Here is a 72,089-nt window from a genome sequence, read left to right on the forward strand (position 1 = left end):
CACCGCATTTCTTGTTCACGTGCATACTTTTCACGTTTTATTGTTTTTTCAATATTATATTATATAACTTTTTTGAGGGAGGCAACTAACGCCACAGTGATATGACGTCAGTGTCGAGAACTCGAGATGATGACATTAACTGATTAACATGACCTTTGAGATCCACATGAAATCCACAGTTAGACCCCGTCTTTTCCATTTTAAGAATACAGTGTCAGAATAGACAATCACAGAAAAGCATGTTATTTCTGTCAATTTTGCACATCTGGCCACAATTCACAGATAATGTATACTATGCTAAAAGCTAAAAGCTATACAAATGGACTAAGTCAGAATGATAGACTGACGATTGATAGTCTTGACGTTGTATCCATCGTTGGAGTCATATATTCAAATTCAAATTCCAAGGCCATGACTCAGTTTCCACACACATTCCAAGTAGTCCTCATTGGGGTTATCTACCCGAGGTTCTCCCCAAGGTTCAAGTTTAGTATGATAGCAAACTTGCTTATGATGTGTTTGTTTGCTGGAGTCAAGACTAACAAGACTCTCCCATTATAAAACATCTCAAGGTTACCGAGACAGACTTTGACTCAGAGAATGACTGCCATTGTCACATTGTAGTAGGCTGCTAACAAAGCTTGCATGGTGATAACATCATGATCCTGAGTGCCAATATCGCACAGAACAACAATCCCTCTCTTTTTTTTTTATTATATTTTTTATCCCATGATTTTGTAACCCATTTTTCACCCCTGTGTCAATCTTCTAATGTGATCCTAGGCTCTACACACCCTCCACCAACCTAGTCCCCATATATGGGGGACAAGGGGAGAGCAACGGACTTGAACTCATGCTTCCTTCATGCCTGATTGTCCAAGTTGCTCCTTTACACCTGACAGGGGGGAGTTTCCCTGGTTGGACGTAGCGCGTGGAAGGAACACGTTATTCCAACCAGTTCCTTTCCCCTCCATCAGGCGCCCCGGCTGGCCAGGGGAGGCAGTTTAGTGACCAGGATTACTGCATGTTTTTTGTGAGGGTACCTACCCTAGGGGACACGGGGAGAACACGGGGAGACACAACTCCACACAGAAAGGCCCTTTTATCCTCCAATATTTTGAACATGCTTTCCCTTAACATGATTTGATTGGTTTAATTTGTTATTTCCGCTAAGAATGGTTTTAGTTATTCATGGCCATATCCTGTTGTTTCTTTGAAGATTTTGTTTTAGTGTTTTTGCTGAAAAATATATGCGAATAATTGTTTTAAGAATACTATGTCGTAAATAAATATCAATAAACAAAAATAAACTAAGTTGAGTTTCAGTAAATACCAGTAGGTATGAAGGACACAGATTATAACAGTGTACAAGTAGCTCTTTGTTTATTTGGGACAGAACAACAGGAACACACTTTGAAGGCTGAAAAGCTGTGAGGAAAAGGAAACAGTTGCCTGGCAGACAAACTGAAATAGATTACCCTACACACGCACACACACACACGCACACGCGCACGCACACACGCATGCACGCACACACGCACGCACACACGCACACACGCACACACACACACACACACACACACACACACACACACACACACACACACACACACACACACACACACACACACACACACACACACACACACACACACACACACACACACACACACTACGTATATTTGGCAAACAGGATGAGAGGTGATCACATACTAGGACACTATGCTGTGTCTGCGCTTCTGACATAATTATCAATGCATCACTAGCATCCACAAACAATGCACAGGAAACTATGCTTATATTTTTGTCGTACAATATGTGTCATACAATATGCAGCACACCTTCATGATGTTTCTCTGGCCCAAGAGCAACGTGTGGGGACTGTCGCTTATAGTCAGTGGCCCAGCTGTGGGCCCAAGCCAGTTAACTGTGACAAAGTGAGCTTTGTGGCAGCCAAGCCTCGAGAGACGAGGGCCAAGAGACGACTGTTACACACTGCACTGGATGAAAATGAGGCACCACACACACACACACACACACACACACACACACACACACACACACACACACACACACACACACACACACACACACACACACACACACACACACACACACACACAATCATAGAAACAGTAGGGACGGACAACAGTTAACAGTACATGTCATGTACGCCACATACAGAATTAGTGTGTAGTTGCATGCAAATCCTGTGGGGGACAAGTGCTGCATTCATTTCATGTTGGACAAATGACGTGCACGGCACACAGGCCATAGTACACACAGGAAAGAAGCTTGTTTCCACTATGAGTTCCCTGGGTTTACTGGAGAGTAACATGTGAAAGAGAAATGGATTCATAATATGTTTGGCCGTCTGAAGTGACAACAATTTTAATAGTTACTCAAGCCTTAAGGCATGTGTGGGGCTTTCATACTGTGTGTGGTGTGCTTTGAGGAAGTCAACACCTTTATCAGAACAGGTTTTCCTTAAGATCAATGTTTGTGAACTTGAGCAGCTGAAAGAAACACAATCAACAAAGACTAATTTCCCCGAGGGACGCTTTCTAGACAGACTTCCTTGCCAATTCATGGGAAAATAAATCCTGAATAATACGTCATCGCATGACTGTATCGCATGTCAAAAAAAGACGATCTACGCCCACCAGCACCTTGCATTCAGATTAAATCTGTTGTTTTCAGTGTCACTTGTTGCATAGTACTGAATCAGTAATGTAAACAAATGGTGTGGATGTTTACCTTTATTAATAGTAATTGATTGATTGCATAGTCAGCTTCACATAGTTCTTGAAAGTCATATACCTGTAGTAGACAGCCAGATAGATCAATAACAAGAAGTCAGAACCAAGTCAGTCAAGCTCTGGGAGAAACTTTCAGGATATTCCTTTTAAAACCACACCACAACAGTACAAGTTTACGAACATGCGTTTCCTTCCTCCATTAGCCTTTGAGGAGCCAAAGGACATGGCTGGTGGTCAGCCATGTATTAGAGCAATAGGTACAGACAACATCAAGAAGGCAAAAACATACTCTGCATTTCCCCTACCCTATCACAAATGAACTAATCTCGCACATAACTGAGATTTCCGCCAGCCAGCTTTTTCCTGCTGTAAACATGAAATCAGCTGACAGCAGGAAAGATTTACTCCCATCTTACTCCCAAAACAACACGTCCCTATTATGAGTCATGCTGCTGGGTGCACACTCTCCGAAGTTATGACAGTGATTAATGATCACTGTCATAAGCCTCCGAGGCTTTCAATTGAGACTATCACGACCCTGAAAACTGAACTGGGAGAGAGTGACAACGACAAATGAGTGCTTCGTGAAAACTCAAAGGTGTGTATCCTATCCTCCTAACTGTAGTTTACTGTAGACTCCTGCATATATCTGGGTATTGCGCAAAAAGGAAAATTGACCTTATGTTCTGTACTTCTGGGAAAGGCCTGCTGAGAGCTGGAGAGAACAAGAGGAGGTGTTTCTGGGGAAATGCTGTGCTGGTTGAGATGGTTGGATCTTGTGACTTGTTTATTGAGAAGTGCAAACCTGTAGGTGTTTGCTGACCCGCCCACTCTTCACCTAGCCCCGGTACCCAGGCTTTTTATTTTACTCCCCCCCAAGCCACCCATCTTCTCTCATATATTCCTGTTGCTGCTATGACACCTGAATATCCCTCCAAGTATCTATAAAGGTTTACAGTATATTATCTATTCAATACTTGCCTAACGTAACAACCAGGGTCGCCGAAATATGGCTCCTTTTCCACCAGGGTGGAACTGGTTCGGTTATTTTTGAAGGATTTGTAACGTTTTTTTGTTGCCTACGATGACATGCCGAATAAAGTTTAAAGAAGATTAAGAGTGACAGTATTATTTAGTACAATGAGCAAGCATGTACAAAGAAGGTAATGGCCTAAAAAAAGAAGGCATCTCATTCTCAACTAATGAACAGCTATAGAGAAATTCAATACCCACATAGCTGTTAAGGACATGGTGGATATCTCCCGTCAACGTGTGATATTGAATCATCAGACCATCACAGTTTGCCTTCTTCTCTGTCCCTCAACACAGTACCCAGTTAATTTACATATAGTGAAGTACAGGGGTCGTCAGTGTTTTTCAGGCCAAGGACCCCCTCACTGAGAGAGAAATTAAGCAAGGATCCCCAATGTATATATTGTATAAAATTGTGTTGCAATTTATTACATAGATGGCTTCATTCATAGATGTTGCGTTTGTTTACGATAGTTAGCACTATCAATGTTATCATCAGTATAAATTTATGTTTGTTTGTTTACACACTACTATTAATATGTTGGAATCATGTTGAAGTATTTTCAGACATCTAACCACGTAAACACTCAACTTTGTAAACTTGACCATTGGCTCTTTTTCCAGCTTTTTCGGGCACCTAAGCTTCATTGCAGGCTGACACGCTGCAGCCTGTCATGCTGTGATGCCTTGTGACGTTGTGAGCTGAGCTTGCAGATCTGCTATTTTCTGTGAATGTTCCCCCCAGAACAGGGATGCTAGGTTTCAAGTGGTTAATGTTAAAACAATGTTTCTATCATACAAAGATTTGGCTGTCCCCCTGTAATAACTTTGGGGACCCCCTAGGGTCCCAGACCCCCTGTTTAAGACCCAGGATCTAGCAGTCTACCTACCTCTGGATTAGTCCATTGTATCCAAACTATTTTGGAGAAAATGTTCTCGCCTTTTGAACTCATCCTACTCCTAAATTCTGAAATTCCTTCCCTCACTCGTGATGCTGTCACATGACCTTTCTCAATGGACATCTTTATTGCCTTGGGGCTGACAATAAGAAGCCTATGCCGAGCATGTCTACACACATGCGTGCGCACACACACACACACACACACACACACACACGCACTCACACATGAACACGCACTCACACATGAACACACACACACACACACGCGCGCGCACACACACCTATTATGCAAACATCCCAGGCACATGCAGAACAGAGGGCCCAAGTCACAGAACATTCCATTGTCATGTTGTGACATGCATGTGTACAATATGCCCTTTCTGCACCAGTCTGTACTGTACATTAGCACCTCACTGCCCCTGTAAACTGGTCATGAAACACACATCACATCTTTTCCGTTGTCTAACTTTTGTTATGTTTTTCAGTTATCCTTCCTTAACTTTTCTCTATTTCTGCATTGTGCATCTGACATTACAGATTACTTGCAACTCTAACCAAATGGATGCTTTTACTTATTTTATTTAATGTTGATATCACAAGCTAAATGCAGAGGAGATAAACAAATGGCGCTTTTCATGAAAGACTTGGTGTTGAATTTGAATCTGTGTCTTTAGAACAAGTCCAAATCATAATTTGGGATTTGTCTCGGCTCAGTCCTGCCTTCATGTAACTTTTGGCAATGAAAACCAAATTTAATTGTACTTGCAGAAGACCCAACAAACAGGCTTCACAGTAGTGATTCATGTTAATTTATGCCTCAACTGTACACTACTCACGTGTCACGTTCGTCCACACCTGTACTGGATTGTGTCCATAGTTTAGCCTACTTGCAATCTATCCCTCCTGAGGTTCCTGTGGGAAAGACATTCTTTGCGCTTCTTCTCCTGCAGTAATAATGACGTATAGTGTTGAAATAAAATATACAGAATCTGCTCAAATGTTAACTCTATACTCCATTTCAAATAATGACATTTTATTATAGTGCACACTGCATGCAAGTTGTCTCAACGTCACTATACATGTGGAGCAGTCCAACGTTTCCGACATGAGCAAGCACTTGGCGACAGTGGAAAGGAAAACCTCCCACCTAACACAAAAATCCTGAAGCAGAACGAGGCTCTATGTGGGCAGCCATCTGCATCGACAGGTAGAATCAAGTTTAAATACACTATTACATGTTTAAAACTATTTTAATGACAAGTAGAGGGCTGTGCGATATGGACAAAATCAATATTTTTACCAAATACCTCAATATTGATATTATAACAATATTATAATAATACAATAATATAAGTTCTGAAAATTACACTACCTCAATGTAATGCAGTCTTTAAAACCAGGAAAAGACACTTCACAAAAATCACAGACAATATCTATTCTCATATCATGATATTGAAATATTGCCCAGCTGGCTCAGCCCTACTGAAAAGATTGTAGCTAAATGGTGTGCTGTGCCATCCATGCAAGCCAATGGTCACTGTAGGCTGAGCTACTGGAGTAGTTTATGCTGCTTATTGTTCGACTGCTAAGATAGCCTATTGGAAGGGAGGTTTTAAATATTCACGTTCCACTTCCAAACCTTTTGGAAAAGTGTATTCCATTTCCTACCAACGCTCATTCATTCTGGCATAAGATCGAAGCCCAAGATGAAAAGCTGCAGGCAATAGGCATTTCCATATCCTTTCCTCCGTGTCTTCTGCATTCCATCAAGTAGGCCTAGGCTATGGAAAACTCAATACATCACCGAAATGGAAAAATAAAAGATGCTTTTGCCATAACAACCATTTAAAAATGGAATACGCGCCACTTGAGGAACTCTAACAGTTTTTCACTGTTCAGTACATGACTTTCCAGGAGGAATCTCAACCTACAAAGAATACGCGCCACTTGAGGAACTCAACCGTTTTTCACTGTTCAGTACAAGTACATGACTTTCCAGGAATCGCAACCTACACATCAACAACTATAACTACCCACCGTCCGGGATGTTCCATCGCTGCATATGCAGTCACAAGCACAGAAACGTATTCGATGCAACCGTAAGTACGGTCACAACTGACCATGTAGCTTTGTAGCACATAAAAAATACAATATACTGATGGCAAACATACTCCTGTGTGAACAAATATGAAACAAAAAAAGCGATACGAATCTTTTGTCAACTTACCGTGCGTGTCGGGCATGCGGAGGGGTAGTAATGCCGCCACCCAGTGCCTACAAAAAATCCACTATAACGGATGTTTTTAAGTAAATAATTACAAATAACGGGGAAAGCTGAGCGCGGCCAAGGAGGGAGAAGTCGTTTGTGGGATGGACACTGGACAGCTATTGTTGTGAGTGAATTCAAGTCAACGCACTCTCAGACAGTGTGTGACTAGCTGTAGGCTGCGCCCTTCTGAAGTCCCGGAGGAGCCAGTAGGAAGCGCTGCTCGGAACTCACGTGGACTGTTCCAGCAACAATAACAACAGCCATGTGTGTCGCAGTACTTTCATCCCCGCGTACTACTGTCCCAGTGTTCCCACCCGACCACATCCTCAACGCATCGTTCACTTTAGCTCAATATTAATGTCAGACTGGAATTGTTTATTTGTAGCCTACTTAGCAGACAGCTTTATTTTATTTATTACGTAACTATAGTGGTTTAGTCAATGCACGTGCTACCGTTTCCATTTTCATTTAAAACTTTGAACATCCTACAGTCTTTGTTCTTTGTATTGAGTTTGTGCTTGAAATGTACTGTAATTCTACAAACTGTAGTCAATCAATCAATCTACAATTATATACTATCTGTCTCTGACATGATGAAATAATTATTGTTATGATAGCCTATAATCATCTGACGTGCGTCGAACATCGCGCATAGGCAGGCTACACTTCTACACAAGTAGGCCTACACTATACACAAGTTGTATAACCACAAAGAGCAACAAAGAAAATCTTCGAGTAAGATGATGTCATCATGGAGACATTTCTGAGAACTATGGAACTTGCGAGTTGAAACGCGGGCAACTCTCAAGTCTCTAGGGCGAAATCCAGAATGCCGACTTCAATCGAATTGGTTATTGATTCCAATATCAATCAATATAGCTAGCTTTGTGTCGGTTTGTATCTGATTCTGACTATTACATGAAGGGAATCAGATTTCTGACGTTGCGCCACTGGCCACATTTTAACATAACTTTAAACTCGACTCATTTGGATTCCCATTTCCCATTATTGCAGTTCCCGCTGGCCGCTGCAGTCACACCTCCCGAGAACGACGAACCAGACCAAATCCCAGCCCTGCAGCACAGCGGCTTGTTTTATTGGATGCAGACAAGAAAGAAACATTGTTTTTTTCACGATCAGGAGACATCCGAGACAAGGAGGAAGACCGTTGCAATCACACCATGGAGCTATGCGTTCATCCTCACACTATCGATGTAATGTACTACAGTCTACAATGATAAACCACGGTCAATAAGTAAATAATGTACTAGTAGATAACTAGATACTCACTCAAAATGTTTTATGCATGTAGGCGAAGTATAGGTAAGGTGCGCTTCATATTCCAACAACATTTCATCAGAGGAGCATCTTTAAACGGATAGAAATGTAATTTTAAATAAATAGAAAATCGTGAATCTTCTGCTCGATTCCCACTCGGTTACAAATTACAGCCCCTCTGAAGTCCTTATCCAGAACTGGGAACAGAAAAAAAAGAACTCAATGTCCCTCTTGCTCCCCGAAAAAGTGGGCCAAACAAAGTGCCAACCCACTGACTGAGGCCCAGGGCAGAGGGACAAAAGAGGGGGCAGTAGAGCTGGGAGATGATGGCACACTGGAAAATTAGAACCAAGTTCAGGGAGTTAATGAAGAAGTTGACCAATTATTGGGCATAATGTGTGTGTGTGTGTGTGTGTGTGTGTGTGTGTGTGTGTGTGTGTGTGTGTGTGTGTGTGTAAATAAAATACAGCATGGTTGCACCACAAACCATGATTTATCAACAAGTTGTCTGATATTTGTAATACAAAAAGTTAAGACACCACTGCCTTGCTGCAATCTGTCTACTATACAGTGCAGGCAGAGAATTTGTGACAAAAGAACCTGGCCAGATTATGTAATTTATGCCACAGAAAAAGCATGCTCACAGACTCACAGTTGAGCATGCACATTCCTACACAAACAATTAATGATTAATTACATAATTAAACCATAAATGATTAATTAGTTTAATTGTAATAAATAACCAACTACTCCTACCCACATTCATCCTGGACATTGAAGTGGAATTTTGGAAGAACCGTAACTAATTATATATTACACCTGGTTAAGTCACCGTTAGTTAAAAGTGTAGGACCAGGAATTCATAAAGTACTGCATGATAAATTAATTTACAAGTTAATCAATCATAATTAATCATTAAGCGTTAATTACTGAATTTGCATGCTCAATTAAAGTGTCAAGTGTGTCACCACTTTCCTTCCATTTACAATGCTTCCTTTTTCACATGATTTTGCTAAACACTAGCTGACTGTTTCTAGGTGTGCTCAAGTCTGAGTTATACTTAGTTTGTCAGTGGGGAGTGTTGGCTGGGAGGTGGAGTAGGACTAAGGCCCTATACGTCCTCTATGGGGGGGGGGTAACTACCTGTCAGTGGGGAGTGTTGGCGGATACATCCTAATACAGGGGGGTCAAATATATGACCCCCCCAGTCAAAAAACACTTTGTTTGAAATACACTCATGCTTTCCAAGGTGTGATTTGGGGTCCTAAGGATGAATACAAAATTAATATCAACATCTTAAAACCAAAATGTTGAATTGTGGGTTTGAGTTCACATGCCCTTTTGATGTAAATAAAAAGGGGGGGGGGTAGTAACTACCTGGCAGTGGGGAGTGTTGGCTGGGAGGAGGAGTAGGACTAAGGCCCTATACGTCCTCTCTGGGGGGGTATTACCTGTCAGTGGGGGGGGGGGGGTACTACCTGTCAGTGGGGAGTGTTGGCTGATGACTGAATATCAACATCCTAATACGGGGGGTCTAATTATGACAGGCAATTCCTCCTGTCAAAATATGACCCCCCCCCCCCCAGTCAAAAAACACTTTTTTGAAATAGACACTCATGCTTTCCAAGGTGTGATTTGGGGTCCTAAGGATGAATACAAAATGAATATCAACATCTTAAAACCAAAATGTTGAATTGTGGGTTTGAGTTCACATGCCCTTTTGATGTAAATCAAAAGGGGGGTAACTACCTGGCAGTGGGGAGTGTTGGCTGGGAGGAGGATTCTAGGATGGGATGGCTGGGAGGAGGATTCTAGGATGGGATGGCTCAGGGTTAGGACAGAGTAAAGCAACTTGCAATGGGCCTGGTCTTCAAGATAGGCCTACTCAATAGAACAGGGAGACCCATCAGTCTACTACTTCAATAAACATGAAAGACACCAGGAAGCACTCCACTGATCTCACTCAACCAAGATTCGGCTGGGACAAATTTGTTCTACTGCTATGCCACCAAAATGTGGAATGCCCTACCAACAAACAACAAACCCGTCTGAAGTGAGTGGAATGCCCTACCAACAAACAAACCCGTCTGAAGTGAGTGGTGCTGTACTGTACTTGTGCTGTACGGTACTGTACTGTATGTACTGTACTGTACAAGCCCTCCTCCCTGGCCTGTGTGTGTCTGTGTGTTAGGCTGTGCAACAGTGACACTTGGTGGTGATTGGTGAACAAACGCTATAACACTATTCTCGTGCTCGGACACAGCCAGGGACACAGGGACAGACCCACGGACACAGCCCCACACATAGCTGTCAGTGTCTATAGGAGTAGTTGCACCACTCAAAAAATTATAATATTTACCCTCCTTCAAAACCACCATAAAAGAAAAGTCCTCCAAGCTTAACACCAGAAATCTGAAAGATATGGAGAGGGGGAGGAAGGAAGAGTGTGAAATATAGAAACAGTTAAAAATGGATTTACAGAGGAAGCGAGAAAGAGACAAACTAGAGGTGCAAAAATATGTTGTATTACTGTTGAAGTTGCGGGGATAGTTTGTACAAAAGCCGTTGCAATGGTCTAACTACAAATTTGGGACAGATCGGATGCTGCGTTTACAATTTGTGGCATTTCTTGCAAAACTGACCTCTCGAAAATTAGAGCTCTCAATTTCAGCCCAAGCTTGATGGGGACCAAAGCAAAGCCAAAAACATTGTCCAAAATGACCAGAGGTACCAAAAAGTCCTCAAACCATTATGCAAATTAGTCAGGAATGTAAATAAATAATAGATCTACAAACAATAGGACACGCCCCCCTCATCTAGACTGAGTGGCAAAACATTGAGCAGCATTGATGGAGTGTTGGAAGCTCTCCCACCTGTTTCTCAACCACCTCAACCACCTGTTTCTAAATGTCACATAATGCAGGAGGCAGCAAAAACTGCAAAATGTTATTGAAAACAAGCACTTCCAAACTCTGACACAATAATAATCAAATGCAGGGCATTTCTTGACAGAAAGTAGCTCATAACGTTTCTATGGTGGATTTTCATTAAACAAAAACTATTTCATACAGCTGCAATGTTGGTGAGTTTAACATTATTTAATGCAATCAGACAGGACTTTTGTTTGGATGAATGGGCTGTCAAGGCCAGAAAGTAGTTTTTTGCCACTCAGTGGGCGTTCCCGCATAACTTCCAGGTACGATGATGATGTCACGCACATACCCTCTATTTGTGTACCTTTACCCTTGGTTCCACTAAAGAGAAAAATCAGACCAGTCTGAAGCGAATGGTGCAACAGCACCCCCTATTGGTACTCTAAACATTGGGACATAGGTTAGGACATGGGGACATTGCTGTTCCTTGGAGTGGTTGCACCACTCAATAATATGGTGAGAACACTGCTCCAAAAAGAGAAATGCTGTGGACGGACTTACAAGTAGATGAAATTAAAAACAAACCTGCATTGACTAATCATTAATTACATTTGTAAGTACTTATTGGTGTTACAATTCTTTTCTCTAAAATAAAGCATAACGTGACAATTCTCATCCATGAGACCACTTATCTTTTCAGCATGAAGCGAAGAAAAAAAACAGTTGTGGCCAATACCTTTAAAGCAAAGAAGCAGACAGATTCAATACATTTGTAATCTTTATTGTTGAATGCGTGGCCACAAATATACTGGTTTTCCTTCGCACTGTGCATGAAGGAACAGTTACTATGGAGAGTGATGGTAGATGGGATATATTCTAGGAGTTCACAGGGGTCCCTTTCCTCAGGGGAAGCAAGAGGCCCCTCTCTCCTTGTTAACTACCAATGGCATGATACTGATGCTACTCAACATCTTCCTAAAATGACATGATTAAAAAGTCTCGATTACTATAATTATCATTCTTTTCTTTCATTCCGAGAACTGAAGGCCTGGTTTAGTGGAACAATACACAATGGCAATCCCCTCCCTTTCCCTAAACATTCCTCTGCATTTCATTCAGCAACAGCTTACAAAAACGCAAAATAAAGTACATTTGAGTACAAAAATAAAATCCAAATTACAAACAAGACACAATCCGTCATGTGGTCTTATTTTTTTTCTTCTCATACACAGATTAACACAATACATTAGTCACTGGTCACCAAAAGTACACCGCAAATAAAGGAAAAAAGAAAACAAAAAGATTAGCCATAGGAAATGAACAAATCCGGAGAAGTGTAGATGCATCGTCCTCAACCCTTTCTACAACTGTACTCTTGACTTAGGAGACCCTGTTGTATCGTAAGGCTGGAAGCTTGGTTAGCCAAGGTGTCAAATGAAGACTTTTTTTTTCTCTCTCTCAATGTTTATTCTTCAAATTATGACCCTTGCCCTATCCAAACCTGCCCCAGCCAGAGTCTGTCGACCTTGTGACCCGCTCTCAAACAGACAAGAGGGGAAAAAGGGAGGAAGGGACGGAAATCTAAAAACACTGTTCTATATATTCATATGGACTTATCTGAGCATGAATGTGTATGTGATGAGTGTGTGTGTGTGTGTGTGTGTGTGTGTGTGTGTGTGTGTGTGTGTGTGTGTGTGTGTGTGTGTGTGTGTGTGTGCGCGCGTGCGTGTGCGTGCGTGTGTTTTGTGTATGTGTGGGAGCGCGTGCGTGCATGCACGCACGTGCAGTTTCTCTCGACACATATGTACTCATTTGCTAACATATACAGTATACGCCTGGCTAAAGATGAGAACCAGGGGCACTTAAATTTCATTAACATCCCTGTGATTTCCTCATCCAGACCGCTAGGGGTCACTCTTTTATGTGTGGGTTAGGGGGTAGCGGCGGAAAGATCTTCCGTTTCTCATAGCCCCGTTTTCGCCCACGTCTTTGCTTTTTTTCCCCATACCTCCATTGTATCAACGTTTCCTCCTCAGCTAAGCCTCAACTCATTTGTCGCTTCCATCTTTCTTTTCTCTGGGTTGATATTTTTCCCCCCTTGGATATGCAGATGCACACAGAGCCGAAGAGTGGAAGTGGGAGAGAGACAGAGACACAGAGAGAGAGAGGGGGGAGAGAGAGAGAGAGGGAGCGACTGTTGCGACTTATCAGCTGTCCGCCATGCCGACTGTGCTCCTTGGGAACTCTCAGCCTATCTCCTTCCACTGCCGGTAGAAGTCCACAATGTTCTTCAGTTCCATACCAGCCACGCCCACTGCTTGGATGGCCGCCTGGTTATCATGGGAAAAGTAAAGGAGGGAATCAAAGAATGAATAGAAGATTAACTCAATGAAGCATTCCTCGCTTTGTGAAATATAACAAAACATACAAACATACATACAGACAGACAATAAATGAAAGAACAAACAGACTACAAAGGCTGTGCTGTTCAAGATTCCACTATCACAACCCACAAAGTGTTAGGAAAATGCCACAGGCTGACATGATAAATACTAATTATGATAAATAATAATAATAAGCGAAGCACTGCACCTTTTTATTTAGTTTTTTTCTTAATTCTAAAACAGTGCTAGGTATACTGTAGTTCAATCCAAAAGAAATCACTATTGGGACATGATTGTAATTTAGGTTTTGAACACAACCAGCAGATGGCATAGGTATACCCATTTTCTTCCCTCAGAAAGTCTAGAAACCTTTTCAGCATTTGCAGTGGGTGAACATATTTGTTTTTCATGAACAATCTTCTATACCGCATCCAGAGTGTAGTAGATCCATGATAATCGCACAAGGGTTTTATCTAAAAACTAAACTTATTATATTTAAATATTCTTATGTATTCATTGAATTGGGTTTGATTTATTGTTATTAAGAAAAAGACTAGTGTTACCTGTTCATCATTATGCAATTAATCTTAAGAAAAAGCCTAGTAGTCTGGCAGTTTCCCGGGCCATCACTTAATATGTTCTTATGGGAACTCAGATTTCAAGTACCGTAGCTGTTCCATCCACAAAGAAAAAAGTCAACTTTTCAAAATACATCTGAATCATACAGAAAGTCCTATACTGAAACGGTCTGGTACGAATACATATACTGTACAGTTACCCCTACCAGACAGACAGAAATACTAAATAGTTTATTTAACCTTTGGTTCTTTAGAGGTACGTGGCTAGGCTCGTACGTAACCCTCAATGGTTTATTTAGTCTTTTCAAAATTGATTCTCAAAACGAAGGATGGTCTACGATACAATGAATCACTTGGGTAATCGCATCTCTTGGTGAATGTAGATCAGTGTTACAAACCGTTACAGTTTGAAGTTACCCTTACAACAAATAGTGTTAAGAACTTTGCACGAGTACTGTAACTATGATTGGCGACAAACCTTCATCGGTGCATTCCGGTTACACAGCACTTCCACCAAGTGGCCGGTCAGGATGGTCACCATGCCAGCTGTGTCTTCATCTCCGTTGCTCTGGGAGACAGTCAGCTGACGGCAGCTGTCCACCATCTTGTATAGATGCCTGAGAATGAACCACATACTCATTTCATGAGAACTATATTTCTATAGTGCTTATATGATTAACCCATTAAGACCTCAATAATAATAAGTCTTCTGAATTTTCTGAAAAACCTGTTGCTATATCAGTGGTTCTCAACCTTTTTCACGTCAAAGACCCCAAAATCGTATGAATTTGGCTGCCCCATCTCAAAAGTATTTTGTTCCAGAGACTCCAGAAGCAAAGTTAAAAATGTAATATATATATATTCAACAATTATTGTACAAGCTCGTAAAAACCCAGATATTCTTTGAATAGCCAAAGTATAAAATATGGTTAAAATGATTGTGATGGCGCTATATTAACTACTTTTGCTAACAGATGCTTTCCAGATTTTAATGGGTTGAACCAGTTTGAGCATGTCAGGACTTACCAGGCTTCGATATCCTGCCGTTTCAGTTTGTCTCTCTCAAAACTCCGCCCTGACTCTTTCTGGCATCGAATGTACCTGCACACAGTAGCAAGTTAAATATTAATAGAATAGGTGTAACAAGGAAGAGAATAAGAGATCCAAACACAAAATCCAAGCGATAATCTCTTTATCGTTCCCACCGTGTTCTATGACAATCTGACCATCTAAATCCCCCCAAAACGGAATGGGGCGAAAATATAACACCTCAGCGAGTGGCGAGTGGTCAAAGGCAACACTTACCTATTTCCTTTACGGAATTCAGACTCGAGAAAGCGGATGCCGTCCCTTGCGCCAGGATTTTCCTTCTTCAACATGTCAAGTCCATCAATCACTATGACATGACATTAGATAGAAAATTCAGATTGATATTTCTTTTGGCAAACAACGGTAATAACAACCAATCCTTCTAAATATCAAAAGCAAAGAAAGAAAGCACAGATTACCGGTATGTTAAGGCGGTTTTAATTACATACAAAATACTCTAATACTCCAAATTGAGGGATTGAGAGGAATTTCACCACTTGTGTAAATGTAAACACTACAATGCAATGCTAGTGTGAATTATTTGTCATGCAATGTGTTCTCAACAATAACACATTCAGAACAAATTTAAGAAATTACCCGCCCACATCAGTAGCTGAAGAATAAATCAGGCTTATTACTTCAGAAGAAACATTACAGGACACAGGCATGGTAGGATATGGTGAGACAGGTACAGGACACAAACCTGTGCGCGGGATGATGATAATGAAACAGCCACTGCTGGCCAACTGTCTGATGAGGTTCAGGTGTTGGCAGAGGGCGGCTGTGTCTGGCACCAGGTAGGGCGACATAGACGACTGGGTTTTGGGCTGCTGCAGGCTACCCTCAAGCTGGGACACCTCCAACTGTAAGGAACCAGGGATTGGGAATACTGTTAAGTGGGTTATATGAGATACTGTAATAACTACAATCACAAACACTGCATCGGTGGTGTAGGTAAAATGGGAGCACTGTATTTGAACACCACAATATGTGGTTAATGTTTGACCTGTAGTCGAAGTTGAGCCATGTCCCTCATTAGGCGATTTCGACGAGCCTCCTCCTCAGCCTGGAAAATAAGGAGTGAGACTCAATTGTCAGAGATGGCACAACCACTCTCTTGCTCTCACTCACTCACACACACACACACACACACACACACACACACACACACACACACACACACACACACACACACACACACACACACACACACACACACACACACACACACACACACACACACACACACACACACACACACACACACACACACACACACACACACACACACACACACACACACGCGTAATAAAAACTTGTATTCAATAACAGATAAACATCGGTACCCTGTGGCCACGTGTAATTGGCCTATTTGACTGTCACTCACCATTCGGAACTGTGCCTTAGCTTGCTGCACAAGGTTGTCTTGTTCCGATTGGCTGATGCTGGTGAAGATGCCTGCCTCCGGGTTGAAATGCAGGACATTGCCCTGCAGATTGGTGAGGAAGTGGCCAAAACTGCGGATGCAGCACACCCGTACCACACACTGAGAGATGGAGGGGGAAGAAGAAGACTAAGCACCAAATATAGTAAACCATTGAAGGGAGATTCAAAGACGTGTTAAAGGAGAATTCCATGCTAGAAGGCTTTCTTACCTTTATTTGTAGTTGTTACTCCACCACCAAACAGGTCCAGGTGTTATTTTGTGCAAACGTGCATTATTGGCTATTTCCCCAAATATAAGCCCTCAATGGGGGTTGGGTTTTTGTGCTAATTCGCTTATTTCCATCGAAATAAGTAGTAAAGTGTGATTTTTGAGCAATGAAAATAAGCAAATTAGCACAACACCCCATAGCCCCATTCAATTAAATGCAATGCAATTCAATTCATTGAGGGCTTATGGTAGGGGAAATAGCCAATAATGCGCTTTTGTACAAAATAACACCTGGACCTCTTTGGATGGGGACGTAACAACTACAAATAAAGGTAAGAAAGCCTTCTAGCATGGAATTCTCCTTTAATACAGAGATGGCTGTGAAAGCGGAAATTCAATGTTGAAATTAAACGCATCGACGTCAACAAAAACAAAACAATTTAGCTTTGCCTGGTGAGACGGAAACAGATTACAGACCAATCCTAAAACCAAACTGAATTGTCTGGCAATGTCTGTTTCATCAGTTTGAGATAATGACAATCTGGCATCTGTGAGAGAAGACTGAGATGAGTGTGAATACCTCTTGCAAGGGGCTGAGGGTGGGTCTGTGTCGAGTGAAGTCAAATCGGCGGTGTGCCAGGCTGAGGGCAGGCAGGTGGCGTAGGGCCAGATCCTCGGGCAGCAGCAGACTCTGGACTAAGTTGGGTTGCTCGCACTGATTCAGCAGCTCCGTCACGTCGGCGCTCAAGCCCAGTTCTACAACAGATACATGGTGGTGACCTTCAATTATCCAATTTCTTTCCGCGAATGTCGCAGTGGTTACATAGGGCAAACATAGCTTTAGTTCCACATCAGTCACGGTCTTGGCCACTGTTATGGTTTGTGTACAGAATACAGTGGAAATTATATTTTCCTTTGGATTCTTTATAATAAAAGCAATTCTACTGGCATAAAAGTACTTACATTTAGTGGCAGAGAAAGACAACAGAGATGGGTAGCGGTTAGTATTGATTTTCAAAGGTGAACAATATATAACATGGATAAAAACAATTACATTCGTCATCATTCAGCTCTATCACTGGGTTACACAATATTTTTCGGATGTCAAAAGGAGGGAGGAAATGGGTATACATTTCCTACACGTCTTCCTGTAATGGTCTACTAGACACTCACCTGTTTCAAGCATTTTACTGCCATCTGGTAGCAGGTTTAGTAGCACAGAGAGTCGGTTCCACAAGCTCTGAGAACTCTGTAAAGAGGAAAATGGATTGGACTTAACCAAAAGAAAATAGAATGAAGGTCATTGTTAAATGGACAAAATTAGATGCCATGTCCTCACCTTTGCACACATTAGAATAATGTCTGTGTTTGTCCTTAGCCAATCGACAAAGACCTTCACAACCCTGATGAGCCCCTGATTGGTCAGGATCTCCAGCTTCTCTGACAGCGTCTTTTCGCTGTGTAACGACTGGTTGCTATGTTGGCTACCTTCCGACTCTGAGTCCAAGTCTAGAAATAGAGGTAAATCAGTCATACGGAGGGACTAGTTGACATCTTGATTACCGTCTGAACTCTGAATTTCTCTACATTGCTGGGTAAAACATTTACATAAAGTACAGCATAGGCAGCAGGAGATTCATTCCTACATTGGCCTCCTAATGGTTAAATACCGTCAGATGAATATAATGGGTACAGTAGGCTACTAACGCATCTTATGTGAGCACCATCACGACACACTGTCATTATGGTACTGGTAAAGTGATGGTTTTCATTCACGCTCATGTGACAGGATAATTCTGACAGTGTAGTATAGGGGGCATGATATTTGACAGTTGACGGTACGAAATATACCGGGATTCGAAATCGGCGTTTGTTGCCACAGAACATTAAATATACCAGTAAATTGCAGGCAAATTAGCTGGTAAATTAAATTACAATGTCACTAACCCAAGAGTCAGTCTTTATTCATTTGAAGTAAAGCAAACAGTACTGTACCATTTTCATTGGTTCCATTGGCAGTACCAGGACTTATGTCACAGGGCGAGTCCCCAGGAAGAGGGGGTGTCTCTTGGGAGGGGGTGGCGGAGGCATCGGTGGGGGTCGGGGTGGGGTTGCCTGAGGAAGACGGAGCCTGAGGCCTCAGCAGCACGTTGCTGAAGGTGGGCGCCAGGCGGAAGCAGCGCTTGGCCTGGAAGAGCTGCGAGGACATGGCCTGGAGATTACTGCTGATGCTGGGGTCGCTGCAGGCAGGCAGCAGGGGGCCGTTGGTGGTTGGAGGGATGTCACCCTCCCGATCTTCCTCCTCTTTTGCCCGTTCTTCCTCATCCACGTGCTGGTGCTCCTGTGACCGACCCTCCGGGTTTTCTGAGCTGTCTGCGTCTTCAATGTCTTCCAGGTCCGAGCGCGACTCCTGGCTGTTCATGTCTGAGTCAGTCTCCACGTCGAAAGCCGTTCCCCCCTCCTCTTCTTCTTCCTCTTCTTCCGACCCGCTGCCCCAGCTGCCCTCCTCACCCAGTGGGTCCCTCTTGCGCTCCTTGCAGAGGGAGGTGGTGGTGTCGAGTGGAAGTCTGGAAGACGAGGTGCCGCTTGACGAGTCCGCACGACCCCTCCTTTCATCGTCATCCTCTTCTTCATCACTCTCAAAGCCCTCGCTCAGATCGCTCTCGTCCTCCGGGCGGCCATGTTTGCGGGCGCATCGACGCCTGCGGAGTCGGGACAGGCGGCTGTACTTCTTCTTCTGCCTCCGTTTCTCCTCCTCCATTTTACGCTGCTCAGCCACGTCACCACCACTGTCGCTTTTCTTGGCCAGGCCCCTCCCAGAGGCATCTGCCTCCTTCTCCTCGTCATCTTCCTGCTCCAGTGAGCCGTTGTGCAGCGGCCTCTCGTCATGGCCACCTGCTGCTGATGGGGCTGACGGGTCCCTCGCCTCTAGTTCATCTGGGGGGGACAAAGGTAAAGCTAAATAAAATCTCACGACTGAAATGTTGTTAGGCCAAGTCCTTATCTGTGATTTGTCAAACAGTGTGATAGGGGACCACGGGGTAGCAATTCAGCCAAAGCCGTTGAAGAAATTGCAGATTGAGGTTTTAATATTAGGGTTTTCTGGAGGATTGAACAAGTATTTAATTTCTAGTGTGACCACTTCAAATACTCTGCAAACGAATAACCAAAAACAGAGGTTACAATGAGTCGCAGCGTTACGTGTTGTAAGCTTATAGATTTTTGGTGCAGAACACGTCTTTCTCTGCGAGTTTTCGTCTATGCTTCCATAGAAGACGGACATGCTGTTGTGGTGACCAAGAACTTTAATCCATGTTTTATAAGAACAGGAAGTCTTGTGATCCGAACAGCAAACCAGGGTAACAGATAACTGCCCTGCTTTTGTTTTGAATCATTTGATAAAATATAAGAAATCTGACAGTTCTGCTTAACATTTAACATTTATACACAATGACCCACATCAGGGTTTGCAATAAACATTAATGTGTCAATGTAACGTATATCAAGGGTTGATCAGAGCATGAATTGAGTAGTGTGTTTTTTCAGGTCAGGAAGCCTGTTGATTCAATTTCTTTGAATATACAACTACACATGCAAATATTACAGATCAGCCACATCAAGATATTCATTATAAAGTTTATAGTAAAGAAATACGAAACGTGTTGACTTTTCAATCTTGACTGATGTGTATAGAGGATGTTTATTAAATCCATTCATCATTTAATAACACTATGCCGTGCACTCTGCGAGAGAGAGGGATATAAATATATTAACCTTCTTCCCTCTCATCAGCTCTTAATCCTGGTGTCTTTTAGTACTTCTCATCAATGTGGCAATATTCTTGTCAGATCTACTTTTGAGGGCCGCAGCTCAAGCTATTGGTTGATTTAAATGTTGTGGCTCCAGGAAGAGAAGCTTATTCTACCACTACAATCATTTGAAGTGGCCCATGTTTAAGAGTATGTTCCTCACACCATCCTTAAAAAAAGGAATAGGCACTGCCTTTTTACATTTAAAAAGGTACTGCAAGTGGTATAAAACCAAAGTCTATGGTTACAAAATGAATCCTTAAATACAGCAATGATGCCTATCACAATGGCCTCCATAATAATATAAGGTTTGTTCAGTAACGGGATCTCCCCAGCTCTTTTATTTTTTTGGTGGTACACCACTTTACTCTGATAAAAAATAACCCATTTATCAGCTTCAATTTTATATTGGCACATTTTGTATCAGCTGAACAATCCAGGTGGAGCGAAATGCCTTCACGACTGACGACCTATGTCGCGACGTATATTTTTCCGTCGCAACGTATATTCGAGTACGTCCTGGCGTAAATATCAATTCGTCCCGGCAGAACGGACTCGTCGCGGCTATATCTACCCGTTTGCGACCTAGTAGTTTGACTATTCTTTTACGTCGCGACAGAACGGGACACGTCACGGCTATATCTACCCTTCTCGACGTAAAAGGTAATTCGTTGTGGCGTGTGTGGACTCGTCGCAACAGAACGGAACTCGTCGCGGCTATATCTACCCGTTTGCGACGTAATGGTTGACTTTGTTATATGCCCGGTGCGCGGTGCCCTGCGCGGTGCCCTGCGCTGCCCTACGCCCACCGCGTGCACCTTGCCGGTCCGCCCTGCGCCCTGTGGCCTGGCACGTGTGCACGTGTGCCAGGCCACCGCGTGCACCATGCCGGTCCGTGGAGCCCTTCGCCGTCCCCAGGCGACCCTGCGTTCCAGAGCTGTCACATGCCCACCGAAAATAGCAGATCTACCAGCTCCTCTCCTACATACGGGATGGCCCGACCCGCGTCTGTGGACCCCTGGGGGGGTGTGTGTGTGAGCGTCTGAGCTCCTATCTGTGTGCCTCCCCCCCCCCCCCACCCCATGTGGACCCTTGCAGGGGGGGGGTCGGGGGGTCCCCCTATGCACTTTGTGTAGATGCTGCGTATCGCCTCATACTGAAAAAATTACTATTTTACGCACAGCGCAAGGCAATATGTGATTACGATCGTCCTTCTGGGGGGGGGGGGGGGGGGGGGGGGCTGGCCTACACAATAGATAACCTACCCTGGCCAACACAATAGATAACCTACAAGGACATATGAATTTAATTTATATACACGGCTATATTAATTTAGCCGATCATCAAAGCTCACCGCGCTCGTATAGCGCATTGACTGTCTGTCTGTCTGTCTGTCTGTCTGTCTGTCTGTCTGTCTGTCTGTCTGTCTGTCTGTCTGTGTCTCAATGACTTGCCTTAGGCGGATAATATAGACTACAAGTACTTTATTAAAGTAAAGTAAAAGAGTGAGTTATCATTGCGTTCTCTGCGTCGTAGCGCATGCAGATAGGCAGATAGGGGGGGGGGGGCAGTTCTATAGGCAGGGGCAGAAGGTTCCTATAACGACAGTGGGTGCGTGCCCACCTTAGAGTAGCCTATATATTTTAAGGCACCCGCCCCGCAACTTATTATTATTGGCTTATTATTTTGCCACCAGCGGAGTTGACGGTTGACGCCGTTGTCTAGTATAGACTATAGGCCTGTGCCAGGATGATTTTAAATAAATATGTCTCTGTCTCTGCGTCTCTAGAGCTATAACATATATACTGTAGCACACATCATGTGTGACACATGTGCACACACACACACACACACACACACACACACACACACACACACACACACACACACACACACACACACACACACACGCACACACACACACACACACACACACACACACACACACACACACACACAACACACACACACACACACACACACACACACACACACACACACCGAGTACTAAGTATAAGTAGCATATAGGGTACGGCTCTAAAAACATTAAATACTGCGGGAGCATTACACTAAACAAAGTTGGATTTGTACATTGCAGAAACGTAACATAACGTAAGTGTTCTTATTATTGTCCGTCTGGGTTTTATAATGCAGTGTGAGTCCGCTCCGCGATAGCCGATCTGCAAGCTCACAACGCGTTGCGCTGATTGACAGTGCACGTGCAGCAGCTACTGTATAGAATTATATTTAAGTAGGCTACTTTTTTGTGTGACGTCTGTGTGTTATTGACTTCTTGTTCCTTAATGTGCAGGTTTATCAGAGCGATATAGTGCAGCTGTGAGTGAGTAGGCCTATAGCTGCTGCTGCTGCGTCCGTGCACCAATAGAGCGACCGCGGCAGCGGCACGTATGCTTGAAATATTAAATAAAAATATGTTGGGCTTCCGGGCGTCCGTTTCTGGACTGTACCAACGGGCTTAGGGCCGGACGGTCCCTTAACTCCACGGGCCCCTATATTTTAGGCCCGTGCAGGGCTCTAGTGTGTGTGTGTGTGTGTGTGTGTGTGTGTGTGTGTGTGTGTGTGTGTGTGTGTGTGTGTGTGTGTGTGTGTGTGTGTGTGTGTGTGTGTGTGTGTGTGTGTGTGTGTGTGTCGCATGCGTGCGTAAAGTTAGTAGGCTATCAGAAGCAGCAACCATGCAGAGCTATACCAATCAGATTAAATAGGCTATATGCCTTAAACGTTTGACAAGCAATATTAAAAATACAAATCCACAAGCTCGAAAACCACCTGACGGGCCGCCCAAACGGGTCCGGGGACCCCCGGGCGGTACGGGTCACCGTGGACCCTTGGGGATCAAGGGGGGCCACGGGTGTCCACGTTTGCGGAGACGCTGCCTTCATATTAGCCTACTTAAATAACAAGCAGCTGATCTACAATTGACAATTTGACATGTCATTGCGTCGTATTCTGTCTTTCTTTCACGCACGCACGCACGCAGACATGTCACAGACCACCACATAACCATATTTGTATGGCCATATCGTTTATAGGCCTTATAGCTGAATAGCGCCGGCCGTCGGGGGTTCATTTGGTTCCAACCGTCCCATTATGGTCAACACTTATGATATGCTATTGCATTCTTCCAACTAAAGATTTAAATATTAATCTGAAAAAATGACATGGCACGGACTGGCTCAGAAAATCTCCCTGCATCATTATATCAAAACCAGGCCTATACTGAATGTAGGCAATTGAATTCCATGACTTTTGTTTCAATCAACTGAACTAGACCAATAAAATAGTAGGCTAGTATTTATGTTTTTCGTTAATAATAATGCATGCTAATTATTATTGAACGGTAAGTACGCTGGTATGTATACGCTATGGTATACACTATAAGCTTGTAGATCTGTTTATTTTAAGCATGCCGCCGCATTCTGTCAGAATCTCGTGTGTGTTATTATTGAACCATTTCATTTCATGTCTGTCTGTCTGTCTGTCTGTCTGTCTGTCTGTCTGTCTGTCTGTCTGTCTGTCTGTCTGTCTGTCTGTCTGTCTGTCTGTCTGTCTGTCGGCATCTGATCTACAAGCTCACGCATCGCAGCGGACAGCGGTTGATTATCGCTGGGCCGCAGCGGGTCTATATCGCCTAATGTATCATACAGCGAATGAAAGCAAACGTGTGTGTGTGTGTGTGTGTGTGTGTGTGTGTGTGTGTGTGTGTGTGTGTGTGTGTGTGTGTGTGTGTGTGTGTGTGTGTGTGTGTGTGTCGCGTGTGCGTGTGCGTGCGAACTTCATGACAGTGGTGCAGCATTACATTGTATTTTGATTTGAAATAAATAATGATGAATAGATGTCTATACTGTTGCTTGTGTGTGTGTTATGCTATAGGGTTAGCTGGAACACACGCCCTGTATGATCTGTGGTGCGCATCTACAAGCTCCAAGTGTTGCGTCCACATGCAGCGCGTTGTGAGCTTGCAGATCGTCGGTGCCCCACTATAGAGAGATGGTAGGGTAGTGCCCAAGCCTATTCCTATATGATCTGTGGCTATATTAAAGGCCTTTTATGTGATCTCACATAATGTGCGAGTCAGAGCTAACGTTACTCAATGATCATTTGCGTCTGATTGATATCACAGCACAGCGTGTGCTGAGAGAAGAGAGGGGGGGGGGGGGGGGGGTATGCTCCGTTCATTGGCTCTATATGCCGTGCGAGACAGGATGATTTTAAATAAATATGTCTGTCTCTGCGTCTCTAGAGCTATAACATATAGCACACATGTGTGCACATGTGATGTGTGTGCGCGCGCACACACACACACACACACACACACACCACACACACACACACACACACACACACACACACACACACACACACACACACACACACACACACACACACACACACACACACGAGATTCTGACTAAAATAAACAGATCTACAAGCTTATAGTGTACCTTAGCGTACATACCAGCGTACTTACCGTTCAATAATAATTAGCATGTATTATTATTAACGAAAAACATAAATACTAGCCTACTATTTTATTGGTCTATAGTTGTTTGAAACAAAATGGTTGCTGCTTCTGATTAGTTACTAACTTTATTAGACCAATTTAAAATAGTATTAGATGTTTTTCGTTAATAATAACTTATGCTAATTATTACTGAACCATTTTAGATGTTTATATTTCACCAACAGGCATGATAATGCATTTATACTGCATGGCAGAATAGGCCAGTGGCCACCGGCCGGCGCAGTACGGCACAATCACAGCTCAGTCCATTTTAATATCATAGCGCAATTCCATGTTTATATACATCTGCTGGTGGGGGGGGTGCTGCTATATGTTGATTGCCCATTTGTATAACACATTATATAATATAGGTGCTTGTATGGTGCGTGTATATAATAGGCCTACATTTAAATGACCACATTTAACACACACACACACACACACACACACACACACACACACACACACACACACACACACACACACACACACACACACACACACACACACACACTAGAGCCCTGCACGGGCCTAAAATATAGGGGCCCGTGGAGTTAAGGGACCGTCCGGCCCTAAGCCCGTTGGTACAGTCCAGAAACGGACGCCCGGAAGCCCAACATATTTTTATTTAATATTTCATACGTGCCGCTGCCGCGGTCGCTCTATTGGTGCACGGACGCAGCAGCAGCAGCTATAGGCCTACTCACTCACAGCTGCACTATATCGCTCTGATAAACCTGCACATTAAGGAACAAGAAGTCAATAACACACAGACGTCACACAAAAAAGTAGCCTACTTAAATATAATTCTATACAGTAGCTGCTGCACGTGCACTGTCAATCAGCGCAACGCGTTGTGAGCTTGCAGATCGGCTATCGCGGAGCGGACTCACACTGCATTATAAAACCCAGACGGACAATAATAAGAACACTTACGTTATGTTACGTTTCTGCAATGTACAAATCCAACTTTGTTTAGTGTAATGCTCCCGCAGTATTTAATGTTTTTAGAGCCGTACCCTATATGCTACTTATACTTAGTACTCGGTGTGTGTGTGTGTGTGTGTGTGTGTGTGTGTGTGTGTGTGTGTGTGTGTGTGTGTGTGTGTGTGTGTGTGTGTGTGTGTGTGTGTGTGTGTGTGCGTGTGTGTGTGTGTGTGTGTGTGTGTGTGTGTGTGTGTGTGTGTGTGTGTGTGTGTGTGTGTGCACATGTGTCACACATGATGTGTGCTACAGTATATATGTTATAGCTCTAGAGACGCAGAGACAGAGACATATTTATTTAAAATCATCCTGGCACAGGCCTATAGTCTATACTAGACAACGGCGTCAACCGTCAACTCCGCTGGTGGCAAAATAATAAGCCAATAATAATAAGTTGCGGGGCGGGTGCCTTAAAATATATAGGCTACTCTAAGGTGGGCACGCACCCACTGTCGTTATAGGAACCTTCTGCCCCTGCCTATAGAACTGCCCCCCCCCCCCTATCTGCCTATCTGCATGCGCTACGACGCAGAGAACGCAATGATAACTCACTCTTTTACTTTACTTTAATAAAGTACTTGTAGTCTATATTATCCGCCTAAGGCAAGTCATTGAGACACAGACAGACAGACAGACAGACAGACAGACAGACAGACAGACAGACAGACAGACAGACAGTCAATGCGCTATACGAGCGCGGTGAGCTTTGATGATCGGCTAAATTAATATAGCCGTGTATATAAATTAAATTCATATGTCCTTGTAGGTTATCTATTGTGTTGGCCAGGGTAGGTTATCTATTGTGTAGGCCAGCCCCCCCCCCCCCCCCCCCCCCCCAGAAGGACGATCGTAATCACATATTGCCTTGCGCTGTGCGTAAAATAGTAATTTTTTCAGTATGAGGCGATACGCAGCATCTACACAAAGTGCATAGGGGGACCCCCCGACCCCCCCCCTGCAAGGGTCCACATGGGGTGGGGGGGGGGGGGAGGCACACAGATAGGAGCTCAGACGCTCACACACACACCCCCCCAGGGGTCCACAGACGCGGGTCGGGCCATCCCGTATGTAGGAGAGGAGCTGGTAGATCTGCTATTTTCGGTGGGCATGTGACAGCTCTGGAACGCAGGGTCGCCTGGGGACGGCGAAGGGCTCCACGGACCGGCATGGTGCACGCGGTGGCCTGGCACACGTGCACACGTGCCAGGCCACAGGGCGCAGGGCGGACCGGCAAGGTGCACGCGGTGGGCGTAGGGCAGCGCAGGGCACCGCGCAGGGCACCGCGCACCGGGCATATAACAAAGTCAACCATTACGTCGCAAACGGGTAGATATAGCCGCGACGAGTTCCGTTCTGTTGCGACGAGTCCACACACGCCACAACGAATTACCTTTTACGTCGAGAAGGGTAGATATAGCCGTGACGTGTCCCGTTCTGTCGCGACGTAAAAGAATAGTCAAACTACTAGGTCGCAAACGGGTAGATATAGCCGCGACGAGTCCGTTCTGCCGGGACGAATTGATATTTACGCCAGGACGTACTCGAATATACGTTGCGACGGAAAAATATACGTCGCGACATAGGTCGTCAGTCGTGAAGGCATTTCGCTGTCTCTCGAACAATCACTATAAACTGTGTCTTCCAATTTCCCCTTGGTTAACCCGTCAACTTTAAAGCGAGCTTAGTCCAGACAGAGCTCGTGCACAAAAGCTGCGATATGTCCTGTGGCGTTGTCAGGGCCGGAGGAAGCCGTGTCTTTCCTTTTCAGCAGAAAAATCGCCACAGGCAGCACTTTTCCCTCATAACAGGCAGACAGTGTGAACACTCCCTAAGCCTAAGCGTGGAAAAAGAGATTTCCCTGCCCACCTGCGTTGTCTGTGTGCAGTGGAGGCACCTGGCTCTCTCCTTCCTCCAGTTCAGCCTGCAGGCGGATGTTAACATGATTGACCAGGTGGGAGAACAGGGCCAGTGTAAAAGCTATGGAGGCGCTGTACTGCTTGGAACCTAGAGCAAGAAAGACATTCAATGAACAGGTGAAAAGGCTTTCATTTGAAAGTCTTGTCTGGAGATATTCAATTATACCAGAGTGAGAATTTAAATTTAAAGTTAAAGTTAAAAAAAATACAAATATTTATTTATATTTAACAATTTCAAATGACAATGTTCACCTTTTTTCTATACACACATTTTTCTTTGAACAAATGTGCTTTTATTTTTACCCATCTTTTTAATTAGACGTTATGCCAAATTTCACATTTGGCATAATGTACACATGAAGACACCTGTCGTTTCTTGCACATGCAAAGAAACACACAATCCATTATGCAACCCAAGTTGTTCACCCTGCTGAACAGGTGCCTTGGACAACTGGTAGGAGTTGCAAGCTAAGCGACAGAGATCACCATCCCCAGGTGATCCAGCCTCCTACCCTCGAACATGCCCAATTATGTTTTTTTGGAAGGCTTAGCCAAGCTCAAGGCAACAGAGGATTTGAACCGCATATCAACGAATGACTTCATCAACGGTAGGCAGGTTTGAGCATTTCAAATAAGATTTATTTTTATCCAGGAAGATAAAGTCTATAGTTTCTATTAAGATAGAATCCCCACCGATTAGGGTTGTCCCAATCCAATCACGTGAAAAATCGCTATTGGCAGATACTCTAAATCAAATGATCGGAATCGGATCAGGAGCATGTTATCAGGACATCCCTACCACTGATGAGGATATTGTTAGGCACTGCAGTTTTCTAAACTGTCCATATAGCATAGTTCTGAGACACAGAGTGAGTAAACGGATATGGTGGTGCCATCTTATAAGCATTAGTGAGGACCACTTTATATTAAGAATATAAGGTTGAAAATGGGCAACGTGCTCCTTCATAACATCCCCTGATCAGTAATCACTATAGTGACACGCACTGCCGTCTTAACCGGCCGCCAGACAGTGGCGGACACTGACCTCCTCTCTTCAGGCTGTGCACCACCATGAGGCATGTGACCACCATTTTGAAGACCAGAGCATCAGGTAGGACAGGGCAAGGGCTGTCGGTGTGTTGCTCTTCGTCCTCCTCACTGGGGGAGTGGTGAGCACCGCTGTGTGCCGGCAGCGGCAGGTAGAAAAGCACCAGGTTGAAATCTTCCAGCACCGACTGGCACAGTGACGTCAGCTCCGTCTCCATCGTGCTACAGGGGAGAGGAGCGATACAACTGAAATTGATGCTAGTGAACTAGTGAAACGATTTTGAGGTGAACTATTAGGGCTGTCACAATCATGAGATTTTACTTGACGATTCATTGTCATTCAAATAATTGCAATTTAACGATTTAAAAATGTTGTCGTTTTTGACATTGAATGTTTTATCACGTTTCTGGTTACCTTAGCGGAAATAGTTTATCTATAACATGGGTTCACAAACCTTTCAGCCATGATCCCAAAATAGGGCTGTGTAGGGGGTTTTGTAACAATTATGAGAGAAATTATAGAGAGAATACATCATAAATAAATACTGAAACCAGATATAATCAAAGTTAATGCATGCACTGTGTAAACTCTCAATTTCCATTTTCCAGCCAATCAGTTAAATTTTTTGTGTTTGTTTTTTTAATAATCTGGGGACCCCCCAAAATAATTTCGGGACCCCCGAGGGGTCGCAACCCCCAGGTTGGGGGTTGGTATTTTTTTTATGATACACATAAGTAAACCCTTACCTGTTCTTGGGCTGTAGTAGACTCTGGAGGTACATGAAGCTTACCAGGAGTCGCTTGATGTCTTTAGATCTGAACAGAACATAATGTTAGGATGTAATGGTAACTAGAGCGGAAGTAGAAGAATACGCACATCGACAGGCTGGGTGCTGGGCTAAAGAAACTTCACTAAATGTTGTACTTTTATAATAAGGGAGCACTCCCTTATTATAAAAGTACAAACTTTTGTGTATGTTCACATGACCTGATGAAGATCAAATAGATCGAAACGGAATTCTCAATAAAGAACGTCTTTCTTGTACCTGTGGTGTGCGAGCTCCATCCAATATCTACTAGGATGTAATGTTAAACCATCCATTTATCACTACTAGTGAAACACTATAAGGTTCAGAGCATCCCCAAATAACATTCCCTACCATCATTGTAGGTTCTGCTAAGATATTTGTCATTTACACAGCACAAATCAGAGACTTTTTAGTTTTACACTTTTTCTAATAGTATAAGATAATGGGGAGATATATTAATCATACTCTGTTAGTGTACGGGTCCATTTGGTTCCATTAGTACACTGATATGAACATGAACGCGATGCAGCTGCTCTTTGGATGAAGGACATTTCAGAGATAAAATGGCCAGTAAACTTTCCCTACCCCTGGAAACAAATCCATTGAAAAGTTAACTTTCATTCCCCAGACTGGCTACGTGAGCCTGGCGCCATCAGTGTGCTGGATATCAAATATTGAAAAAAATAAAGGGATGTAACAATCGCCCCTTGTGTCTTAAGGCAAATTATTAACGAAGGAAAATTAAACAACAGATTCGTAGGGATATAGTTCAAATTATTTATATAGAGATGCTGCAAACGTATATTGTCAAACAAACGGTGTACCATCAAACCAAGCACTTGGCAAAGTGCGTCTGTCCCTGTCGCTCTCCCTACAACATAAAAAGAATAAACAGGCAGACAAACTGAGATCAACAAACAATTCTTTCAAAACCCCTCCCGCCCCCAAACAAGTCCCGGCGCTCTCTGTCGCGTCCTGCTACCACGTTTACAACCCACAAAACAATCCACAACCCGCCCAAAGTCAAGTGCACACAACCGCGCTAAGTGTTAAATAAATAAGAAGTCCGCGTTCGTCCTCCTCCTTAATTGAATGCGGCATGCCAGCGACAGTCTTTAGTAGTTCCTTATCCAAAGAAAAGAGCTCCTCCGCTCTGAACTAAACAAAAAACAAATGGGGTACCCCTTAAAGTTTGTAATCCAACAGAAAGCCTTTGGCTCGATCTCACTGGTATGTAGGCTAGGTTGTTCACACTCCAATGGCAGAAAACCACCGACTGGATACCAGTCCAAACGCCGATCGCCCGACGGCGGCAGCAATTAAGCGGTTGTTTAATTCCCCGACGGTCCCGACAGATCTGTTGCTAACGGCTGCAGATAGCGCGATCAAACTTTAGTACATTAATCTGACTGCTACCTGGCGCTCCTCTTCCCCGTGTAGGCCTACACAATCATTCAGCTTTTTCCCCCTGTCCCCCGTGTGTCACTTCCTCCCTATGTCACCTTGTGTGGGTGGTGACATCAGTCTCTGTCACCTGTCACTCATCACTGTCCGAGGCCCATTACAATTCTTGTGAATAGGAGAATACTATGCATCACACGTTATATTTCTTTTCATAAATACCAACATGTATAAGGAAAACAAAGTAGAAAAACATTACAATGTGCTTCATCACAGGGATTTGTCTAAATTACACCGAAAACTCGACCTAACATCTTGACAGACTTCTGGTTAAGTATACCCTTACCTTTGTCGGGAAGGTGACAGTTTTTTCATCTCTTGTTTCTTGACCTGGTGATACATCTTGGCAGCTTTGTCAAAGAGGCGTTTAAGGTTGCCATAGGCGCCCTCAAAAGGGGTCTCTGATTGGATACTGATGGAACACAGAACAAACATGAAGGAGCTTAGTTTCTTCATTTATGGGACCTACCTGCTTTAATTAATTTGTGTTAAAATCAATAAACATACGTAAAAGAAGTATTGACAACATTTCTCAAGAAATAGCAAACGTAGAACCCCCAATACTATATAAAAAAACATCTTAACATTTATTTCATATAATGATTTAATACCCAATAAGCTGAACCTAACAAGTTTCCACTAGAGAAAATACATTCCCATTTGTGTTAAATTAAACTGATGTGGGCTATTGGTTTTCCATGTTTACCATTAGCAATGTCATACTTGAACAGGACGTACGTACATAGTGCTTGCTTTAATTATAACTAAATCATTTCTCACCAGCGTAGGTAGTAGTATGTTGCTTCAACATTGTAGAACTTACTCCCTGCCAGCGTGCCCAGTTGATTAAAAGGCATTCCTGAAGATATAACATTTGAAGAACGAGTTAGGAACTCCAAATCCAAAATGCTATCTAAATTTAGTTCAATTCATAGCATAAACTTAGGACATTGCACATAACAGGATTTTTGCAGCGTTATTATTGAGATCATATAATAACACAGCAACAATAAAAAGGTTACGTAAGAGCAGAGATCAGTTCCTTCAAATCATGGAACTCATTTATATTCTCACAAGTTCATGGCCAAGTCATCAGGGCAAACACTGCCCTCTTCTGGTAAATGGAAGCACTTTGATGCGTCACAATTTTAATTTATACAATATTTGTACTCGTAGACATAAATGCACTTCCCTTCAACTTCTCCTGGCCTGGTAAACACCAATCCTTACAGTACATAGCAGCATTTTTTCGATGGGATGCAGTGCGTCGTGGGACCAGGTTTTAGGTCACTGTCACTCACCTACATGTGGCGTGACAGACAAGGCCTGGTGGTAGAACCTCTCACTCACCTACATGTGGCGTGACAGACAAGGCCTGGTGGTAGAACCTCTACTCACCTACATGTGGCGTGACAGACAAGGCCTGGTGGTAGAACCTCTACTCACCTACATGTGGCGTGACAGACAAGGCCTGGTGGTAGAACCTCTCACTCACCTACATGTGGCGTGACAGACAAGGCCTGGTGGTAGAACCTCTCACTCACCTACATGTGGCGTGACAGACAAGGCCTGGTGGTAGAACCTCTCGGCTAGCTGTTCAGCCTCCACGCCGGCCAGTTCATTCTGATAACGGGCTATGAAAAGATAAACATTCAAGAGAAAAGCTTGTTAGAATCTCACAAAACTAATGTGACAAGGACTGTATAGTGCAGTTTATAGTGTACACTGGTTCCCAAACTTTTTCATGTCAAGGACCCCCAAATTGACACTAATCAGCCCGCAAACCCCCATTTGAAAACATATGCCAGGGACCCCCATAAGAGAAGATCTTTACAGCTCTAGCAGTGATTCTCAAAAAAAATTTGTGAACCCCAGTTTGTCATGCATTAGGCTACGGACCCCCATTTTATGACATTACTATCTCTGGGACCCCCAATTTATATTGTAAAATCAATGTTAATTTAACTCTGAGAGTGTACAAATGGAACCAAATGGATGCTACACTCTCAGAGTTACAGACCCATAAGGGTCAATTTGGTTACAAACTATCATTTAGCTGAAGACCCCCTGGAACTCCCTCAAGGACCCCTGGAATGAAGGGTGTAGATATCGGGCTTCATTTCACACTACAGATGTTGCCAAAACAAGACAAACCATGAAATAAAGGCAAAAACATTCTATACCACTCGGTAGTCTCTGTAGTGTAGTGCACCAAAACATGCAATATCCCAGTTCACTAACACACACACACACACACACACGAGAGATTACATTAATTTCATATTACATACATAGATCTCCTAGGTTAACCAAACAGCGATGACAGGCCATCTGTGCCCACTCCATCTCCTTGGGGGTGGCAGACACCGGTTTTTTTCGGCCTGCAGAGAAAGGTTTGTTTCTTTATTAATAAACTGCAGCAACAACAATGCTGAATACAGATGCTTTGTATGAGTGGTGTTTATTTTGGGAAACATGTAATTGACACTTATCCAGAGTAATGTATGATTGACAACAGAACATGAGTTTACATTTCCTGGATGTTCGACATTACATGTTGGTATAGTAACTGATAACGCAGATTGAAAAGGGTCAGCGAAATAGAGCTCTGGTTCCTTGATTCTTAATTCATTTTTGATTCCTCGATTGTTGATTTGCATACTATTTGGCCAACATACGATAACATTTTGATTCAGGGGCCTACTATCCATGTGAGATGACATCTTGTTGTGCCTGGCTAACACTATTATGTCAGGGTTAGGGTTTTAAAGTATATACATTTACTTTAGCTCACCAACAAACTGAAATGACATTAATTTAATTGTTTATCATTGTATCTTATTTGGAGATAAATTAAAGCCTATCTAGCAAATACAACTCACATACCGGCAAGAAACACTTGCTTTTAAAGCCAAAGACATCCATCTACCAATTCACGCAGACATCTTCAACCCACTGCTCAACTTCAATCTAGACAACCAATTTTAAGGTAAACCCCACCAGCCGACTTCACCAATCAATCAGCTTGGATAAAGGAATGGGAGTCCTAGTATGTCCAAAAACAAACATCTGGTTACAACAAACATATGTTCATGTAGTCATCAATAAATATAAGTGTACAATGAATACATGAATGAATATACATCCATCGCCATTGATTATATGAATGAATATACGGTAGTCCATCAACGATGAGTATATGAATGGAATATATCAATTCTATCACCAATATATGAATTAATTTATATACAGACGTGGAATTTTAAAAACATGATGATCATGGCGTTCTCTCTACCTTCACACTGTTGAAAGCTACAATAAATTTGCTTCAAAATTGACAGTTTACTCAAATTATATATGAACTGCTATGCAGAGCTTTGAGTTTAGGCCACTTTATTTGCATGGAGCCGTGAATTGTTTAATTACTAGATGTCATTTTACAGTTTGCCAGCTAATCCAACAATTAGTACATCAATGTCTTTCTCCCATGAAATCCATGAACCACGACTAACCATGCTTATATGAAAGTGTGCTCAGAAGGGTTAACATTCTCACATCATCCATGCCATCTGTATTTTTGTTAGGGAAGATGCTTTTCCTCTAAGGAGAGGCTTTGAGGAATCTGCCACATTAAAAGCTGCAAACTGTATGATGGCTGCCTTAAAGATATTACTCAAGAGAAGAAAATAAGGACCCTTGTGCACTTACAGAAATTGAAAGACGTTTAGCACCGACAAGCCTTTTTCATGCATTTTCGCAGAATGAAAGCATTTTGCAATGCATTTATTATCTGAATATTGTCTTTGCCTCAATTGACACCTTCGCAAATCCCACCACAACAGTGAGTGTCCAATGCTATCTTAGCAACCGTTGTCAATTTAACCTACACACACACACACACACACACACACACACAATAATTTGCAACATTAAAGGGATAATTCACATTAAAAAACTCAGCTCTACTCAGGCTTATGTGAACACCCCAGACAGTTTTTTAACCCATATGCTGCCTCCTGCTGGACACAGAGCCAAATGGAAGGATTACTCAATTACACTGGATTGTGGCCTGTGGAATCAATAGATTGATCATTACACCCCTGATGTCACCCCTTGATGTCTCTTTATTATTTAGCTGTACTTTAGGACTGAATTATGATGGATGAGACATTGATTTATTCAAATGTTATAGATGTCTGGTGTGTTGGACACATTTTGTGTTGTGAGAGCATGGGGGGGGGGGGGGGGGTGAGAGAGAGAGGGAGAGAGAGAGAGAGAATGAGCAAACAAATGATTATGCAATACAAATCTGATGTGTATGATCTGTCTCTGGCACTAACCAATGAGCGGATCTGTGACATGGGTCCAGTCAATGCAGTCCTGCAGTTCCAACTGGTAGTGGGACTGGATGTACAGCAGCAGGTGCTGGTAGAAGCCCACACCAGCAATCAGATGGGTCCTGTAGGCGCACTCCAGCGCACTGCGACTATGGATGTGCTACAGAGAGAGAGAGAGGGGGTTTGAAGAAAAGGAAAAGGGTGGTGCAAGGATAAAGTATCAACACGGAGTCTAGCGGTTTGAATCTACCACGGTGCATACACCAGACTATGTAATGTATAATAAACGAGTGACAGACGCATCGTAATGAGGTATATGAATTAGGGCTGGCCAAATGGAGACATTTTATTAACCGGTTACCGTCAGGCTTTGCGACGGAGCAGATCTTGCATGAAGAGAAGTGAGCTGGAGTGAAGGGACGTTTTTTTGGGGTTTTTTTTACAAACGCTGACCTGTGTGAGCAGCGTGACCAAAGTGAAGCGATTGAAGAGACAGTGGAAACAAATATATATCGTCAGGTTTGAATGCACCTTCAGTCCCCAAGCCTCTAGCCGAATCATAGCTGGAAGGAGGCGTGCAACCACGTTGTGTCTGGCAAAGCCAGGCTACCAAGTCTCCACCACCGCATCGATTAGTTTACCTACCAGCCAGGTTGTCTGCAGTGTGTCTGTCGGGCAAACTCTGTGTCAATTAGACGGCGGAATTAACGTTCCACTCCTCGCCAATATAGTGGCACATAAATTGTCAAATAGCACTCTGTGGTGAGTCCAACAGTCGAGCCACATGCGTAAACTCCAGTAGCCAGTTCATGTGCGTAAATACCGTGCCGCAGACAGCACAATGGCCGCCATCCCGTGCCGTCGGTAAAATAAAATTATAAACACAACCAGAGATGCAATATCAGTTAAGTTGACCAAAGTTTGGCGAAAGCACGGTGGCTGCTGCTAGCACACACTCAGAGTGTAGGCTAATAACGTGGAGGAAGTTAGAAGAGGCCAGGGTGCCCTGTGGGCTTTTATTTTTATTGGTTCACCATTAGCTGTTAGTGTTTGTCGGTTGCCAATTTCAACGGTTATCGGACACTCCTAATATGAATACAACCGTTTTGAAACATTAACAAGAGCATACACAGTAGCAGGGCATGAAGAACAGTAGTTATACAGTGGAGTCGAGGTGAGCCGTAATAAGGCCCCATATATATTCAAACATCGCAACACAGCCTCTCCAAGTGTATCACTGCTGAATTACTGTTAAAGTCAGTTAAATGTTTGTCGTCTTGCATGTATGCATTGTAGGCTAGTTTCCATGACCATTAGAACATCCTACAGCCTGTTCGACTATTCCTCAAGACCCATTCTGTTCTGTAAGATGTCCTTATTATAATTATGGAGAATAGATAATTAGTCGGAAAGGCATCTGAAAATGCAACAGTATTTATGGTGTGGAAAATGTTTGTCAAATTGTCAATTATTTTCATCTACAACATGTGACAGACAATTAATTGTTTGTCAGAAAGATTACACTGATCCCTTTATCTATGACAACCTTCTCTAATCCTTTTTCACACCATGGCCCATTGGCAATATGATTTGATATTAAAGAGATGATCAGCATAGCTCCACAGGTAAAGCATGACACCAGCGTTTGGGGACTCATTTTACCTATGCTGAAAATGTTCATACTATAAAATTAAAACCTTGAATTGTATTTATACTTCCAATGTGACCTATCAAAATCACACCCGTGTTAAGTGAGGGGTGCTTTTATCATCATACGTCAATGTCATCATACATCATCTCATTCTGGCCAATCAGAATTTGCGTTCTCGCTGGTCTTCAATGTTTGTGTTTACACAAAGCTCGACATAGTAGGGGCTAGCGCCTATGCATGCGTAATTCAAATTACGTTCCTGCAGACGTGTGTGTGTGTGGCTCTCAGACAGGCTTTTATTTGTTTATTGTCAATAGTAGTAAGAGAAGTAGCAACACTAGGCTATACAGCGTCGCAGTCCCTCCCCCTTTCAGAACGATGAGTGCCCCAGGAAATGAATCCCAATGCATTTTTCCCATAGGCATTTCAAAACGTATTTATTTAAAGACCTTTTAACCGTTTCAGTTCATACGACGCATGAGGCAGTCATAAGGATTCCGAAAAATTAGTGCCTACGACGTCTGTGGACGTCCTAGTGACACGGGCGAGATAAGAATATTCAGATTTTTTCCTAATTTTTTTTTTGCCATTTCGCTTTTCGCTAATGCTCTGTGCAACTATTAGCTTGTCATTGACTCCCATGTTAGCGCGGCGGAAAGAATGACTCGTATCTCCTAATCCAGGGCGCTCTCCGTGGTGATGAATGGATCGATATGCTGGCGCTTCATTTCTGCTCCTCATCCGTCTCTCCCGCAAAATATGAACGCTTTTTGGAGCATAAAAAAATTAATTAAGATGATCGGGGATGTGAGGTCACTTTGTAAAGTCAACTTTTTTAGGAAAGTGTTTCCGGTTCATGGCTTTCAGAGTAAAAGCGATCAGACAACTCTGGCACCCCGGAGCTTCTATTTTGATGCACTTCCGGCACTAAATGTGTTTTAAGCGTCGTACGAAGCCAACTCTTGTCGTGACAAATCATGACAACACACATAATATTTTGGACCAAACAAATAATTACAAAGAAGAAAAACAACAAAAAAAGTGCCGTTTTTTTCTACTTTCTAATTATTTGTTTGGCCCGAAAAATTGTGTGTGTTGTCATGATTTGTCACGACAAGAGTTGGCTTCGTACGACACTTAAAAGGTCTTTAAATAAATACGTTTTGAAATGCCTATGGGAAAAATGCATTGGGATTCATTTCCTGGGCCACTCGCCGTTCTGAAAGGGGGCGGAACTGCGGCGCTCTATTGCCCTGGGTAAATGAGAGTAGATATATAAAAATAAAAAAAAGGAAAACATAGCTCACTATATTATCCACAAATAGCTGAACTGTTGAATAATGGAGAGGATCTTACTCCATTCATTACATGTCTTGACCTCTCTTGCAGGGAAGTTATTTTATAGCATTTTGGAACCGAGATAGGGAACCGTTAGGAACCGGAATCGATAAGAAGAACCGGAATCGGTACCGGACTGCTAACGATACCAATCCCTACTAGCGCCCCTAAAAATATATGAATTGAACCTTCGTTTATTTTGAATGCAAGGGTCGAAAAACATTTGTATTTGTTATGATAGATGTAACGTCCGTCCGACAAAGCAAGTTCAATGTTTAATGATGTATACAATACAAAATGTCACCATACCTACTGGTGTAGTGATTAGAACAAAATACTAGTCTACTGACAGCACATAATTACTGTAGAGCTGGCATCTATGTTTTAAAATCACAACATTTAAAGGCCAAGCAAGCACTGACATTCAATTTATCTTAATATTGGATTGTTGTCTCAGTACAATGTATCTACAATAAAATACATGCTACAACAACTTTTGTGATTTTCTTCTTTAGGCCAGCTACCAGATTGTTTTACCTTCTTGTTGGTCTTAATGACCTGGATGACCTCATAGTAGACCTTTCTCCAGAGCAACTCTTCAGCCTTACGGCCATAGTCCACTGGGTGGAGGAACATCAGCTTCACACAGAGCTCCCTCAACCTAAACACAAGACATACGTAATTACATATGGACACACAGAGGAAGAGTTATATTATCAGTACTAGAATTTCACAGGCCTTCGGCCCACTCATCCTAGCGCCACGCGTCGCAAATGGGAAGAAGGCAATAGCGGGAGGGCGATACTCTACTGTTTTTTTGTTTGTTTTTTTTACTTGGAAAAGCAAACATGGCAACCCATGATTTCATATATCCAGTTGCTTGGAAAGTGCAAACTTGGCAACCTGGCTGAGTGGCCCTATTGTTTTTTTGCTTGTTTTTATATCCGTCTAAAAGCAAGCATGGCAAGTGGCAATGTTTCTATATACCAAGTTGCTTGGATGTCGTAAATGTGGCAACATAGTGGGAATAGTGTACTGTACTCATCTGTACTGTACTGTAGTCATCTGCACTGTCCTGTACTGCACTGCACTGTACTGTACCACTGTAGTGTACTGTGCTCCACTGTGCTGTACTGTACTGTACTGTACTGTACTGTACTGTACTGTACTGTACTGTACTGTACTGTACTGTACTGTACTGTACTGTACTGTACTGTACTGTACTGTACTGTACTGTACTGTACTGTACTCCACTGTAATGTACTGTATTTACTCCACTGTACTGTACAACACTGTAATCCTCTGTACTGTACTGTATTCCACTGTACTGTACTCCACTGTACTGTACTGTACTCCACTGCACTGTGCTCCACTGTTCTGCTCTCTTCTCTATAGTACTGTACTGTACTGTACCATACTGTATGGTTTGGTACCATAATGTACCGTACTGTACCGTTTTGTAGCATACTGGACCGTACTGTATCATACTGAACTGCGCCATACTGTACTATATGGTAGTGTACAATACTGCACTGTACCATACTGTACTGTAAGCTACTGTACTGTTCCACTGTACTGTACTGTATTGTACTGTAGCATACTGTGCTGTACTGTGCTGCTGTGCCCTGTGTATGTGTGTGCGCACGTGCGTGTGTGTATGTGTGTGTGCAGTGAAAAGGGGAGGTGCCGGGAATGAGGAAGTTGTGATGTAATTTGCATCGCAGCGAAATGTTGCGCAATAATAGTGTCTGACAAAAGTAATATTTGTACAGTAAATATGGCAGTTGTGGGGAAACCCCTTAGATAGCATTTCTGTTGGCTTAGATAGCATTTGACACAGACTTATAGCATGTTATGTAGACAGCACTATAATTTTATTGTATATAGTCATAGCACACCATAGTACATATGTATAGCATAGTAGTAAATATGTATAGTTTATATGTATAGTGTATGTATAGTTTCATTATATAGATATTCCACTGTTACTTTCTTAGCTTACGCATGTTTCATGATAAATGTTTTTATGTGATGTATTCCCATGCTTTTGTTCTTGCTTAAATGTAAGTCGCTCTGGATTAAGAGCGTCTGCTAAATGCCTAAATTGTAAATTGTAAATTGTAAGCGATGTAGTGCATATGGATCATGGAGAGATGTGTGGGAGAGATGTGTGCTAACGGAGTGGTTTGGTAGGAGAAGGAGCACGGATAAACGGCCATGTACTTGTGTACCCCCTTTCTATTAGGGTAGAAGGATGGTGGCTGGTGGAGAGACATCACTTCCCCTACATAATCAGCAGTTAAAATGAGTTGTACGACTTATCCTCACAGATGCATTCTAAACTGGATCTAATAAAGTATTTAATCAATATTTTTGTTTTGTTATGATGCTACTTTTGTTTATTTTTCATGAAATCGTCTTTCGGCATTGTACAGTAGACAGATACTTAATTTGTAAAGTGTTAAAAAATGTGCAATGTGGAAGGACAACAGTAAATCAAACTAATGGATCTGATCAATTACAAATAAGAATCAGTTTTAATGAAATTGCTTTACCAAAATATCAAATCTAAGTCACAAATTAGGTTTTATTGATATATTGTTATATATCAATAAAACCTAAATACATATATGCAGTACATACAAATACTGTATATTATATATATTATTATTATTATTATTATATACACATACATACACACATTTGGAAGCGGGTTACAGCTGAACGATACGGACTATGAAAGTTCTGCCTGTGGTGTTTTAATTGGATAGGTCCAGAGATCATGTGTACCGCTTTGTAAGAATTGCACAAAAGTAGGTGGAAGAGCCAAAAGTGTGTTTTGAAGTGAAAATGGCGGGAAATCTTTCCCGAAGCAATGGGCCACAGTGGGCTGTTATAGCGCCACCATGAGGCCGACGGATTTAATTATTTATTACATTAATTTCAATAATTATTCTGAACCTCCCCTCCAATTGTTGTAACCGTTGCTCCGACGGTTTCTGTGGGGAAAATACTTGACGTGAGTTTTCACATTTTCCCATGCAAGTATGAGGAATTTTAATAAATAAATTATTAATTGCTCAGGCGGTGGCGTAACCGTCTCGGCACCCGACTGGTAATCCAGTCGCAGTGTGCCGCGGGTTCGACTCCCGAGCCCGACACGGCCTTTACTGCAAGTCTTCCCCCATCTCTCTCCCGTTTCCTGTCAGCCTACTGTCTGTCCCTTAAAAAAACCAATAAAAGGCGTAAGCCGCAAAAAGAAAATCTTAAAAAAAAAGAAAATAATTTGTTAAATTGATAAAAGGGCTTTATTAAGACTTCCATAATATTATGGTCAATGCCTGTGTGAAAAGTCGGAGCGATTGGTGCAGCCAATGAGGAGCTACAACAGTGTTTCAGACAGACATTGAGTGAATTATAGTATGATGATGTATGAAAACGTATTGCTTATTATGTCATTATGTATTTGATTAATGGAAACAAATAAATCAATATATTCATTGCTAAGAAGATAATTGATAGTTGCAGCCCTATACATTTTTCCTTGTCTGACACTAGTGTGCAAACAAGTTTAAATAACCCTTGAACTGCTTATAACATATATGTCAAACTCAAGGCCCGGGGGCCAAATCAGGCCCGTGAATGAATTATCTTTGGCCCGCGGGATGATATTTAATTAGTATTAGAACTGGCCCTCTGGTAGGCCTATATTGCACGGACCACCATAATACTACAAGTCCTACAATGCACTGCGAGTGCATTGTCACGTATTGAGGGCCCGCAAGTGCAAGCATGCGTCTTCTCTTCACTATTGATCCGCAGTGAAAGTATATCACTTGTGGTCAACTTTCAGCTACCCCTCTCCCCAAAAATGGCCCGTGTGTTGAGTCCGGCCCTCGACTTGTACCAATTACTTTATTTTGGCCCACTGTGTATTTGAGTTTGACATCCCTGGCTTATAAGATGATCATCGTTTTCATTCATACCCCGTTGCTGCTACATTTGTATCAGCACTTTTGAGAATATATAAATTATCTAAGCTTGCTATGCATTTCTCATTTCGCCTAGGATTGAGTTTAGTGAATAGTTTCTGACAATGGCATTAACCTCCAAATATATAGAAAAGCAGTGTCACCAAGGCCTGGCTTGGTGTATGACACACACATGCAATAAAAAAAATCACACCTGTGTGAACCGAGTGGTGAAACTCCCCTTTTACTGAGCCGTAAACAAGGACGTGAACGGCAGCATGCTACGCTACGGTCTGAATGTGTTAAACTAAAGGGCCACTTCACCCCTTTGCAAAAAATAAAAAACGTTAATGACATTTATAAGATTTAGAACACTTTCCTGAGTTTTTGTGTGTGTAATAAGTGGTTTTTAGATATTTTAGTGTCTGTGATGTCATAGGCACAGGTCTCACTTCCTTCCTGGACTACATGTTTCAGTAAAGGCCTATTCATTCATAGTTGAGTTTTCGGGGGAAGAGGTGACCAGCTGAAGCAGTGGTCACCTCTTCACCAGAACGGTGGTTTTGATGAAGGTGCTCAGAGTCCATGACCGTGCTCATATCGTCTACCCTCCATGGCCAACACTTCCTCAAATTCGTCCATTGTTTTCCCTCTCTCACTACTGCCCATCTGCCTCTATACTATTTCTTTCTGGTCCTATTTTTCTGGTATTTATGTTGCTGTCTCTATTATTTCATTCCTTTGTTCTCTCATTCTTCCACTGGCCGCTGCTCTGTTTCGGGAGTTTGTTTGTTTTTACGCCAGGAGCTCAGCTCGCAAATAAAAGCCGGGCAGTGCCGTCCTGTGTCCTCCTGCCTGTGACGTGTGTATGTGTGTGTGGAGGGGGGAGAGCTACTCACGTTTTGCTGGCTATACTGCGAGCCCGCGAACCCCGCCTCCCCGTTCCTCTGTCCCCCCAGACACACACACTTGTCATGGCCAGAAGGACAGCACTGCCCGGCTTTGCTTCGTGGTGGTTTTGCGAGGTAAGCTAAGCTCTCATTGGAACTATTATAAAGTATACTATAGCCAGCACATAACTTCTAGACCATTCACATTGCCCGGAGCGAGACCACCGTTTCGGTGGTGAGTAAAATCAGAGAGAAGGGCTGGGGAGACATTATCTCTATAGTCATGTGGATCAAGACGGATCGTCAGATTTCTCGCATTCCATCCTGATTGGCTTCCAAAGTTTGTGGCCTATTTTGAACAAAATGCCTCAAATCATGAACACATCGTGACATCGTCTGATTGCCATGAAATATTGCATATTGCTGCAAATGTTTTGCAATACAACTTTAATCAGTTATGCTGGTTTTATTTCAATTACTGGAAAATGTTAAACAAATGCAAAATGTAAACAAAGCCATTAGCACAAACTGGCCTAAAGCTGTGAGTACTAATAGTTGTGACTGTCAGACACAACTATTAAGCTATTTACCTGCACACTACACAGCACAAGAGTTCAATAATAGCAGAAGAATGCCAGCACACACAGAACTGTCCAAGTACGTTTACATTTTTGTAGGCAATGGCAACACACACGCTCACTTTGGGAGAGCCTGATCATGAGCCTCTGTCGAAAGGCATTCCATGTGCCTACAATAATACAAAGCACCTGAAGGACACTTACTTGAATGATGGCATTCTTCCCCTTTTAAGAAGCTGTGAATAGACAATAGGGATAGGCCTACATATCCATGCCTTGTATGTACGTAGCGCAATGCTTGCCTTGCCTTGTGCTTGTAGGGCTAATAGCCCATTACCCGGCTTATATGATTGAATACCAACAGCTTCAAATGTATATAAGGAGGCATATTAAAACTGTGTAATAATGATGACATCCTATCCAATGCCTATGTATGGAATGTAATAGTTTACTTGTTGCGGAGGCTGATGTTTTCCGGCTTGAAGACCTCTCTGTAGGATGCTTTGCTGCCAATGATGACATCTAGCTTATGCACAGACTCCACCACAGCCCTTGGTGAGGAGAAATAAACGTGGCCATATTCATGAAATTTATAAGGTTATTCATGTAATGTTATAAATTATGTCCTATAGTCACCATTCCAAGCCTAGCATGCTTAATTACTTCATGAAATGCCATGACAATATGAAGTTTGGATTCAATAACTTTCTAACAGGTTAACACTGTCTAAACATGATTTACCTGTATACAATTAGGTGTCAGCAGCTACATTTAGATTAGTGACGTTAGTTGAATAGCCCATATTATTGTCAGGACAGACAAGTTGAGACAACCTGGTGAATCAGATCAGTGAATGTCTATGGCTAACATGAGAAGCAATCCCAACGTTAGCCAACATAGTGGCGTTATGGAGGCAACATGGCCTGGCTTGCTTAAACTCACCTGTAAAGCCTCTTGATGAGAAGGACTTTTGCCTCTGGTTCACTATCTTGCCCGGGTCCGCTCATATTAGCAAGTAGCGAGTTATTTGATCAGACGCTCCAGGCAGCGTTTGGTCGGCGGTGCCCCCACACCTCCTCGACCCACAGTTGTCACGGCTGCTCGGGTTGTTTCCCTACCCGGCAGTGACAACCGTGTTGATAGCCAGCTAGCGTTAGCTAACCGTTAGCTTTCCTCCTCTGCCCACCTAACTTAAGTCTTTTTCGTTTCTTGTGTCCTTTGGCAAGACCCCCTCTACCCATCCGCTCTGACACCGGGAAGACGGGGTGCCCACTTATTTGCGCTATTCCTGGTCAGCTAAAACGCTCCGATATATTTCTTATGTTGTTCCCCGTTCCAGCCATTGCTACGAAGGCGGCCATTATTTCCTAGGCAGTGAGTGACCGCCTGAATACCGCGAGATTTACAGGTCAGGCTGACGAGATAACCCTTTCTTCCTCCTCTTCTGATCTGCATCTTTTTTCTTAAAAAAAAACCCTGCAGTAGGCCTGGTGACGCGAGGTTAATTAGTAGTTGATAAAGTTGGACAATGTATTATTATTATTAAGCTATCAGAAAGCTATCAGAAAATCTGATTTCTTTTAGAAACTTAATAACTTATCATTTAATAACCTTGGGGGGGGGGGGGCATATTATATTTAAACTGTGCTTAGTTAAAAGGTTAGAAAAACACACAGGGCATGTTAAAGCCCTATTAAACCACACCAAAAGGGTCAAGACGGTTTTAGCGCTGTCCCTGCGCGGTGTATATATGTTGACCCACGTTGACCTAGTGATTCAATGCATGGAATTCAATGGCCCAAACCACACCAAAGGGTCTAGACGGCTTTAGCGTTAACTGGACCCAAGGAGTTGCATGCATGGTGACCCTTTGGTGTGGTTAGGGCTTAAAAGTCCAACTAGGCAAATGCCTTGCTATAAAGGAAAGCCTTTTTTCTCCACGATTTTGCAACCCATTTTTTCACCTAGTGTCAATGATCTAATCATGTAATGAACGCTACACTTCCTCTGCCAACCTGGGGGGGGGGCAGCGGACTGACCTCATGCTTCCTTCAATTCATGAGGAGTCCAAGCTGCTTCTTTTCACCTGACAGGGGAGAGTTTCCCCGGCCGGACGCAGCGCGTGGAAGGAACACGTTATTCCGACCAGTTCCTTTCCCTCCATCAGGCGCCCCGGTGAGGTAGGGGGAGGTAGTTTAGAGAATAGAGACCAGGATTACTGCATGTTTTTTGTGAGGGTACCTACCCTAGGGGACACGGGGAGAACATGCAAACTGCACACAGAAAGGTCCTTTCGCCAACCCCACCTCGGGTATGGGCACTGATGACGTGGAGGAGAGAACACACCCCGGGCCAGCACCCACAGCTTCCCCAGCGGGAATCGAACCCAGGACCTTCTAGCTGTGAGGCGACAGCACCGACTGTGCCACCGTGCCCCGGAAGGAAGGCCTTTTTAAAAGCATCCACGGACTGTGGTGCTCTCAGGTGGTCAGGGAGTGCATTCCACAGCCGAGGAGCAGCTGATGAAGAAGGCCCGGTCCCCCATGGTGCAGAGTTTAGTTTAGTTTTTAGTCTAGGCATAGTTTTACCGAGGTTAAGGTTAGGAATAAGGTTAGGTTTAACCGTTTAAGCATCATTTACTTAGGTTACTTTAGGAATACCATGCCACGCAGTTCCGCCGGCTGTACGCACGGGGTGAGTTGGTAAAGGGGCGACTCGTTTGATATTCACATTTAAATGTAGGCCTATTATTAGTGGTAGAATGAGAGGTGGTATGTTGCCTATTCACTGAATGATTAAGATATATTCTAAACTAGAAAAAGTGCCCTTCCGGGCACAGGTCTCCACCAGGTTATCCACAGATCCGTGCAGTTAGAGGTAAAACACTTTTTGGCCAGTTATAGCGCCACCTTGAGGCTGAGTTGAAATTGTTCATGTGGCATTTCGTCCTCGGCCTAGTGGGAATGTGGGTGCACAATTTCACGGAAATCACGCGATGTGTTCATGATTTGCAGCATTTTGTTTGAAACTGAGCACTCCTGTGAACTTTGGAAGCCAATCTTAACCAATCAGGATGGAGTCTGATAAATCTGAAAGACCCGTTTCGTTGAATGGCTCTAGAGAGACTGTGTACCAATTTGCGCGATGTTTGGACAAAATCTGTAGGTGTACTGTGCAAAAACTTGTTTTGCACAAAGCGGCCTCCTGGTGGCGCTATAACAGGCCGTTCTGGAAAGTTTGGGGCAGAGGTTCATGGTTGGCATCCAGGGAGTGTGTGTGCAAAATATGGCATCGACCGGGTTAACGGTGGCCGAGATTAGCTGTTCACGGACACACGGACACACGGACGGACGGACGGACGGACACGCGGACGGACGGAGTGCAAAACATACTCTCCCCACATGCCTTCGGCCTGGTGGAGACAATAACAGCGAAAGCTTTAAAGTAAAATAAAACAAGCATATATAGCTACTTAAAAAGCTAGGGTGCCAAGAGAAAACAAGTTGATATTTTGGCATTGGGTGGCACTAGAAGAAAAAGGTGGTGTTCATCCTGCAATCTTCCTGTATGAGATGTGAGCAAAGTTGTCACTTTGGCCTGAGGGTGGCACTAGATGATACATCATGGGACCACTAAATGGTTAGAGTTAATCTGGGAGCAGGAATTCGCTCAACAAGATGGACTTCTTTTTGATTTTGAGATATTTTGTGTGCAAGTTGGTTAAAATTTGCCTGCAGATGCAGAGTAACTAAAGGAAAGGTTCATCAGCATGTATGTATACTGAAAATGCAACGGCATAAAGACACTACCTTACATTATATACATTACATTACAATGTTTGACAACAAATTAAGAATGTAATTGTTTATTTATTAATTTATTTACGTATTTCTATGTCCAAGATTCACCCACCCGAAAAATATAAATTCCGGTTTATTCAAAAAGAAAAATGATGGAATTTTCATCAACTGCATCAAAGGAATTATCAACAAAATCAAAGTGGCAATAATCATTATTATTACAATAATCATTTGTTGATCAGAATATCCACATTCATAACAAATCCATATACAACTGTAATACACTCTTCAACATCACTCTTCCATTAATATACACAAAATCCCCAAATGTCTGTCCTTTTCAAAACAACAACAGAGGAGTTTGGGTTAGGCGGGGCTATGGCTTGTCAATAGGTATGTAAATGATTGACCAGCAGAATTGACAGGTCTAAGGTTAGTGAAGGGTATAAGGGGGAGGCACATTTACTTAATTAGGACTAAAGCCCAATTTATACTTTGTCATTTGACTGCATCACTCGCAAGAAAATAACTATCTGGAAAACCAGTTACTTTCAGTGTGTGATGCAGTCGTACGATAAAGTATAAATTAGGCTGTATACGAAAACAAGCAATGGCAAACAATGACTGTATCATCATGGAAGGATAGCCATCTTAACCAAATCTTCAGCTGACAAGAGGTTAGAGGACTCCATGATAGGCAGAATTTGGGGAACTAAATTTCAAGGAATATATAAGGGTTGTCAGAATAAATATATAACTCTGAAAGACAACCGCTGCAAACATATATTGTAGGAACCTAAACTGAAATCAGATACTGCAAGAACTTAAACAGTTCAAGAATTTCAAAGAAATGCAGATGGAGGTTTCTGGAAATATTGTCTTATTCTATATATGTACAAACATTGCTCGGCCACTCAAATCTACTTTAAAAAAAAGCTTTTAGTTGGACAGAAAATGAGTGCAAGCTTAAGTATTATGTGAGTTGGTTCTTGTAGAGAGCTTCAAGAATACAGATACCATAACTGACAGACCTTGCTGATATTTTGTGAGTCTGAAAACCTATCCATGCCTCAATGTTGGTAACTTGAGGAAACGTATAGCCAGAGAGAGAAACATTAGAGGAAAAAATAACTGTACACTCTGCATATACAATCAAACAGTATATACACATAGACATACCATACAGTATATACACATTTACCCAGTATATACACAAAGATCTGAAAGATGTATCTGATACACACACTTATATACACCACACATTCACTCATTTAAACAGAACCTCTAATATATCTCTCTCTGTCATATCCAAGTGATTACACTGTAAATCCTCAGTGTTCGTTTACTCTTAAATGGAACAAAGTGGACCCTGATTTGTACGCTTTCTAAGTTACAAATGGATAAATGAACACTGAGGAATTTACTATGTAGCGGTGGAAATGGCAGGGATTATCAACTTAGGTTGGGATCAGTGGAGTCCATTAAAAGAAATCAAAGAGGAGTTTCATAACAAGTTAACTCCAGAATTCTGTCAAATGGTCACACTGAATCCGACAATCCATCAGTTAATCACTGCTCAGGTAAGCTGTAGACAGATAGTAGATTTGAGATACAGTACAAATCACTGAAATCAGATGATAAGAATGTCCTCATCCAAGGGTTTCAGATCGTCCATAAATGGAGAGCTCCATGGCGATTGTTGGGCGAAAAACATCGTCCATCCAAGTTTCTCTTTTCTTATTCAATCTTAGAATAGTTGTATGTAATCAAGAGCACAAGTCACAGCAACGTGCAAAACGTTGTAAGGGGAGCAGGTAAAACACAAGTGAATCCCTTTTGTCACAGTCCTAGAACAATGATTCTCCTCAAAGCTCCATAAGATTGTCTTAATAAGAAAAACTTGGTTCATATAAAATGGGGTTGTGAACTTCCTTTAGATAGACGATTCTATCTTTATCAAGAAATAAATATATGCTCCGGAAGATTTCTGATGTAGAGTATTTCTTCTACTGTGGTAACAATAAACAGTATCATATAAATATAAATATCAACATTCTGTCCAGTTTTCAAAGTTTTCAATGAATTAAGATTATTTTTTAAGCAGTTTCACTTGTATAGGCTGTGCATATTTAGTATTCTTTAAATAAAAGTCCAAAAGAGATTCAAATAAAACAGCTAAAACTATGAATTCAGTAAGTATTGAAAATCTGAAAGGGAGGTGGTCAAGTAATGCTTTAAAATTCATAGAAAGATAAAGACTAAATGGATGAACAGTAATCATAGTGTGAAGAGACTATGAGAGAGGAAAATAAATGCTTTAACCACTTAATCGCTGAACCATAAAGGTTTTCTAAATTATTTCAGAAATAGCTGATCTACAAGCACACAAGCTGTAAAGCTTGTAGATTGTCTATTATTTGTCCATAAAATTCTGCCAGCGTTTAAGTGGTTAAAAATAAATGGGCTTCTACTAAAAAAAATAAAGAAAAGTCAAGCACCTTTGAAATACACCTCACCTACAGTACAACATAGCTCCCTCTCTTTCTGGAGCAATGTGCCTTCCTTTGCTTCTGTGTTCTTCCATTCTATTGATTGAACGTTCTGCATAGCTTCTTCGCATGCTGGACAGGCCAACAAATACTATTACATTGTTGGGCCTATCTTCAAAAAGAAAATCGTACATCTAATCAGAAGGCGTAAACTCTTAAAAATCCAGTTTTCCAATCAGAGAGAGAGGACCCAAGTAAAGAAGGGTAAAAAAAGCCCAGCATATCCTTACATGGTTCGCTGGGGCTCTGCACCATCCTTTAAGCAAATACAATGGGACGAATGCCCCAAGTTCTCCCTTTGTCAGCCAATCGCGTCACGAGAGAGGGCTCTTGATATTTGACCGTGCCACCCGGTGGATTTCCCGTGGCGGCTCAGCCAATTAGGTTCCAGATTGTCCTCCACGAAGCTTTGTGAGTGGCTAAGGGGAGAAAAAAAGGGAGACAGAGAGAGAAGGATCGGGGCAGGTGCTTGATCAGGTATTACTGAAGCATAGCTAAGAGATGTCATTCTATAGTCAGTCCAACTATAATGATGGTAGTCTTTCCAAAGCTGGAATTATCTTTTTCAGTTGTGTGTTCAGTTCTGAGGCAACTGCTTATTTACCTGAGACTTTCAATTTTATGTCACTGAGGTATTTTCATAGCAATATTAATTTCTCAATCATGACTCTTGTCACCTAATATCCTACTCTACCACAATACAGTGATCTAGCCTGATGATTTCTTAATGACACAAGTGCTTCCACAAGAAGAAATGTAGCCCTAAAAGCTGTTATGACAAAATAGAAGACGACAAAATAAATAAAATAAACAAAATAACTTTCCCTGTGTAGAATTTCTAACATTAAGATTTGGTGGTTCAGCGATATAATATTGTATATTGTTCATTCTGGGAATTTCACAATTTCTGCTTTATAAGTGCTTAATCAAATCTCTCACTGATATACAATGACCTGTATGTATACGAAACATTAGTGCTGGCCATTTTGACCTTCCACAGTCAGTGACAAATTTTCTCAAAGATATGGTGAAGTTCTTCTACGGTTCTTGATTCCAGTTACAACAAACAACTTGTTGCAGGATGCCACCAGTGTGAGGCTACAGAGACGAAAACAGATTCACATCCAAACAAAGTTTACAGAGGACAGTTCATACACAAAATGAAGGGATATGACAACACATTACAAATAATTCAAAGACTGATGTTTCAGCAGCTGACATACAGTATGACTAGTTTAGTAATTCATTTAAAAAACGTTACATCCATGTTGGAATGAAAGTGATTACCTGAAGTTTCCTGTTCAACATGCTCAAAATATGGACAATTCATTCTTTATGGTATGAGTGTTATCCTTTGTCACCAAAGAACGTATCCGTCAAAAATTGCCATATTTGTTTGTGTTATTGTTAATACTTTTGCTATCGTAGCTGTCCTTTTTATTAAAATGCTCTATTGGAATCACAGTTTAGATATTCCCAACTGCAGAAAGCAATGCACTTTTTGTAGTCTTTTCAAATCACGTGTGTCCTTATTCTGGGATGAATGAAAATAGCCAATCTACAAGCTCAAACATCACGCATTCTGAGCTATATTCTGTGAAGATATTTAGTGTAGAGGGGAAATAATTATGGGGCAGAGTATAGAGCCCAGGGGGACTCCAATCAACAAAGTATAAGGTTTAACAGGTTCATATTTACCGGCTCCTGGAGATTTGTAGGATGACTGGCTAGTCTAATCGGCCAAATGCTAAATATTACAAGTCCCAATTCCAGGCACTTTCAGATGTCTAGAATTACTGGCTACAGCAAAAAATAAACTGCCATCTCCTTAGATGTTGTGAACTGCTCTAAATGTTGTGAACTGCTCTAAAATGATTTGAACAATGATGTAACACAGTACACAAAATACTGCCATTACATTTAGCTAGCATTACATATTTGGTTTACATCCAAGTTACTCAAACTATAATTTGTAATATTGTAAATGTCATCCTGGAGGTTTATCCCTAATAAAGTGCTAATCCTGTGATTACATGATCTCCGGTACCCTCAACACAATTGACACCAACACATTTCAAATTGGAAGTTTTCTCAATACAGTAACTGATAACACAATTTTCTCCATTTCATTCAAAGCAGCTTGGTTCTATCTCCAAAAACCAGGCCTGTTATAACTGAGAGCTATGCCATGGCAAGTGTAACTGACACTAAATCATGCCAATAAAAGCAATAAATATTAAGGGCAAATAAAAATGTTTACTGCAGAATTTAAATAACTCAGTGACAGTTATTTGCAATGACATATCCTTCAATTTCCAGGCCACACTACAGGCACATTTCTTTAGACTGTTTTTTATTTACTGAATATCAAGTCCGAGATTGTAGGAGGTTTCTTTCTTTCTCTACGTCTTTTTTTTTTAAACAAACCTAAATTTGTAGACATACAACAACAGAGGGGAGCACATGTAGTCGACACATACAAACATTGAAAACAACAGACAGCTGGAGAAAGAAAATGGGTGAAGAATGAAAGAGGCAGTGCTATGTTCGACACAGACATTTGATATTGGAAATGGCACCATTTGTTTCTGTTTAGCACCAGTAGATCACATATCGGTTCTGAGATTGAGAAGAGAAAAACTGCACAAGCTCAATCCAATAACAATTCCCTTAGATTAAAAAAGAAACACCAATATGTCTATGCGTATTTCCATACATTTTGTCCTTCAAATTTCTATCACACTTTCAGCCTTTTTGTCCAGCTTACAAGAAATGCTAAGTTGGATTCTCTTTGTTGCCTCTATACGTTTTTGTTTTTTAAGACCCTGTTGAAATACACTCAAAGGCACTAAGGAAGCCAGACGACATTAATCACATCTCTACAGAGACCTGTCACACACAATGTTTTGGAGAGTTGTTATCAGTGGTTATGAAGCTTGAGCTATGCTTCTGTGGCAAGTATTGTGTGACATGTTGCATGACAAAAAGAACAGTTTCAATTGAAAAAAGCTTTGACGCAGCTCATCATTATTTCTGTGGAGTGATGAGTCATGTGGCACTTTGTCGCCGACGCATAAATCAGGCTAAAGGGACATCATGCCGTTGGAGGAGTGACAACAAATGGAACTACAGCAATCTTATCTCCCAGTCCCCCTTGCAAAACAATAATATGGTCTAACAAGTAAAAGGTGACAATGTTGCTTTCTTCGTTGACTGTCACTGCCCCACCACGACAAGGTGTTCCTCATAGCCACTGATGTCAGGCCTCTATTTGCAAGCTGGCATATTCAGGACAAAGATAAATAATGATTCGCCCGCATCCTTGGGAATCAAGGGTTCCAGTGAGCTGGCTCGTAGCACTTTTATGGCTAATGGCTACTGAGAAGTCTTTGGGGTGCAAGACATTCTATAGTGCTTGTTCCTCACATTTATTCTTATTCATGGACCACAAACAGGCGATGAGCGACATAAAGCAGATGTTCACATATCGGCTTGGTTTGGCAACCATACCTGTATGTCAACTGCTTATTCAAACAGTATACAGTATTTGAAGGGGTACCATATCTTGTCCTGCAAGAGTGATACCAAGCTCGGTTTAAGCATCAAAAAGACAAGTATCTGATGAAGAGCCCTTTGTGTTGTGTTAATGTGCAATGCAAGTACAATAACTATCTCTTTCCCACACACTTTTCGTCTCTCTCTTGTTTGGCCGAATAGTATGTCAGCAATATTGTCTCGTTAAATGGGATGGGGATGCTTTGCGGAAGCATTTTCCTTCTAATTGTGTCATCTCTCTCTGATTTGGCTTTAGTGTTGTGTTTGACCTACTCCCCCTGCTTCTGCTATGCCTGCCGTTGCCGTTGCTGGGATTCCTGTTGCCTTTGAGGTTGTCATGGGGGAGGATGTTTGGTTGCCACGGAGCTCTCCATTCTGTGTAGGTGACTTGTGTGTAGCGGGCAGAGAGGGAGGGTCGAAGGTTTGGGGGAGATCTCCATTGTGAGGGGGGCTGTCGGAGGAGACGGCTGAGGGAGATACTCTGCGGCCGTGATGGCTGCTCACTTCTCCTCTTTGACCAACACCTCCCCCTCCACCTTCTGTGTTCACACCGGGGTTTGCTGAACCCAGGGAGGAAAGCTGGGCTTCCTAGCGAGACAGAGAGAGAGGGAAGGGGGAGGAGGAGTGATGGTTCGAAGGAGAAAAGGCCATTCAGTGGACAATGGGAGGTATGAGAGAGGGTGAAAGATGAAAAGATGATCCATTCGGGTGGTATGTAACGGGACATACACAGGGCAAACAATGGATGTATAGTATAGTAAGGAGTTATAAGAGTATAAGTATCGTGAAAGAAAGACAAGAACAAGAGAATAATAGAAGAAAGCATGTGACACGAAGGAAATAGTTTGGGGGTGCGAAGTGGGAAAGGCAGGATCAAGTTGAAAACAACAACAACCAGGAAGTGGCAAAAGATGTGTTTAAGGAATGAGCATGTATGTAAGCCATGACAGAGACACGTGAGGCAGAAAAAGAAAAAAAAAAGAAAGACACAAGAGATAGGAGGACAAACAGAGAAAGAGAGAAAGAGAGAGAGGCAAATGAGTCACAGAATCGATGTATGACACACACCAATAAAAATGGCAGCATAGGAAGGACGAAACAGACAAAGAAGGGATGGAAGGAATTAAAACTCTTGAGGTCAGAGGGTCTTTCTTGATCCTCTTGTGATGAGTTGCAAGGAGTGTATTGTTTGATGGGTGTCAGAAAACATCTGGAATTCAAGTCAGTCATTCTTCGCCAATGATTACAAATCCGATTCAATAACCACTATGCTTCTATGCAAATAGGCTTGCTTGAGTTGCATAATACCTTCTTACATTAAAGAATGGTTTCCAAAGGATGATAGCAGCGCATAGCATTAGGCCTACCAGGACACCAAGAAATACATGCACAAAACTGAAAGCCAGCCAGCGCCAAATTGAAAAGCAAGATAAAGTTGCATTTTATTTCCCTATGGGATGAAATCCAAAACTGTGTCAAAATCACAAGCCAAAATATCTAACCCAGTCCCATTGATGACAAGGCAATGAGTTATATTAAAGAAGAAGAAAAAAGCTGCATCTGTGTATACTGAGTTAGAACTTTTGATTAGTGATTAAGTCAAACTTTGGGTTTGCCATCTATCCTTACCTACATTGGCGCAGAATAACATCAACGCAAATATCAGATTCATTTCAGTTATTTGATTTATCAACGTCTGTGCACAAGCCTTCATATCCAGTCTGGTTCACTGTAGTCTGTGTAAGAGCAGTGGGAAGAGAAAACAGTTGGGTTATATTGGGCCAATATACAACTATGAGGATATCTGATACCGGTGTTTAATGTACCCAACAGCTGACACAGAAAATCTAGAGTGTTTGAAGGACCACTCTAAGAGTTAAATGAACATTCTGGATTTTACTGTGTCCAAGCAGTTTGAATGTTGGAATCTACGTGGCCGTTGGGTAGAAATGCCTCTTGAAACAATTATAATGCACTTGATTGCTTCACACATCTGTTGGTGTAGTGTCAAGGCATGACTACAGGGGGTCAGTTTCACTTAACATACATGTGCAAGCAATCTCACGTATGGTGAAAATATGCAATGGAGGATTTTAACCCAGGTTCATTTGGTTTCACCTCACACACATTTGGAAGGAAGTATGAAGGAGTGCTGTCGTATGGATGGAATGAAGTGTTGGAGAGGGCAAAGATAGGAAAGAGCTGCTTTGTAGAGGGGTAGTTTGGTCTGCATCCAGTAGAGAAATGGTTCAAATGGATTAAAACGTTAATTGATCATTTTGTGTCTAGTAGTTGCCTTTTTTGTTTCTAATGAAATACAAACAAACAAACAAATGAGAATCTGGTGGGAATTGGCAGACCTTTTCTCTTCTCAATCAGAACCAAAATCTTTTTTGCTAAGGTCTCCCATGACCTTAGTTCTAACTGGTGCTATAAACAGTGTTCTTCCCATCTCCTATGACACAAACAGTGACAGAATGCCAGTAGACATAACTTCAGTAGCATATCCACACATCAACACCAACCATTGCTCTTAATATCCATGTGTAGCCCATTACACATGTCTATTAAGCTTGATAACAAGGAAAGAAAAATGAAAATAAAAACAAGCGGATAACTGTAGAGACTTTAACTGGCATCCTTTTACCTTTCCAAACATGAATCAATCACTGCTCAAAATCCATACATGTACATTATATGGTGTCAAAGTGTGACTAACGAATGTACTGGAGACAGAGGAACATATAGTGGACTGTTAAACTGTTGGGTGAACAGCGAGTGACACATTTATCTTATACTGTATAGATATGTCCTTACCCATCTCCTGCAATCTCATTTGTTGAGTCGTTGATGTCTATTGCATAGTGCTGGTCTTTCTCACCAGTCACCACCACCAAAATAGTGGCACTTTAAGTATAGACATACAGTACAGCAACTTAGGCACTAAGGTTAATGCTTATGAACACTATCTTACCCAGTGAAAGAAAACTTAACTTGAAGCAAAAAAACAAAAAAATACAAAAATACAAAAAATTACATACGTACATGACAAGTGACTTGCACCACCATTCAATCAACTAATGTGCCCAGGGCGCCAAACATATATACATTAACACAAGTATCACGAAACAGTCACAGAAACATACAAAAACATGAGCATATTTAATCTTTTTTTTTTTTTTAGTTTTTCTCAGGGAAGGATTGGGTCAGATACGGAGATTTCCCATTGTTTATCCTCAGGCAAGTAGGAGGGAATAGATCCAATTTAACGGATAATGTATGAGAGTGAATGATACAAATGTGCATAATAATGACACATTCAGCAGTTAAATTGGAATACATTTTTAAATAAAACAATCTAGTACAATATGAGTAATACCTGTGAATGACAGATTGACTGTGTAATTGGTTTTCATGTAAATGAAAATTAAAGTCGTTGCCATTTTGGTAATTCTGAACCAGAACATGTGCCCATAGCCCATCAAGTTACCAAATAGATTAAAATGTCCTGGGCTTTATACGTTTTTATGAATTTGTTTTAGGTTGACTGGGTTGTTATTTTCCAAATCACCAAAACTGGGGTGATTTGACTATTTCCTAAAAGTTCAGTTCCTAAAAGTTGTAGAGAAATAATGAAATCATACATTTGTGTGTGTGTGTGTGTGTGTGTGTGTGTGTGTGTGTGTGTGTGTGTGTGTGTGTGTGTGTGTGTGTGTGTGTGTGTGTGTGTGTGTGTGTGTGTATGTATGTATGTATGTATGTGTATGTATACATGTATGTATGTATGTACGTATGTACGTATGTACGTATGTACGTATGTACGTATGTACGTATGTACGTATGTACGTATGTATGTACGTACGTATGTACGTACTATTATTCCTCATTGTGGAACTCACTCCCAGCTCACATCAGAGCTGCCCTCACCTTTGAAACGTTCAAAAGCACACTTATAAACCCACCTTTTCAGACTTGCTTCCCTACATAATTCCCCACCCCCCACTTTTTCTGCCTACCGTAGTTTCTAGATTTTAACCTTTTAACTTTTTAACTAGTTTATTTCTCTAGTAAAACTGTTTTTATTTTGTTCTGAAAAGCGACTTTGGGTAGCTTTAAAAGCACGTGTAAGCAAATTGTATGTATTAGGGCCTATTATTATTATTATTATTATGTATTTAAATAATAATACATGTGTCAAATCTTGTAAATTAGCAAAGAGATTTGGTGTTGAGGGAAAAAAGTAGACCTACAGAACCCTGGGAGACCCCGGTCAAATAAGTAAGGGTTTAAGTGGTTAAACAAAATAAAGTGAAAGGATGAGGTGACCAAGTGTGATGATATGAGATTTTGCAAATCCAACATTTCAAACATAGCGGAGCTTATACAGTATGTAACCTTTTGTTACTTATTGTGTCCAATCTGTAAATGGTAGAAGAGAGTATGTTTACCCAATGCAAAGAGTTACAGGGAGGTCTCCGTACTGTATAAGACTTGATCATTTGCAAATAATGTTGGTATAATTTATTTGTCTGTGGATTAATGACTGAATTGGACAAAGCAATGTGGGAAAGCAATAGCCGCTTTATGTGTTATGTGTTTATGCGTTGAGCATTGCAACAGCTGCACACAAAACACTTCACTTTTGTCAATTTGATTGGACATAAGAATAATCCTAAAGATATTATAATAACTGGAATATGTTCATCAGGGTGGATTGTATGTATACTGTGTTGATTTGCTCACTCAAAGCTGACATGGCCTCATCATATTGAATTTGGCCACAAAATTATTTGTTGAATGAAAATAAATGGGCAAATAAAAAAGGGAGAGAAATTAAACTGAGCTGTTGGATTGGCGTGTTGGTTCTGTAATGGTTTAGCAAAGTGCTGCATACGGACGGGGTGGGGACGCACATAGAGAACAGTAGAAGTGGAGGAAGGCAGCAGGTAATGGATGGACAGTGAGAGTTCCACTGAGGTGTATGCTGGTTCGGCTTTATTACCTGGACACTCTTGGTGGGGCAGGCGCGAGACGGGGCTGCACTAGGATGGACTGACGCCTCCCCTAAGAGAAATCACCGTATCTCATCAACATAAACACGAGAGGAGGAGAGGAGAGGAGAGGAGAGGAGAGGGTAGGGGAGGGGAGGGGAGGGGAGGGGAGGGGAGGGGAGGGGAGAGGAGAGGAGACCGGCTACAGGAGAGGAGAGGAGAGGAGAGGAGAGGAGAGGAGAGGAGAGGAGAGGAGAGGAGAGGAGAGGAGAGGAGAGGAGAGGAGAGGAGAGGAGAGGAGAGGAGAGGAGAGGAGAGGAGAGGAGAGGAGAGGAGAGGAGAGGAGAGGAGAGGAGAGGAGAGGAGAGGAGAGGAGAGGAGAGGAGAGGAGGCATGTCCGCATTGAAGAAAGTCACAAGGGCAGTGAGGGTTGTCGAATATTATAATGACATTCAACATACAAACACATACACAACTTACAGTACAGCACATAGTGAACAGAAACACAAGGACACACACACACACACACACACACACACACACACACACACACACACACACACACACATATAACACCCTGATCTAATTATGTATACTGTCTGTACATAGATATGTACAATACACATACACAAACACAAAAGAAAACACTGTCTGAGAACTCAACAGCCTGAAAGCAATAGAGCAGCCTGCCATGCAGTGTAGCAACAATCACAATCATGCTGAGGGCGAGAAACAAAAGGCAATGCAGCATTTACTCCAAATGAAATCTGAATGAATCTGAAAGCAGTTCACTGACTAAAGCATAGCCATCAGAAAGCTGTATTATGACGAATGTTTCCCAGTTAAAAAAGGTTAGGGACATGCGTTTATCACACATGCAGTCACTAGTACTCAGTTAGAGAAAACCCAAAGTTATATTTATGTGTACACAATAAACCAACATAAACTGAGAACATAGAACAGGCCCTTCAACACAACACACGCACGCGCGCACACACACACACACACACACAGTCACACACACACACACACACACTCAGATGCACACAAATGCACACATACAGTACACACACAATAAACAATCGAAGGATCGAAGCTGAAGACGTGAAGTGATAATTCCAACAGAAGAAAATTCTTCAAATTAAAGGTATAGTGAAAGTGATTTTCTTTGGTTAAAATAAATGAGCATCGCGCCTGGCTGAAACAGACATGCGCAGAGCAAGTTCAGTCAGGAAACCTCAGTGCAGTTGCTGCCTGCCTGCGTGAATTGGGCCGCCTCAGCATTACGTTCTCACTCACATGGTTCACTCAGCCAATCACACACTCACTCCATCTTCATACCGGCTATTTAAACTGGAAGGGTTTCCACTCCTCCTGCTTGCTTGCTTGCTGCTGCTGATTCTGCTGCGCTGAAGTGGCCACGCCTGTTGTAACTGTGTGATTGCATCCCAGACTGAAATATTTTAATTGCTGCTTGTGGATAATATAATACCATGTATATAACTTAAAATCTTGCATCTCCTGGGTGTCCCCACTTCCTGTATCTGTTGTTTCAATCTTTTTAGTTTTAAAAGTAGTAGCCCAGACTAGATTTTGACCTAGTCTTGTTGAGTTAGCAGAACACCAGTGGTCAGAGTTCAAATGAGACCACTGAGGTATCAAAGGTAGTTTATGTTGTGAATATTGACCCTAACCTCTGAGGCTGTGAAGAATTATCTGAAGCATACAGGTATGTGTCTGTCTGACTTACATATATGCACTATGCAGAGTGGGCCACAGAACAGAACTTCCAAATAAAAATTGTATGCAATAAATAAACAATTGGAAATTTGGAAGCAGATTCAGATTGTGACCGCAATGTAAGACGACTGTACATGTCAGGTTATTCAGCTGCATTGCAGCTGTTGAGAATGCCACCATTTGTCCTGGAAGATGGTGTATCCTAGATTATTGTACAATGATTATCTGCTGACAGCCTGACACTCAACAGCAGTTTGCTTATGCAGAGATGATTTGATGCAGTGTTGAAACAAGGTGAAACAAAGCGTGTTGGAAAGGCAAAGAGGGCTTTCCTGACAATGGCATTGACATGGTTTGCAATAATGTCTGCCAAAAGACCTCATGCACTGCAACTGGCTATGGCTTAAGAGTGAAATTATCTGTCGAAGCATGAATATGACACATATTCAACACAGGATCACCACATCCAAACAAACGCCAAACCGAGGAACTAGCTGTAAAGTAGATCTGATTCGGATGATTCACTTGATAGGAGCAAACATTTGTGTGCTCAAAGGTTTATTTAACAAGAACTTAATTAAAATAGACAAAATAAACAACACAAAAAAGAGGCTACGATTAATATCATGAATGCATGATGCTCTACCATGGAGGCTTCAGTAGAGATTCTTCCACTTATCCATTTGAAATGTATTGCGACAAATGCACGCACAAATGTGCATGCACATGCAAACACATACGCGCACACGCACACGCAGTCATGCATACACACGCACACATGCACACACACACACACACACACACACACACACACACACACACACACACACACACACAAGCAGTCACACACACACACACACACACACACACACACACAATATTTAAAGCATGACTCATGCTCGAACGTGGCCTAGTTCAGTGTGCCCGCAGAAACACAGAGGGGGGGGAGTGTGGGGGTCAGGGGCATGAGATGGATGGAATGGTGAGCAATGATTTGGGGTTCAGCTGTCCAGCACCCTTGACCGTAAGTCTGGCAGCCACATCACAACCATGAAGCTGTTCAAAGAGCTAAACCCGGACAGCAAGCTGTTCAAAGAGCTCAACTCAGACATGCTCCGCGGAAAGATTTGAAAGAGAAAACCTGTAGACTTGTGTCAACATTGTGAGTGACAGACCCAGATTTGTTCACACACACACACACACACACACACACACACACACACACACACACACACACACACACACACACACACACCCTCACACACACACACACACACACACACACACACACACACACGCATGCGCACATAAACAATTGTTCAGTATAGTTACTGTTTTGAAATGGAAATGGACACTCTTTGATATTCAATGAACCCTGCTGATATGTTGGCAGACAGGTGGCAGTCAAAATCCAGAGACGGAAAAAGGTCAAGGACAGAGCAAGACAAACGGAAGGGACCAATTCACAGAGAGAAGACAAAATAATAACTACGGAGATGATTAAGAAAAGGAGAAAGAAGGACAGAGACACACAGGTAGAGGGAAGGTAGCACGGGCCACCATACGTTCTCCACATGGAGGACTCACAGACCTGATCAGCGAACATCCTGGTTTTTGGCTCAATGATTGGTGGTCCCCTTATCTCATCCTCCACAGCCATGAGTCTTAGAAAAAAGAGGGGTGAGGGTTGACATAGACAGAATAAGAGAGAGAAAAGGAGAGAGAGAGAGAGAGAGAGAAAGATGGCGAGGGAGAGAGAGAAAGAGCATTGAGTTCAAAATACATTATCAAAATTGCCTAATTAGCAAGTGGACACCAGTTACCTACTGTATCTCACATCTCAAATGTGAAAGCATGCTGGGAAACAGACCAATCAAGACCAGGCCAGTGTCCACAAACCCTATGCCTATGAGAGTTTGTCGGTATTTCAGTTTGATTTGTTGGTATTTTTGCCTGATTTGTGGTGTTTTGCAAATGCAATAACCACTGCCAATTATGTCAGATTGTTAATTAACTGAATGGTTAGATGAAGGAGATCCACAATTGTCCCTAGGGAATCACCAACACCACATGGCCCCATTGCCAGTCCTTGTGATATTCACTTCAAAGGTTCCACAGGCCAGTATGAGGGAGCTTATTAGCTGATTTCACGGGCTAGTTAACTCTCAATGTTAAGCATAGGGTTTCATTTGCAATTTAATGCTGACCGGGCTTCTAATCAGGGTCATTTAGGGATTTTATGTCAAGTGAATACATTCTACAGTATGCTGTAAACTCAATCAAATAGCTGACACTCACAGGCATCATTCTTTTATAAAAAAAAACAGATGTCTGATTTGCATAATAGCCTTGTTGTCCTGATCATTGTAGCGTTAATTGCCATTGCATTTCATTACAATCCCTTTCCTGGTGTTGTGACAGGTTATTAAATTCGTGTCATACTGGACACATTATGACGAACTGAATGAACCTGTAATATAAATATATATATATAAATAATATATAAATAAATATATAAATATATATATAGAAAGTATAAAACATATATTTGATACATATGGGCATCAGACCATAAAGATTATCAATGATAAATTGATTGATTAAGGGAAATTTATACAATTTACCTAAGCACAACAATCCCTTTATTTATTTTAATGTAAAACAAATTATAGCACCATTTAGCTTAAATCTTTATTTTAAACACATGGAAGCTCAGCTGATTCTTCACATGAACAAATAATGGAAATCCACATATGAAGATGTTTTTTGAAGTGTTTTGATGTTTTATTATGGACGGGAAAATAATGAACACTACAGGGGTATCTTACAAATGATTAATAGAGAAAACATAAGCATTGACAGAAAGAAACATTAAAACTGTCTCCAAAAACAATGGTATGTAACATGGGTCTACAACGTTATGTTTCTGAAATGACTTTAATATAGGCCTACAGACAGTGATTCATGAAAGTGATGGTACAAAACAAAAAGGAGAAACAGAATAATCAATCCGTGTACATTTACTGATAGTGTGTTCAGCATAATGTGATCTGAGTGTCAACAATGAGGTCTGAATATTTTGCTACAGAGAAAGAAGGTAAAATACAAGAGATAAACTGCATGGACCAAATCGTTTATGAAAATACTTTGATGACCTGACCTATACCGTGGTTCCAGAAAGGTGGGGGTTACTGACAATAAAATAAGCAGGTGGTTCTCAAAGTGGGGTTTGAGGATCCAAAGGGGTCCTTGGGGGGTTCCAGGGGGTCCCCAGTGAAATTGGTTAATATAGCATCAAAATCAGTTGGACCACTTTAGCCCTATTTTATACATCACTATACCTGTATGTGAAAATAACCGATCTTGAAGTTCACAACGCACCACGATGAGACGCATTGTGATCTTGTAGATCTGCTATTTTTAAACCGATCTAGCAAAACTAAAAACAATTATAATATTTCACAGCATTTTAACAACATTAATATTCTATGAGGGTCCCTGGCACAACATCTTTTCATTATGGGGGTCCACGGCCAAATACATTGAGAACCACTGCAATATCAAATTTATACAAGAAAGCATTTTTTTCTTAAGGTAATTTATAATAACATTTCTGTGTCTTTGATGGTGTCTAACTTATCATGATACAATAAACCCCACCCAAATAATACAACTTCAAGTCATTTCACTATCAGGCCGTTTGGTCACAAACACATTAGTCCACAGAATTAAGGTTCACAATTATTGGATCTACGTATTTGCAAGGGTTCAATATAATTTTGGATGTACAGTAGTTCAATTTATGCAGCCTATCCGTATATGCTTGCTATTCATATATAACTAATAATTTCTGGAAGGAAAGATTTGAAAGAGAAAAACTCTAGACTTGTGTCAACATTGTCACAGACCCAGACCCACAAACGTGCGTGCGCTCACCGACACACACACACACACACACACACACACACACACACACACACGCGCACACACGCACGCTATCCACAGGCACACACATGCACGCTACCCACAGGCACACACATAATAATTCTATTTAAATCATACTGTACTGACCACCATATCACTGGATAGCACCAATGATCAAAACTCAAACCAAGCATATACAGCAAAATCATACAGATAGAATGGTATCATTTTCATAAATAGCATCAATATCAATCTTAGTCTTTCATTCTTAAATGTTAATAAATTCACAAACAATATACAAACTCATAAATTAGGAATAAATTGTGGAATATAGTCAACATACCATATCTCTAATATTATGGACTTAGTGTGCTAGTGCTATTGATATATAGTGTAGCACCTGGTAAAACATTTTGAAGGCAGGGGGTTACTGTAGACATACTGTACTGTACATTGTGTAAAATATATCAATATCTTGTCGATGTAATAATATCCAATTTAATTATTGCACATCTCTTACCAATTACATTAACTATTGCAAGGTTAATTTCATTACAGCTATAATGTAATAATGTAATTGATACAATAGCATTATATATATATATACATACATACATACATACACACACACACACACACACACACACACACACACACACACACACACACACACACACACACACACACACACACACACACACACACACACACACACACACACACACACACACACACACACACACACACACACACACACACACACACACACACACAGAATTATCTCCATTAGGCCTCTATTATTTGCTATGGCTCTTACGTCACTGATTTCAATTTGCTATAGATAACAGTTCTGTACTGTATTACTATCAAATGTTCACAAGGCCTATGCTCAAACTAATCCTCAAGAAATAGTGGGCATTAGAATCATGATTAGAATGGATTAGCAGGACAATACCCAGCATGCATTGTGCAATGAGTGGAGCTGAACAAAGACAAATCTCAGTCGCTAACCTCCCTCCCAAATACTTACCAACCTTAACCACAGCTATGTCCAAACCCATGTCTAAACATCTCTAAACGAATGCCTAAACCCAAACGTCCGGCTGTTCCGGCTATAATAATAATAAAAATCACACCCGTGTGAAGTGAGGGGCGCTCTAATTATTGTACATCATCGTACATCATCATCAAGAATGATGGTCCCTTATCGGCCAAGGGTTCCCACCGACATACCCAGCCGATTTGCTTAGACACATATGACGTAAATTCTCCATTCATTGTCAATGGCATTTAATGTTTGTGTTCAGACAACACAAACATTAAACACTACAGCTGTTTATAGGAGGGGCTAGCGCCTCTCAAAAACTATAATAATGGTAATTATTATTATTAATCATGGGTATTTTCCTGCAAACCGATCCACCCTGACCCTACTGTATAAGTGCTACAGTCAAGAAACATTGCTGCAAACTCACTGCAGCTCCCAAGTCACCAAGCTCCCGTTATACTGTTGGTCAGTTCAGAGCAGCTTAAAGAAGGCCAATGTTTATCTTCAAATTAAAACCTTTTAAGATCACTTGATGAACAAAATAAAGGACTGCCATAGCTAGCTGCATAGCCCCTGACAACAGATTAACATGGCATTGGTGTGCTAGTCACAAATAGATTTTCTATAAATTCTCGAAAATGGTTTATTTGATAGCAATGTATCAACCTTTCTTCTCCTACAGTAGCAGCCATGAATTTAGTTATTAGTTATTTAGTTATTCATGATATATACTGTAACTAATTTGCAGATTCTCAGCATCATGTATATTTTAGAATGGGAATGGGAAATGGTAAAGGTGCTGTAAGTGATATTTTTGGTGACTACAAAAATTTGGTACAAAACATTTGGTAAAAAAGTAAAAGCTCTACAGTATGTTCTGATAGTAATCGTTTGCTCAGTAACCCGTCTCTCCAGGTCTTTAATAAGCAGAAAATACATTTTCAGGTGGGTCACCAATTTCATCCAATCGGGAGAGAGAACACGTTTGTCAGCTTTATTTATTTATTCATTTAATAAAAATTTGTTTTGTTTTTGTTAAATCACTTCCAATTACACTTGTTTATCCTGTATCATGTTACTATATGATATCTCTCTCACGATTGGATGAATTTGGTATCCCAACCTGAAATATTTTCTGTTTACTAAATACCTGGAGAGCCAGAGAGACCCCTATTGCTGAACAAACACTCTATAGCAATTAATACTATAGGAAAATAGAGCTAGCTAACAAAACACATCACTTATACTGTACCACTTTTAACATTTAAACACTAAATCAAATCATAAATAAAGGTTGTTAGTATACAATGTCAATATCATATAGTTACACTTGTCATTCCAAGTAGATGTCTTTTAGATTGGACTGTCCCCAAATGTTTTGCAGGATTGTGCTTAGAATGAAGAATTTGTAATACAATCACATCCAGATGTGATTGGGGTTATCTGGCGGTAATTACTATTACAAGCAAAATGGAAGCATTCAGACCTTCCCGTTAATGCAGAATGGTGTGATGGCATGATAAAAAAAATATGCCTCTCTTGTGCAATACTTCATTCCACAGAAGAATGTATATCTTATCATGTCCTTCAGTGAACACTACAAAGTGTTCCATCTAAAATGGAAGAGCCAACTTTATGCCACATACGTGATACGTCCAGGGTCTTTTGATTGAAGGTCCCAAACAACGCTTTGTGCAAACTGTATAATAGTCTGTCCAACGTACAGACAAGTCTCTAGCATCCAGGATTATCACACTTTCAATCCTCTTGTGCTTTTAGTGTTCAGTTTGGTGGAAGATTCAGTTGACGTTAATTTGAATTAATTCAAGTTAATTTGAATCATCTCAAATGATCAAGGGATGCAGTTAAAAACCCAGCATGTTTCTATTTGTTGATAGAAAACTGAAGAGTGCAAAAGTACAAAGGATAAAGGTATGTCATGGATGGTATTATGCACAAGCTAGGACATTACAGATCCATACAAGGTGACCAGAAGTGTCTCTGTCTTCATTCCGTTTCTTCTTCCCTGGAGTGGAAGAAGCAATATTCTCTGTCATAGATATATGCCCTTCAGTTGCAGGGAGAAACTATTGTACATGGACAAGAAATGATTTGACTCCTTTCCTCACAGTGCCCATTACCTGATCTCTCAGCAGCATAACACAATAGAGTATGATTGCCAATGTGAAACCGCAAGTAAAACGTTCACTGAGCATTTCATATCCAAGACAGTCAAACAGTTGGCTCTGGGCCCTGACTACAGCCGTGATACAATCAATTGAATACTTTCTCAATCAACAACCTCATTTTGAAGACAGTCAATAAGAACGAATCACTCCTCTAAAAAAGCATTTTTCTTTTTTACTAAAATTGCGAGTCAGCTGGAGTTCTTTGCAGTCTTTCATACATGATATTCCAAAGAATCCAGTATGCCTTGCAATGAAAAGCAGATAATAGTCTTTTAGTGTTTTTCACTAAAAGACTCTATTGTCTATGGACATACAGTATATATAGACCCTTGTCATATCCATTCTAAAGCTTTTGCTTGTGATACACATCTCCTTCTAAACTGTGTGTAGCACTGAAAATAATGAACTCCAACATCTACCCTCCAATATTAATTGAAAACATCTAAATACAGCTCTATGACAATGACTATGGCAATGTCTCTTAAATATAAACAATTCAGTGTATAAATGGTAATTTGGTCAGCCAAAGACTACAGTATAATCTTAAAGGATAAAGTGTTTCAGTTTTCCACAAATATATATAGTAAATGCCACTTTCTCAAATGACATAACATTTTGCAATGAAACTCGAAAACAAAGTAAAGCCCAAATTATACTCTCTGTGTCCATGTAGGCGCAAGGGTCCACATGTGAGCGGGCAAGTACACTGACTGCACATGCACTAGAAACGCACAATGGAAGCTCTGTTTGAGGAGAGGTTGAGTGACGATATCCATTGCAACCTGCAGCTCTATAACTCTTCAATAGAAGATTATAAAGATGCATGAGCTCGGTTCAGGGCTCTCCCCAGGTTGGCAAAGGGAGAGTAGCGCCCAGGATTACAGCTTCGGCAATTGGCAGCGGGTGAAAGAATGGGTTACACAAATTGTGGGATAAAAAAATAAAAGAGAAAAAAAGACTATAAAGACGACCAAATGTGCTTCAATTCTCTGAGAGTGATTGTCCTGATAGTTGGAAGAGATGAAAGTGTGTGCAGTGCAGGCAGAAGTGGAAGTATCTGCAAGACTGATTCAGATGTGTAGTGTGCATGCGTAGAACCTGCAGACACCAACATGTAGTGTATAGAACCACATATTCGTCCACTGTACGCAGACCCTTGCCACTACACAGACGTACAAAGTATAATCAGGCCTTAACAATGAGGACTTTACTTATAGTCGAGTCAGCTCAGTCATTACCACAGTAAAAGACATGTGAATACAGCTGCCCTAAAAATGAATACAAAATCACATGTGGTATGGTATGATGGCTCAGCTTTCATTGACCCTCCTTCCCAACAACAACAACCTCCATTTACCTGTTAATTATTCCTTTAATTTGGGAGTCTTTCTCCACTTGCTGTCGCTGTAGCCTCCTCTCACTGTCGTCAAGGCGATTCTGGTACTGCAGGAGGATTTTATTGGTCGTCTGTTCCTGGTTGAGGAGCCTCCTCTCGTACTCCTCCAGCTTTCTGTGGGACATCACCAGGCGTTCCTTCAAGGAGTGGATCTCGTCCTCGTACTCGCGTACCTGAGGCAGAACAAGAAACGCACACACAGAGAGCAAACTTGGATGTTCTGGTACTGTAGGTTCAAAAAGGTTAAGGGTTGAAGTCTGTACACACTGATACCAGGGTGGGAATGATCCCCATTGGCTGATGGATTTGAAAATCCCCTCGCCACACGCGTATATCTTTTCTACGTCCGACCATAGACAACATGGTAACGCCCCGTCTGCCTCTGATTGGCCTATCGTCACTGCCGGCCTTACCAGAGTTTCCTCCGAGGTGGAAGATACATGCTGGATAGTCTGCCACGAGGTTACTCAGTGGTGGGAAATAAATATATAATACAAGTACGAGAATGACAGCTTGGCACGCGCAACAGTAACTTTTATTTTTGTAGAAGAGGCAAACTAATATTGTTTATTCTGTTGGCCTGTTTATTTGTATACGTGTGTAAACTACTAAACTTGAAACATTATTGTACTGTAAAAAGGTCTCTTTTCTTTTATCTTTTTTAGTATAATAGTATTAGTTTAATATAATTAGATTAATACACGATAATCAACACTAACACTTTAATTTAAAACACAGCCAAATCGAATCATCGTACATACATGTTCAATCAATTATTCAATCAAAGCAAATAGCACAAACAATATTAGTTTGCTTCTTCTACAAAAAATCAAGTTACAAGTTACTGTCACGTGTTGCCATTCTCTTGTACTTATTATTTCCCACCACGGAGTACCCTTGCATCTCGGTGGACAGGCAAGACGGGCAGTGTCAGTAGGCCAATCAGAGGCAGGCGGGGCATTACCATGTCTATGCTCGGACGTAGAATAGATATACGCTCGCCACATCCATGAATTAACCAGCCACAGGTCTGTTACCTTCCACAAGCTGCTTTCATGCTAGTAGATCAGAGACATCAACGTTTTAACAATATTTTGCTGGTGATCTGTCTTCTTGGTAAAACCAAATCTCAGTGATTCAGTAGCAATAGAAATGACTTGATGTTCCTCCACAGTGAGGAATAGGGGGTAAGGCTTTCATAGTTGACACCTATTTGAATGTCATTCTGACATTAACTTTCTGTTATTATTACCTCTCCAACTGAGTAATGTATTGACTATTCACACCCTCCTACTGAAACGATGTGAATAGCTCTGATACGTACCCTGTCCATGCGGGACTCATCCATGCTCTTTGAGTACTCCTTCAGTTTGAACTCTTCACGGTCAATCCGTGAAGAGTTTGCAATGTCAGCAGAGAGGTGAGGCATGTTGGAGACCCAGGCCACTGTCCTCTCGTTAGCTGGGGTTGGAGGATTGAGGGTTGAGGGAGACTGGGATCCCTGGGAGAACAAAACAATGTGAAATGGAATTTTGTGAATGTGAATTCATTATGTGATATGTTTGTCCAGTGAATTATCCATGATTTTTTGCATTTATTTGCAACTCTTGAACCTTAGTCAAATCATCTATTGTAACTATATGATCAAGTGTCATCATATCCTACAGTACTCATTGAGGTACAAGGCACGAAATGCATGGCCATAATAATAACTTTACATTATATAGACATAGTAGTGCATTTAAACAAGGGGTCTTCAACAGGGGGTCCGGGACCTCTAAGGGGTCCTCAGAGTAACTACAGGGTGTGTGATGGTGAACATGGTGATGGTGAACATTAGCCAAAAATAGCAGATCTACAAGCTCCCAACGGCTCGCGGCTTAATCATAGACTCTGAAACAAATCATAGACAGAAAAAAGGATCATTCAGAGTGACTAATGAAGGGCTTTCTGAATCACCTGTTTGCTAATGGTGGGCTTGAGTAGATGTTGCTGTTGTGTCTGTGTCTGTGGCTGTGTCTGTGGCTGTGTCTGTGGCTGCGGCGGCGGCGGCTGCTGCTGTTGCTGTGGTGACTGCTGAGTGCTCTGATTGGTGCTTCCCTGCGGACTTTGGCTCTCTCTGACAGAGCTCTGTTGGTGGGGCAGGCCCGGGGCCGTGTTATCTTTCACAGACAGCTGCCGGGACCCCTGCTGTTTGCCAGCGTAGCCCGACTCTGGCGACTGGAGGAGATTCCCGCTCTGCGGTCGCGTTTTTGGTGGAGCGGCGGGCGCCGCGGCGGAACTGACAGACAGCTGATGGGAGGCCTGGGATTTGACACGTTGAGTGGGAGGCGGGGCGACGGAACTCTGGCGCACAGGTTGGACTGTGGATGGGGGAGTGGCCAGGGATGAGTGAGACGTACCCGTCTGGGAGGCCATGCCCAGGTTGTCCTAAATAGAACACATTAAATGTTGCCTTTTCAGTTCCTCCGATTAAACAAATAAATGAACAGACACAGGTTAAGACTAATGTAAGGGTCCATAACAACATCATATGTAGTATAGCAGGTAAGTAGTATATCTCTGCTGTCACCTGTCGGCCAGAAACCAGCTAACTCCAAAATGTAAAGTTTTCATCAAAGTTGGTATTGTGACTTTATTAATAGTCAAATAGTTTACTTACATAAGAATGAGAGGGGGTGGACTGGAGTGGAGTTAGCTGCTTTAGCAGACAGTTTGAGGGTCCAATATAGTTAGCTGGTTTTGTCAGTCCTAAGCACTTTATAAT

The 72,089-nt window shown here is 41.8% G+C and overlaps 3 protein-coding genes across 6 annotated transcripts in view; all 3 read right to left on the reverse strand.

Annotated features, from left to right (window-relative positions):
* Positions 1-8,569, reverse strand: part of paqr6 (progestin and adipoQ receptor family member VI) — a 20,733-nt gene extending 12,164 nt beyond the window's left edge. Inside the window, exon 1 of one of the 2 annotated variants that reach the window (XM_083760878.1) lies at positions 8,252-8,569. In XM_083760878.1, the coding sequence (XP_083617004.1) occupies position 8,252 (1 nt within the window). In that variant the 5' untranslated portion in view covers positions 8,253-8,569. Of the gene's footprint in view, positions 1-6,919; positions 7,123-8,251 lie in introns of those variants that run through there. The other variant, XM_083760877.1, reaches the window with a different exon arrangement.
* Positions 8,570-11,877: 3,308 nt separating this feature from the next.
* smg5 (SMG5 nonsense mediated mRNA decay factor) lies at positions 11,878-45,492 on the reverse strand. Its single transcript, XM_083760909.1, has 22 exons — positions 45,073-45,492; positions 44,583-44,681; positions 39,229-39,352; positions 35,706-35,862; positions 33,657-33,746; positions 32,910-32,999; positions 32,146-32,224; positions 31,652-31,777; positions 29,843-29,911; positions 29,094-29,317; positions 27,999-28,136; positions 18,813-19,754; positions 18,157-18,326; positions 17,991-18,066; positions 17,398-17,573; positions 16,551-16,709; positions 16,170-16,229; positions 15,867-16,026; positions 15,380-15,470; positions 15,101-15,175; positions 14,553-14,691; positions 11,878-13,442 (listed from the first exon to the last, which is right to left on the reverse strand). Exons 1-22 carry the CDS (start codon positions 45,135-45,137, stop codon positions 13,359-13,361), a joined length of 3,393 nt encoding a protein of 1,130 aa, XP_083617035.1. The 5' UTR covers positions 45,138-45,492; the 3' UTR covers positions 11,878-13,358.
* Positions 45,493-65,497: 20,005 nt separating this feature from the next.
* Positions 65,498-72,089, reverse strand: part of syngap1b (synaptic Ras GTPase activating protein 1b) — a 111,873-nt gene continuing 105,281 nt past the window's right edge. For all 3 annotated transcript variants that reach the window (XM_083760873.1, XM_083760874.1, XM_083760872.1), the window contains exons 16-19: positions 71,282-71,752; positions 70,647-70,823; positions 69,284-69,495; positions 65,498-67,824 (exon numbers count right to left, since the gene is read on the reverse strand). In XM_083760873.1, the coding sequence (XP_083616999.1) occupies positions 67,791-67,824; positions 69,284-69,495; positions 70,647-70,823; positions 71,282-71,752 (894 nt within the window). In that variant the 3' untranslated portion in view covers positions 65,498-67,790. The remainder of the gene's footprint in view (positions 67,825-69,283; positions 69,496-70,646; positions 70,824-71,281; positions 71,753-72,089) is intronic.

This window comes from Protomyctophum parallelum (assembly GCF_964188405.1).
Source record: "Protomyctophum parallelum genome assembly, chromosome: 3".
Lineage (NCBI taxonomy): Eukaryota > Metazoa > Chordata > Actinopteri > Myctophiformes > Myctophidae > Protomyctophum > Protomyctophum parallelum.

Excerpts from the sequence above, each read along its gene's own strand:
- smg5 (XM_083760909.1), bottom strand. The coding sequence starts at position 45,137 with ATGAGCGGACCCGGGCAAGATAGTGAACCAGAGGCAAAAGTCCTTCTC. Across the intron at positions 15,471-15,866 it reads TATCATCATCCCGCGCACAG|TGATTGATGGACTTGACATG; the intron begins GTTTGTGTCCTG and ends GTCATGTCATAG. Across the intron at positions 15,176-15,379 it reads GAATTCCGTAAAGGAAATAG|GTACATTCGATGCCAGAAAG; the intron begins GTAAGTGTTGCC and ends TACTGTGTGCAG.